The 71916-nt window shown below is 34.8% G+C and overlaps 6 protein-coding genes and 1 long non-coding RNA gene across 12 annotated transcripts in view; 5 read left to right on the top strand and 2 right to left on the bottom strand.

The window, feature by feature from the left end:
- Nucleotides 1–14228: 14228 nt before the first annotated feature.
- On the top strand, nucleotides 14229–14615 carry LOC145793913 (putative UDP-rhamnose:rhamnosyltransferase 1). Its single transcript, XM_082876811.1, has one exon. It carries the CDS (start codon nucleotides 14229–14231, stop codon nucleotides 14613–14615), a length of 387 nt encoding a protein of 128 aa, XP_082732937.1.
- Nucleotides 14616–15670: 1055 nt separating this feature from the next.
- Nucleotides 15671–20786, top strand: LOC114316178 (protein trichome birefringence-like 11). Its single transcript, XM_028262838.2, has 4 exons — nucleotides 15671–16466; nucleotides 18548–18937; nucleotides 19716–19874; nucleotides 20019–20786. The coding sequence occupies exons 1-4, from the start codon at nucleotides 15907–15909 to the stop codon at nucleotides 20428–20430; spliced, it is 1521 nt and encodes a 506-aa protein (XP_028118639.2). The 5' UTR covers nucleotides 15671–15906; the 3' UTR covers nucleotides 20431–20786.
- Nucleotides 20787–23243: 2457 nt separating this feature from the next.
- Nucleotides 23244–40059, top strand: ECR1 (E1 C-terminal related 1). The gene is made up of 9 exons (XM_082872847.1): nucleotides 23244–23474; nucleotides 23630–23793; nucleotides 35399–35601; nucleotides 36340–36572; nucleotides 36660–36722; nucleotides 36809–36865; nucleotides 37308–37429; nucleotides 38199–38316; nucleotides 39548–40059. The coding sequence occupies exons 1-9, from the start codon at nucleotides 23373–23375 to the stop codon at nucleotides 39833–39835; spliced, it is 1350 nt and encodes a 449-aa protein (XP_082728973.1). The 5' UTR covers nucleotides 23244–23372; the 3' UTR covers nucleotides 39836–40059.
- Nucleotides 40060–49898: 9839 nt separating this feature from the next.
- LOC114316181 (uncharacterized) lies at nucleotides 49899–51168 on the top strand. The gene is made up of 2 exons (XM_028262842.2): nucleotides 49899–50256; nucleotides 50694–51168. Exons 1-2 carry the CDS (start codon nucleotides 50128–50130, stop codon nucleotides 50964–50966), a joined length of 402 nt encoding a protein of 133 aa, XP_028118643.1. The 5' UTR covers nucleotides 49899–50127; the 3' UTR covers nucleotides 50967–51168.
- A 2351-nt stretch (nucleotides 51169–53519) lies between these two features.
- Nucleotides 53520–60792, top strand: LOC114316183 (uncharacterized). Its single transcript, XR_003648099.2, has 2 exons — nucleotides 53520–53683; nucleotides 60343–60792. It is a non-coding gene; the product is annotated as an uncharacterized LOC114316183 (long non-coding RNA).
- APL1 (ADP glucose pyrophosphorylase large subunit 1) lies at nucleotides 54255–61349 on the bottom strand. Its single transcript, XM_028262843.2, has 15 exons — nucleotides 60983–61349; nucleotides 60393–60506; nucleotides 59291–59464; nucleotides 59057–59149; nucleotides 58707–58790; nucleotides 58539–58594; nucleotides 57792–57885; nucleotides 57537–57649; nucleotides 56423–56495; nucleotides 56157–56237; nucleotides 55877–55963; nucleotides 55535–55639; nucleotides 55263–55369; nucleotides 55090–55150; nucleotides 54255–54565 (listed from the first exon to the last, which is right to left on the bottom strand). The coding sequence occupies exons 1-15, from the start codon at nucleotides 61205–61207 to the stop codon at nucleotides 54464–54466; spliced, it is 1569 nt and encodes a 522-aa protein (XP_028118644.2). The 5' UTR covers nucleotides 61208–61349; the 3' UTR covers nucleotides 54255–54463.
- Nucleotides 61350–67091: 5742 nt separating this feature from the next.
- The window catches only part of LOC114316184 (peroxisomal adenine nucleotide carrier 1), a 5343-nt gene continuing 518 nt past the window's right edge, over nucleotides 67092–71916 (bottom strand). Inside the window, exons 2-8 of one of the 6 annotated variants that reach the window (XR_014331357.1) lie at nucleotides 70781–71012; nucleotides 70223–70369; nucleotides 69735–69895; nucleotides 69268–69607; nucleotides 68531–69130; nucleotides 67511–67555; nucleotides 67092–67353 (exon numbers count right to left, since the gene is read on the bottom strand). Coding sequence is in view for 1 of the 6 variants with exons in the window: in XM_028262845.2 (XP_028118646.2) it covers nucleotides 69331–69607; nucleotides 69735–69895; nucleotides 70223–70369; nucleotides 70781–71012 (817 nt within the window). In the remaining 5 variants the exon portion in view is untranslated. Of the gene's footprint in view, nucleotides 67354–67456; nucleotides 67556–68295; nucleotides 69608–69734; nucleotides 69896–70222; nucleotides 70370–70780; nucleotides 71013–71916 lie in introns of those variants that run through there. The other 5 variants (XR_014331356.1, XR_003648104.2, XR_003648103.2 and 2 more) reach the window with 5 other exon arrangements.

Here is a 71916-nt window from a genome sequence, read left to right on the forward strand (position 1 = left end):
TGTTGTTTGGGAACTACTACAATAGTACACTTTTCTTTTCTTTTCTTTTTTATTTTTTTGGGGTCATATAATCTTTTTATTTTTCGGTACATCTTTTCATAAAAAATCAAACAACATACTTATTTTGTACTTTCCAAACAACCCTTTATTTTTCTTGCATGACTATTCTAATAACTAAAAGCATCTCCAACATTGAATAAAAAATTTCATTAAATTTGAGTAAAATTTTGATGAAAAATCTTATTTGATATCGTTCACTTCAATATTAAAATTAGAATTTTCATCAGATTTTTTCACATCCCATGTTATCTGGGAGGAGCATGAACAAAATATACTGTCAAAATTACTCTTGGATGGATATCCAAGAAGATGTTCGGTTTAACGGTAACAATTTAAATTTGATAAAAGATGAAAAACTATTTTCATTTGAAGAAATTTTTGGTTTTCCTCTTTGATATGGGTTTAATGCTAACATTGAAGTAGAAAAAATAAACTTATTTTATCAAATTTAAATTTGATGAAAAGTCTGAACAAAGATTAGAGACTGTCTAAGATGAGACTTATTCAATGTGTTTGGTTTTAGTTTTTTGAATTCAGTTTTTTGAAAATTGAGTTTTTCGTTTTTCGTGTTATTTATTTATTTATTTTTAGTGAATATTTTTAAAATTTTAAGCAAATTTTTTTTTAATTTTTGTAGATGCACCTTACTTAAATGTGTTTAAATAGTAAATATTTGTGAAAAATTATTTTAAAAAATCAATAAGTACACAAAAATATGAAAAATATACTGAATTTTCGTAATTTTTTTTCTTCATATTTTTGGTATTTAGTGAATTTTTTAAAGATTTTTTCACAAATATTAACTTTTTAAGTTTAGAAATTAAAAAAAAAATTGTGTAAAATATTAAAAAAATTCATTAAAAACAAAAAAATACGAAAAATAAAAAGGTAAATTTTTTAAAAAGTATTTTTTGAAAATCAAAACCAAACAAGCTGATTGCTTTTGCTCGTGGGTTATCAATTTTAGGACAATTGATTTTTTTTATTTGTGTTTTCTTGTTTTGTTAGGCTTTGAGACAAGAAATTTTTTTTTTTAATTTTAAATTTTAAATTTTTTTCTTTCTTGCTATTGGATACTTGTTCATTATTCACATTCCGAAGGGAGTGATAGAGGAAAACAGACGAGGCCTTAAACAAGAAGTGTTTTCATTTTTCCTTTTATTATTCATTCTCATGAACAATGTTAGGTTATGATAATGTGGTGTTTTCATTTCCTTTTGAGAGGACATTCCGAAGATTTCTACAGCAATATAGCAGTCTCTGATGACGATTTCCGATAACCACTCCGGTAACCAAAACACCCAAAATACGACCAAATCTTCTAAGGAAGAGGATCATTTAGTGCGCAGTACCAAGAAAATCAAGAGCTCCAACTCCTCTGAGCACACCGATTTAGAAAATGAGGTTGAAATGGCACATGCAATCAGTCAAGGCAATTGCCCCCAAAATCTTCCACTGCAAGAGCCCATACCCACGAAATCCTTCAAAGAAGCATTAACTACAAACACAACCAGGGATTATATGTTTGATAACAGAGTTGATTTACTCTCCTCTGATGAGGAAAATGAAGACCATGAGGGAACCACATCGACTAACAACTTCATCTCTGATCACATGGGCCTTTCTCAGGTAAACCCCCCCCCCCAAAAAAGCTCCTCCAAAAGATCAGGAAGCCATGAGAAAGTGCTCTGATCATCAGACTCTTGGGGAAAAGCATTGGCTATACCATGCTCTGCACGAGAGTCAAGAACATCTGGGCTCTTCAAGGTGAGTTCCAAGCCATTGACCTGGGGTGTAACTTCTTTTTATTTAAATTTTCCCTGCAAGAAGACTCTACTAAGGTTTACACAGGAGGGCCCTGGGTGGTAATGGATTATTACCTCACTGTTAGGCGATTGGAGCCTGTAGACACCCCATTTTTGACCGTCCTCAAGACTTGGACGTCACCGCTTGGAACACTCGGTGATTATCCATGTTTGTGTTCGTTTGGAGTTCCCGGAGGCCTCGGCTCGCGTGCCTTGCCTCAGGATCTCCGAACTTGACTGTTTAGTGTCTGGTTTCACACCAAACACTTGTGTTTTGCCTTTGAGAGGCAGGGTAGGGCTTGTAGACCATCCCCACCCACCACCGGCAGTGGCTAGAGGCCACCGGCTGATTTTTGCTGCCACCGGCAATGTATATTGCCGGCCGGCACTATTTGTTGCCGGTCAGCACTATTTAGTGCCGGCCGGCACTCCTTTTGGCCAACATGGCATTTTTGGCCGGCCGATTACTGTGCATCTGCTTTTGCAGATATTTTAAGACAGCTGTCTTGCTTTTGCTCCCCTCCATACACGTGTATAGAGGGATCTCCCTCTTATGAAGCTTGTCTTGTAAAGCTTACAAGACAAGAAGTGCCATATAGAGAGAGAAGGCTCTCTTGGCTTGAGATGAGAGACTTGAAACACTTGAGAGATATTTAGACAGCCATTTTTAGGGTTTTGAGTTCTAGGGTTAGAATCCATACACCTTCCATCTCTATATCTCCCTCTTGTGTGTGTTTTAGTGTGTTTGTGTCTTACTATTGCACACAAACACATAGTGTTTCACCTTCCTTTAGCTACTGAGGTTCTAAAGGGTTGTTCTTGGTGTTCTTGAGTGGTTTTGAGCTTGAAGAACCAGCTGGTCCACCATTTGTGAAGAAAGTCTTCAAGGGTAACAATTTTGACTTTATATTCCCCATTTTTGCATTGATTTTCTACCTATCTTAGAGCTGTTTTCGTACTTATTGTATAACACAAAAAAGTTCTGTTTTTAGGCCCTCTTTATTGTTTATTAAGAGTGTTTTGTTGTTTGAGGGTGGTTGACCCCTCTTAGGCCTTGAAATGCCTTATTTTGAGCCATTTTGTGCTAGCTCCGGGATTTTGGTGTTGGGGTCTCTTCACCACTGAAATCTTGAGGGATTTCAGTGGTGAAGGTGATGCCTTGAAGTCCCAAGAAGGAGAGGGCCACCCCCTCTCCTTGTTGTCCTTGAAAAGGGCATGTTTTGGCCTCTTGAGAGAGCATTATGCTTGAGTGTGTGTTGAGCATGTTTAGGTTGTTTTTCATGCTTATATATCCATAATATAACATGATTTTAAATTGGTTTTGGTACTCCATGCATGCTTAGCATAGTTGCCTTGTAATGCCTTGTTATGCCTTAACATGTCTTAGGTTGTTAGCCTTTGTTGGAGCATGTTTTAGGCTTAGTCTTGTGAAGATTTTGTGCATGTTTTGCCATGTTCTAGGTCTATCCTAGGTTGTTTGGGTCGACTTTGGCATGCATCATATAGCTCCTTTGTATTTAAGCTTGTTGGCCTTGAGCATATGAATGTATAGCATGGCATCTTTGCATTGTTTTGGTGATTTGGGGCCACCCTATAAGCCATTTCAGTCCCATTTTCATGCCTATGTGTTTGCCTTGAATGCATTTTCAATGCCTCATAAGCTTGTGTAGCAATGCTCCTTGTTTTGGCACTTGCGCATGCCTCTAAATTCGAGCCACTTAGATACCATCTAAGTAGTCCTTTAGCCTTGTTTTAACATGCTAAAAACCTGTTTTTAGTTGCTTAATGCATGCCATGTTTGTTGTGATAAACATGCTTCAAAGCTTCATGACTTGCCTCAAGTATTTGGACCATGCTTGCATGCATTTGCTTGTCTTGTTTAAACATGATTTGGCATCATTTTATGACATGATTTCAATGCTTATGTTGCATGCTAATTAGTCCATGATTCCCCCTTTCAAATGTGTTTGAGGGTTGTTCAATTTGTGCTTAAGTGTCGGCCTTCAATTAGATGCATGTGTGCATGTATTTGGTCCCTCATTATAGCATTATGGCTACTGTTTTAGGCCTATTTAGAGCTGCCTAACTCATGTTTAAGTCCGTCTTTCCATCTATTTGCATTGCCATATGTATGCTTGTATGCTTGCATAAGCTTGTTACCATGCCATGTTGCATCCTTAGCTCGCATGCTTAGGTTGCATTGCATTTTGCATGCATGCCTTGTTCCTTGAATTAGTGATAGGAATTGGGCGTTGTTTGATTTGATTTGGTTTGCATGCATTTGAAATCAAAGTTGCATACTTGGTTCTTTGGGCCATCATGCATGAAAATGTGTGATTGGTGGTCCGAGAATTGGGGCACATCCTCCTCTGAGTCATTAACATGATAAGGAATGTGATAGGTACATAAATTGCTTGAATTGCATTGCCATGCAAGATTTTGCCCTCTGCTGCTGTGAGTTGCAGGTTCTGCAGGAATTTATTGTCGGCCGGCAGTATTTAGTGCCGACCGGCAGTCAATCGATGGCCGGTGGATCTATTTTGTGCCGGTGACTAAATGCTACTGCCGGTGGAAATTCTGCTCAGCCGATGATATCCCCCAGTGTCCTGAGAGGCATCCCTGAGACTTTGGCAGTTTTCAGAGGAGCAGAGCAGGGAAAACAGAGGCAAACTATGCATGGCAGTGCGATTCCGAGCCAGTCCCGAGCATGTGTTGCATCTGGCCCTCGCCCCGAGGCGGTTTACTGTTTTTCTTTAGTTTAGTTAATTTGTAATTATTAATTAGCTTGCGTAGTTAATTAATTTGTAATATTTATTTGGTCCCTCCGAGTGAGGGCAAATCTGTAATAAGTGTGTGTGGGTGGTGTGTATGTCTTCCAATCCCCACTTCTTTCTTCCCTTTTATTTACCTGCTTATGATGGTAGATTAGGGCATGTTTAATTTAGCATACCTTATGCTATGCATGCGTGCATTCATGCATTTGTTGACATGCACCGGGCTCGGTACATCATACAAACTACATTGTACTTTTCAATTCCAAATTGAATACATGTTACTTGTAGCATTTCATATGCCATTTTAGGGTTAGCCGAGCCTGTTTAGATTGCATTTTTGCATGTGTTGCATTAGCCATTTTTAACATGAACTAGGATCATGCATATGTTTGCTAACTAGTTTATTGTTTTGGCACGGAGTACGATGTAAGTATTTATGCTTTAGCATCTCGCATGTGTGTGAATGATAACATGACAGTGTGCTTGCCATGTGGCTAGATGCTTATGTGATAAAATGTTTTGAAATGCCTGTGGGTGAAGGTTGGATTGTTTGAGTTGGAAAAACCCATTGAAATCCGTGTTTTAGCCTACTTGCAAGTAGCAAATTCCAAAGCATTTTCAAAACGAACGGATATGCAATGTTTCTTTCCAAATTAGGCAATCTAGTCTATACTTGTTTGCTGCGCGCATAACATAGTAATTCTAGGCTAATAATTGGAATAAGAACACATAACGTTTTCAAAATCGGATATCATGGTTAGTAGAGGCCGGTCTTCGGACCGGGCGAAAGGGGGTGCTCATAGCTGACCTTCCCCGATCGTACCCAAGCTCCCGAGCCGAGACAACTCCGGTAATGACGGACATGTGGCCTTCGGCACCGAGTCAGGGTTTCCTAAATTCCCCCATTTTAAAAAATATTTAGGTTGCGACTCTGTATCTGGCAAAACAGTCCATGTTTGGCACTACTTTTTCAAAAATCTGTTTCTCAAAACGATTTGCCAGATTTGGACTCTTTGGTTCAGATTAAGAACCGCGACAACAGAAAATCGCGAGTCCGAACTGTAGCAGCGAAGGTCCCCCTCGCGGGACGCGTCTACAGAGCCCAATTTCAAACCCTCGGAAGCTGTTGAAACCACAACCGCAATTTGGGTTCGGTTTCCAGAGCTTCCGATAGAGTATTATCAAGATAAGGTTCTATACGCAATAGCCAACACCATTGGCAAACCCCTGAAAATTGACTGGACAACTGCTATGGCTACAAGAGGAAAGTTCGCCAGAGTCTGTATCGAGATGGACCTCACGAAGCCCTTGACACCCAAGTTCATCCTAGAGCGTAAACACTACAACATTGAGTATGAATCACTTCATAATTTCTATTTTCTGTGTGGGCGTATTGATCATAGAAAAGAAGCTTGCAGATTCAAAATGCCCAATACTCAACCGGAGTCAGAAAAACTAGCCGTTTCCGGTGATACCTCATCCTCTGCAAATCCTAACGGCTATCAGCAACCCATGGAAACTTCAAATACAGAATTTGGGCCCTGGATGCTTGCAACTAAGAGAGGACGTAGACCAATTCAGACCCGAAAGAACCAAGATTCAGCTGGTTCAATCACCAAGCCCAACAAATTTAAATATCTTGAGGAGGACAAGGAAGGCCCAGGGGAGCCTTCTAGGGGAAGGAAAACCTACAGGGCAGGTATTGAAAAGGCCCAACATACGCATCCTCAACAATCAGGCCCTAGCCTTCCCAAAGACTACAAAGGTAAAGATAAGAATGATCAATCCCAGCCTAAGGCTCAAGGTCAGTATCGACCAGATCAACCTCAGTCAATAGGCCAATCACCTAGTACCAGCTCAGGAAATCCTGTTCAAGAATCTTATACAGATATCTCAGATACGGAACAAGTAAGGGTAGATGCACCCACACATGAAATGAAGCATCAGCGTGCAAAACCTGAAAAGAGCTTTGCCTTGGAAACTAACAACCAGCTGGAAGACCTAACTATGGTTGAAGCTACTCTACCTCATGCCCAGATTAGTTTAACCAATATAGATACTCCCCCTTCAATCACAGAACATCTGGTTAAAGAGAGAGAACTGCCGGACCTAGGAGACCTGGATAATGGAGGAAATACCGCACACAAAGGGACAGAAGTTAGAAGTGGAGGAACATATGAAGTAACACAACTCAGTTAGCCTGTTGTTAGATCCAGAGAAAGAAGCCATTCACCTAATCGCCTTCGTATGGTGGATAGAGCAGGTACGTATGAGAATCGAACCAAGCTGGGAGGACAGCACTGCCCACCCATTCCACTCGATCCAAATGGCCTCCCTCAGATTAGTGAAGGACGACCATCGGCGAATCTGTAGTATAATTACGGATCTGGCAACCAATGACCCTCAAATTTTTCCTTCTATGGATTTGCTTCGACTTCTATTTTGGAATTGCCACGGTGCCGGCAATAACATCTTCAAGCGGAATCTAGTGGAGATTATCAAGGCTCATAAACCTGAGATCATAGTCCTTATGGAAACTAAAGTAGCCTTCAGCAAATTGGCCAACTTCTTTAATAGGCTTGGGTACACTGCCTTAACTATTATCGATCCTGTGGGAAGAGTGAGAGGCATATGGATAATTTGGGGTACTACCCAGGTTAATGTGCGAGCCTCTACTGTTAGTCCACAAGTGATCCACGCCACAGTGTATAAAGAGGATTTTGAAGAGTGGGTATTGGCTGCTGTCTATGCTAGCCCCAATCCCACTTTACGTGACCAACTGTGGCATAATTTGGAGGATGTGGCCAACAATTTGGACAGACTTTGGCTTGTTGCCGGAGACTTCAATGATTATGCCAACCAGCAGAAGCTTCTCACCCAATCAGAACTCTGGAAGGACTCGGAAATTCCTTGACCGAATTAATAACTGTAAGCTCATAGATCTCGGTAGCTCTGGCCCCCGTATGACCTGGACTAACAACCGTCAAGAAACGGCCAACACCATGGAAAGACTTGATAGAGCTCTGTGTAATAAGGAATGGCGAACTATGTTTCCCAAAGCCTCTGTTTGTGTTCTCCCTCGAACGTATTCTGATCATTCTCCTCTTGTGGTCTATACCCAAGGTATGCACTCCCTGAACCATTTCAATAGACCTTTTAGATTTGAGGCGGCCTGGATGTCACATCCTGGCCTTAATGCTGTGATTCAAACTTCTTGGGTAAATATGCACCACAACCTCTTGGATGCAACTGCTGACTTCACCCATAGAGTTACTGACTGGAATAAAAATGTCTTTGGTAATATCTTTAAAAGAAAAAGGAGACTTTGTGCTCGTTTAGGGGGTATCCAAAAAACTATTGCTGAGAAATTTTCCCATAATCTTCAAATCCTTGAAAAAGCCCTCATCAAGGAGTATAATGAGACTCTGCTTCAAGAAGAAATGCTTTGGTTTCAAAAATCGCGGTCTAAATATATTACCCTTGGTGACAAAAACACCAGATATTTCCATATCTCCACCTTAACCAAGAGAAAGAAACTCAAAATTAATGCCCTCAAGAATGATGATAATAACTGGATTACGGATATGGCTGAGGTCAAAAACATCATCCTCCAGTATTTCCAAAATCTCTTTCGTAAAGAAGATGAGGTCTGTTTAGACCATTGGAATAATGTTACTTTAGTTAAGTTTACTAAAGAAGATAATGATACTCTTCTTAAGCCTATCACCAATTTCGATATCCATCATGCTGTCAAGAGTATTGGGGCCTACAAAGCCCCAGGCAAAGATGGCATGCAAGCAATCTTCTATCAAAGATATTGGCCCATTGTGGGCCAGTCAGTGTGTCACTTTGTTAAACAGTGTTTCCTCAACAGAGCTGTGCCTGCTGAGATCAATGAGACCCTCATTGTTCTCATCCCCAAGATTGATAATCCTGAAAACATAAAGCAATTTAGACCTATCAGCCTCTGCAATGTTACATATAAAATCATTTCCAAATTAATTGTGGCTAGAATTCGCCCTTTTCTTGACAACTTGATTAGCCCCAATCAATGCTGTTTCATACCGGGGCGTAATACCACCGATAATATCATTATAACCTAGGAAATCCTCCATACTTTGAGGCATAAAAAAGGGAAGAGTGGAGGGATGATCTTCAAAATAGACCTTGAAAAAGCGTATGACTGACTCTCCTGGAACTTTATTAAGGATACCCTCCTTGAATTGAACCTGAATGAGGGATGGGTTCACCTTATCATGAGTTGTGTCACCAATAACAAATTCAATATTCTTTGGAATGGTGAGGTGCTTAATAGTGTTAAAAATGAGAGAGGTCTCCGTCAAGGCGATCCTCTCTCCCCTTACCTATTTGTTCTTTGCATGGAGAGATTTTCCAACATGATAAATTCCAAGGTTGGCAGCAATACCTGGAAGGGTATTAAAGCTGCTCGCACTAGCCCGCCCATCTCTCATCTTTTCTTTGTAGACGACCTTATTCTTTTTGCCAAAGCTGATAGACAAAATTGTACCACCATTATGGATACTTTAATTGAGTTTTGTGCTATATCTGGCCAAAAAGTTAACTACAACAAATCCAAACTCTTCGTGTCCCTCAATGTGCCTCACAACAAAGCCAGATCCCTTAGCTATCTGAGTGGCATTCCCCTTACTCAAGACCTTGGTAAATACTTGGGCTCCCCTATGATTCATGGTAGAGTCAACAAACATTTGTTTCGGGATATCATGGAAAAGCTTAAGAACAAACTTTCAGGTTGGAAAGCCAGAAACCTCTCCCTTGCTGGTAGGCTTACCCTCATCCAATCAGTGACCTCTGCGATCCCTAACTATAATATGCAAACCATGGAACTACCTCGAAGTATGTGTGATGACATTGATAGACTCAATTGAAACTTTCTCTGGGGTGAAACCGATAGTAATAGAAGAGTGCATTTAGTTAATTGGGACAAGGTTTGCAGAAGCAAAGCTAAAGGTGGCCTAGGTCTTCGTAAGGCTAGAGATAATAACACTGCCCTCTTGTCCAAACTTGGTTGGAAGCTACTAAGTGATAAAAACAAACTTTGGTGTAAAGTTCTCCATTCTAAATATCTTAACAAAAACACCTTGTGCCAGTCCCCCCCCCCAAAAAAAACCAACTCTTCTCATATCTGGAGAAGCATTTATAGGAACAAAGACATTCTGAGGAGATGAGTCAAATGGAATGTGGGGGATGGGAATAACATCTCCTTTTGGAATGATTGGTGGTGTGGCTCACAACCTCTAGCTGAAACACACAATCCCCAACAGGCTAATGAGTATCTGAAGGTTAGTACTGTGCTCACTGATGATGGCAACTGGGATAAGGAAGCTCTTCAAAATCTTGTCAGCCCTCAAGCTCTACAGGACATTCTTAAATCCATAGACCCCATTTTGTCACTTTTACAGATACCCCTTTCTGGATTGGCTCACCATGTGGTAATTTCACTATTGCCTCAGCATACAGCCTCATTGCTAATCATGAGCCAGTTGGTGAAGATTGGAATTGGATGTGGAAACTTAAGGTGCCCCAGAATCTGAAAAGCTTCCTCTAGCTTCTTCTACATGGGAGATTACTCATTAATCAACTTCGTCTTGTGAGGAATATGGCTACTAATGATATATGCCCTCGATGTGGGTCAATTAGTGAGGACATGCCCCACCTTATCAAAAATTGCATTTTCTCCAAGAACTATTGGACTGAAATCAGAGATCCTCCCTGGTGGAGGGCTGGTTATGATCAACCTTTCAATGAATGGGTCATTTCTAACTTGAAAGATAAAATTTTTTTTTTTGAAACTAAATAGCAGATTGTTTTTATTTCTACCATCTGGCAAATTTGGAAAGATAGAAACAAATTGGTTTTTGAAAAACAAATTAACCCCATTCAATCTAGTCTCAAGAACATATGGAACTATGCTCATGAGATTGCAGAGGCTTTCCAATTTGCCTTCCATCCAAATCCTCCTAATCCTAAACTAATTTGTTGGCTTCGTCCACCTACAGGTAAGTTAAAGCTGAATGTTGATGGCTGCTCAAAAGGGGATCCAGGTCAAGTTGGCTATGGAGGCTTACTACGAGATGAAACGGGTCTTTGGGTCTGGGGCTTCTATGGAAAACTCGGTCATTGCTCAAGTCTTGAAGCTGAGTTGTGGGCCATCTACAGGGGTCTCACCATCCTTTTCCAGAAAAACACACATGAAGTGGAGATTGAAACAGATTCTGCATTGGCACTATCTCAAATCCAAGATGGTCCTTGCAGCAGCTCTCCCTACAGAGCTCTTATTGAGGATGCTAAATTTCTGCTAAAAAGATGCCACTGCTCTCTAAGCACACTCTGAGAGAGGGCAACAAATGTGCTGATCAACTAGCTCAGATTGGTGTTGCTCAAGATGAACATGTTGTTCTGATGGAAGATCCCCCAAATGTACTGCAGGAGCTGCTTATTGTAGACATACTTGGCACTGTTGAGCTGAGGGATTAGCCCTCTTGCTGTTTTGTTATTTTGCTACTATGTTATCTCTGTAATGTTCTGCTAAGCTTCTGCTGCTATGTTTTTCCATTGAATCAAAAAAAAAAAAAAAAAATGAACAATGTTAGGTTAATATATACATTTTAAATATATATTTTTAGATCTGAAAAATGTATATATATGTTTTTATCTCGGTCTCAATTGTTAATTCCTAATATTATCTATAAAAAAAAAATCCTGGACAATACTCACTGACTATGATCTGAGTTATAACTCAAGTAATTTTAAAAAGGCACTTAAAGTGCCAAGTATCAAATTCTGAGTGTATTGAAAAATAGATAAATATTAGAAATTCATACTTTTAAATTCATATATTAATTCATAATGACCTGATAATGGAATTGAGTGACCCTTATATCATTAAGTGTATAATAAATTAAAAATCAACAATTATTATATTATATCATTATAAGTCAAATTGTCAATTTTTTTTTTTATTACTCTCAAACATTTTTCAATAAATAAATAACATAATGGTTAAACAACAATTAGAAAGAGACTATCCTCATCAATGGATCTCACAATGAATCCGGATCCTCGGTAGCCTTTTCCTGTAGCGCCCCAAAACAATGCCGTTTTGGGGCAACTTTTCAAGAGAAAAAAAAAAAGAAAAAAGAAAAGAAAGAAAGAAAGGAACAGAACTGAGAGAGGGAGAAGAACCAAGAAGAACAGAACTCGGGGAAGAACCCATTAATGGCGTCGAAAAATGGGGTTGTGTTCGAAGAGGAGCAACAATCGAATTTTTTTTTTTTTTTTTGTGTGTGTCTCTGTTTTTTCTGATTTTTATAGAGTTAGGATTGATCTTCCCGCCATTGAAGTCCGATAGAGGCAAACCAGGAAGAAGAAAAGATGAAAACCAGGAAGAAGAAGAATAAGAAAGAAGAATCACAACAGAAAAAAATCCACACCCAGTAAACCACTTAATATTACAAATTGCAAATGATCTGTTTGCAGAATCACAACACCCATTACAAGTGTACACCTACCTCTCTCTCTCTCTCTCTCTCTCTCTCTCACACACACACATACACATATGTACATATATATATATATATAGATGAAATTGTTTTCATATGAGCTTGAAATTGTATTTCGAAAATTTCATGCATCTGATCTTTGAAGTTCTCAAACCCACTTTGTTTTCAAATATATGTATATATCCAAAAAAAAAAAAAAAAAATTCATCAATGAAACCCACAAAATATACATATATATATATATATATATATGTATATATGAAATTGTTTTCAAATATTGATATGAGTTTGAAATTGTATATGAATCTGATCTTGGGGTTTGAAATTGTTTTCATTTCAAACCCACTTCGAAAACTTCATAAACCTGAAAACCCACTTTGTTTGAAAACCCACTTTGTTTTCAATTATATGTATATATCCAAAAAAAAAAAAAAAACTTCATGAATGATTTGTATGTTCCAAAACAAACCCACTTGATTTTTTTGTTCCGATCTCTTCAAGGCGATGCTATTTGTATGATTTGTATGATTTGGATCAAATGGTCTCAGATCTTATTTTTTGTATGTACAGATCAAACAAAAAATATGATTCGGAACAGAAAAAAATGTTGAGGAAATCATACAGATCGTTTTGGATCTCTTCAATTGATTATCTTGCCAATCTCTTCAAGGCGATACAGATCGGAACCGTTCCTCATGTCCTTCATCTGCTTCATCCGTGCTCCTCTCCTTTCTGAGTTTACCCACCGTTGCATCTTTCTTCTTCCCCCTTTCCTTTCTGAGTTCTGCTCTGTCTTTCTTTTTTTTCTTTTTTTTCTTGAAAAGTTGCCCCAAAACGGCGTCGTTTTGGAGCGCTACAGGAAAAGGCTACAGGAAAAGACTACCGAGGATCCGGATTCATCTCACAATACCCTCACCTTCCGTGCTCTTTGGGACAAGGACCGTCCGACCAACCACTCTTTCTTTCCCTTTTTTATTTTTTTTATTTTGGTTAAAAAAAATAAAATCCGACCTACCACTATCACCCACGAATCCACGATTTTTTCTCTCCTCGTGTGTAACATTACATTACAATACTCTATTTGTATTTTTCTATACTATATTATATAAAGTAAATATTTTGAAAATTTTTAATTCATTTTAAAAATACTCATATTATTAATTATTTCAAAACTAAATTATTAAATTCAACTCATCTTTTTTATTTATAAAATTATTAATAAAAATTAAAAAGTTAACTGCTAGGGAATAGTATGTTTAACTACAATTTATTATAATAAGGTTAGTGATTCAATTCTTATCACTTGTAAAAAAAAGTTTGTGAATACAATTGGACCAGATTATTGATTGATAATTTGTTTTTAAAAGGAATCTAATTAATTAATTTTTAGTAATTCTAGGAACACAAAAACTAAACACAGAATGAGACACAACCCTCTCACAAAAAATGAGACCCACATACATTTAATTTCTGTGCATATAAACTTACCCATAAATTTTATAAACTCTTATTTATTTGTGTTTAGCTTTGTATCTAATTTTTATAGCATTTGCAAGAGAATTATTATAATTTTATATACTCCCTATGTTTCAAAATATTAGTCCATAATTTCACTATTTATTACTCGAAATATTAATTTATTTTTTAAAAATAAGAATTAAAATAGGAGAATTGACCAGTAAATCCCATTTTGTCATCTTGTAGATCATGTGGTTCTAATTGTTTTCTTTTAAACCAATTAGTCTTTAGGATTGTTTGTTTACTATTTTGCCATTGAGGTGTTAATTTGAGTTTGTAAGCCCGCGTGTATTTATGGGAAGGGGTGTGTGTGAGATTCACGTCCCAAAAAAAAGGTAATAGTACTCTTTTTGGACGGTATGGGTTACAGGCGCATGATGTGGGACATGAAATAGATGGAGTGAGTGGGGTTATGTCACGTTGGGGAGTGTGTTGTCACGTGACTCAACCCACCAACCCACAAATCCAACTTGCTTTTTACATTCATCTTTACAGATGGGCAATCATCCCCATTTGGAAAAGATAAATCAATGGTAAAAGGCGGCACGAACCCTAAGTTTTGTTACGATTATCCACTTTTGGTAACTTTGAACATCGAAGGTGAGTACTTCGATTTGTTTAGGAAGATGATCGGTAAGCCGGTGATTCCCACTGGGTTTCTTCCGTCGGAAAAACCAAACAAAACCCGAATTGTCGCCGCACATGACGGCTCGGGGAGTAAGATCTTCAATTGGCTGGATGAAGAGAAACCCAAATCCTTGGTGTTCGTTGGATTCGGAAGTGAGTGTAAACTTAACAGAGACAAAGCTTACGAGATAGCCTTCGGGGTAGAGTCATCGGAATTGCCATTTTTATGGGCTCTGAGAAAACCCAATTGGGCCTCCAACGATCTCGATGCTGTACTGCCGGACTTCTGACAGAGGAAGAGTTCGCATCGGATGGGCACCGTAGATTGAGATTCTGGCTCACCCGTCAATCGGAGGCTCGTTTCACGCTGTGTGGGGTTCGATGATTGAAACATTGCAATTTTGGGCATTGTACAAATTGAGGTAATATTTCACGATGTTGTTCATTGTTGGGTTCACGTTGTTGTTGTTCATTGTTGGGTTCACGATGTTGTTCATTGTTGGGCATTGTATAGATCAGAGGCTCGTTGTTTCATGTTGTGTGGGGTTTGACGATCTTGATGTTGTTCATTGTTGGGTTCACGTTGTGCTTTTATTCGAATGTTGTAATGTTCACGTTACAATCAACTAAAGCACTGTTGGACTATTAGGTTCACGTTATGCTTTTATTCGAATATTGTAATGGTCACATGAATATTGTGGTGTTCACGTTAACTGCAGTATTGTTGGATTGGAAAAACTTTATAAATGAATTTTCACCCCTCTGATTCCACAAAACGTAGGATTACACTTATCAAAAATAAAGCAGAACATCTCTATAAATTATGTGGGGGCATATTCATCCAGCACACAACCATCTACATTCAAAAAAAGACTTATCTGTAAGCAATCCCACCTCACATAGACTTGTCAATCAAACAAAAACTCAGTAGGATCAAAAGGAACACAATTTAGCCATATATAACATAAATTTCTTATTATGTCATTTTTTAAAATTCATTAATTATGATAATTAATATTTAAAAAAAAGTCAAAAGATAATTTTAGAAAATTAATAATATTTTTAAAATATAATAAGAGTGATGCTTCCGACCCCGTGGGGGTGACCTCCAGTGACACCCCCACTGACGTGTTAACCTCTCATTAGCTAAAAATAATAATAATAATAATAATTTTTGTTGGGCCAATCACAGCCGGCCCTGGCACCCAGTGAGTCCGAAGTATTTTTCATATAATAATTACTCTACTTACAAAAAATTAAACTTCCTAAAATGAAAGGGACAATGGGAGTAATATATTGTGAGTGACCATTCTGTTAACCAACACGTTCGCCCCACGTCCAGATTCTTTTTCTAGATTTCAAATTTTAATTCTCCTTCTCAAATAGTTTGCAAATTCATCATTCCACTCATCCAACCCTCTCTGTCATCAATGGAAGATAGTGTACATTTCTTTCTCTTTTTCTCTTCATGAATGCTACTTTGCTTTCTCAACACCCATCTGTCTCACACACCAAGCAAAACAAAAAAACCAAAAGCCCAAAAAGCAAAAATCGATTCAGACCCAACCCAATTCGCCATGAATGTTGTTTTGCTTGCACACCACACCTCTCCCCTGTTTCTCTCTCCTCCTCCACTTTTTCTTCTCTGTCTCACTCTCTAAGCCCCCACATCCCCAATTTCATTTCCAACCCCAAATGTCTAAGAACCCATCTCATCCAGACTTCGAAACAATGCCCCACTTCGATTTCCTCAACAAATTCAAGCGCTTGAGACTGTTCGAGCCCTCTCTGGGCGTTCTGGGTTTCTTTCTCCTCACACTCTGTTTCATATGCTGCTTTTTTTACTTGGATTACAGAGCTGTGCCCAAAGGTCTCCGAATCTCAACACAATCCGACAGGTTTGTGTGGCTGAGATTTAATGGGTCTGGGTCCGGAGAGGATCCAAAGACTGAGTTTTTGAGTGAAATGGGTAGTGGGTGTGACGTGTTTGAAGGTGATTGGGTCTGGGATGAGAGCTACCCATTGTACCAATCCAGAGATTGTAGGTTTTTGGATGATGGGTTTAGGTGTTCTGAGAATGGACGGCCTGATTTGTTTTACACCAAGTGGCGTTGGCAGCCCAAAGCTTGTGACTTGCCCAGGTTCATCCTTTATCTTTGTTTTTCCATTGTTTGCGTTTTCCTGGTAAATAGTGTTTGGTTGCTGAGAAAATTTGGAAGAAGGAAGAAGGTTTCAGTCTTTAAATTGACTTGAAGAAGCATATACACAACTCCTATACCAAATTTGGCATGGTTCAGTAAATTACTGTGCCGTCACAGTGATCAGTTCTTTTAGTTTCTCGTTATAGCAGCTTTCATTAACTGCTATATTTTTCTTTAGAATAGAATAATGCTTGGCACCCCTTTTGGAGTCATCCCTCACCCGTTTGCCACGTGACGGGTGGTGATTAGAGGAGCAGGAAAAAAAAGAAAAAGAAAAAGAAAAGGTAACCAATGAGAGGGAGAGGGGGTCGGGATGGAGAAAAAAGGGGATGAATCATTGCTGTTTTCTTTAAGTAAATTTTATTTTAATTGTGAAATAAAAAATTTAATGGTACAGTCCAATAATCGACCTCTCCTAAGTAGTTTTCAGAATCAATCTGGCTCGAAATCGGGCCTATAATTATTCCCAAGCCCCTCTAGAAGTAAAACAAAAAAATAAAAAAAATTCGAACTTGCCCATATGACTTAATACTATTTAGTATAAATATATATATATTTTTCTATTGTAGGTTAGTGGTTTAAATTTTTTAACCAATTATTTTACATGACTATAATAAATAATTTATGTTTATAACAAAAATTAAAGGTAAACAAAATGAAACATATTAATAAATACATAAATGTATATATATATATATATAATACAATAATTTGTGGGTGGTGAGAGTGATGTTGGGCTTGAAACACACTTTCTAAATTCGACCCACATTATAATCAAGCCTAAAATATTTATCCAACACGACCCTAAATTATAATTCCATACTTATAAATCATGGACAAATTCAGATAAATTTAACAGGTCATTTAGCACATGTCCACCTCTAAATGAAAGTAGTCGAATTGGATCACGAGTGCCTTTGTTGTGTAAATAATTAATGATATTTGTCCTTTGGTTTTGTGCTCTTTGTCCTTTTTTTTTTTGTTTGTTTCTTTGTTTCAATTGGTATTTTCCCCCCCGTGAACTAAAACATAATAATGCTATAGGTGAAGCAAAGCAATGAAGACAGACTTCATTTTCATAAATTCTGTTTGTCATTAGCTCTACTATTTATTAATTTTTGCATTGATTATTTCTTGAATTTTGTTGGTGAAATATACTCTTTGCTTCTTAGATATTTAAAATTGCTGACCTTATAAGATGGTAGTAAAACAATGTTGAGTTTGGGTAATCTTACGCCGTGTTTGGTTGGGGGATTTGGAGAAAGATTTGGAAAGAAAAATGGAAAAAGAACGTGAAATGTGAATAAAATATACTTACATTTCACCTAATTTCACACACCTTTTCCAATTCCTTTTTCAAATCCCTTCTCAAATCTCCCAACCAAACATAGCATTAGGGATAGTTTGTTCACTTCCCTTTATCGTCTTGCACTAATATGAAGCATGGACACGTAAATGATTTACATGCGACAAATTTTTTTTAACTGAAAATCTATTTACTAAGTATATAAATATTTTATCCATAAACAACAAACGTTAATACTAAGTGTGATTAGAGACTACACTCGTGTTGTGTTGAGGCTCCAAGTTAGGGCTCTTGGAATCATTAGAAGTCAATCTCTCAACTTCATAACTATGAGCAGATCTGTGTTGCATTGTCAATAGTTTTATGAGTTCTATATATTTTTTAAATTCGATATTCATGTTCCCAAATATTATAATATGACCCTTGAAATTAGTTTTGAAAATTTGAAATAAGACCCCTTTCCGTCTCAAAGCTTGTCTGTCCGTGTCTTTGTTGTGTCCATTGAACAAAATTATTAAAAATGGAAACAACATGTGGTGTGTTGGGCACGGATCCTTGCCGTGCCTGTGCCCCATACTTGTCTGACATGGCTACATAACCTATTTTCAAGTGTCAACCTTTCATAGATTGCTCATAACTTGAACTATTTCAGTCTAATGGGCAGAACTCACAAAAATTATTACTCAGTATGTTTTATGATCCCTTATAAAAACAGATTTGATGCAAAAATGATGTTGGAGAAATTGAGGAACAAGAGGCTAGTATTTGTTGGGGACTCAATTGGGAGAAACCAATGGGAGTCCCTCCTGTGCATGCTCTCCTCTGCAGTTCCTCGCAAGGATTCCATCTATGAAGTGAATGGCAGCCCAATCACGAAGCACAAAGGGTTCTTAGTGTTCAAGTTTGCAGATTATAACTGCACAGTTGAGTACTACAGGGCTCCGTTTCTTGTGCTGCAGAGCAGACCTCCTGCTGGGTCTCCACCAAAAATAAGGACTACCGTGAAATTAGATCAGATGGATTGGAGCTCTTCGACATGGAGAGACGCTGATGTGCTGATCTTCAACACGGGGCATTGGTGGAATTATGAGAAGACCATAAGAGGGTAATTTGATTTTTTTGAAATGCTTTAATATCGCCTTTATTGCTTATATTTTTTAGCATGAAGTTTTGAATTGGGAAACTATTAGAAGATTTTGAATTATGTGAATCATGGTGCTTTGGCAATGGCTGAAAAAAAACAAATATTATGTCATGAATGGCCTCAGATATCATCCTAACTTTTCGATGGCGAGCAACTTTCAATATCAAAGGCCAAATACAAATGACTATCTATCTGGTAGCAGTGAAATGGACAGATACAAGGTTAGATCATGTGAAATTTAGGGTAATGATGTATTATAAGATTATGTTGTTGACAGCCTTACTTTTGGAGAATACCCTTTTCTTTCCTCTTCTTATTAGTAGATAGTTGTAACATGACTTTCTTTGCAGTCAAATTGACTTGAAATTAACACCCAAGTTATGTTTAATCTCGGGGCAAAGTACTATATGAAGAGGACTAAGATATGCCCATAGTTTTGGGCCAAGATTGTATTTTTATGTATAATCAACTAAGCAAATCGCATTGAACTATAGATTATGGTTGGAGAGTGGTTTGATGGGAATGTGTTGGATGCACTGATTGGGCTACCATTGCTTTTATCAAATTTTGACTCATAAATTATCTTCATGAACATATTTTCTGTCAATTTTTGTGTATGCTCTTGCAATGAAGAAAGGGATGAAATATTATGTTAATTATTGGAAGAATTTAGAGTCATGTTGATCGTAAACAATATGTACCTCTATACGGATCTTAAAGATTTGAACATAATGATCAGGGGTAATTACTTTCAAGAAGGGGCAGAGGTAAAGATGGAGATGAAAATTGACAGTGCGTACAGGAAGTCCTTAGATACCGTGGTAGACTGGATACACCGTGAAGTGAATACGAGCAAGACCCAAGTTCTTTTCCGCACATATGCCCCCGTGCATTTCAGGTTGGTTTACTAAAAAGTGAAATTTCATTAAGTTTTGATATTATGCTATTTTTATTTATATCTCTTAAGCCTGCCAAAATCTATTGATTTAAAAACTTGCCTATGGTTTGAGGAACTTAACAAATGTTAATGTGGAATATTCAGAGGTGGAGATTGGAGATCCGGGGGAAGTTGTCACTTGGAAACACTACCCGAGCTAGGGTCCTCATTGGTACCTCCCCAAACTTGGGCCCGGTATAGCATATTTGTCGATGTATTATCAGCTCATTCAAACACTTCAAATTTACATACATTGGATATATTAAATGTAACAATTATGACTTCGCGAAGGAAAGATGGGCATTCATCGCTATACTATGTGGCCGGACCTGCTCCTCTCCATAGACAGGATTGCAGCCATTGGTGTCTTCCTGGAGTCCCCGATGCATGGAATGAGCTACTTTACGCTTTGTTTCTGAAGCATGAGTCTGCTCAGATTTGGAATTCATCTACACTCCGGGTACAAGCACCTTCTTTATTTGCCAACTTGAAAAAGGAGAAGAGAGGAGGAAAATGAGTTTTTTTAGAACATATCAACTAGGGGTCGAGAAGCTCTCGAGTTTGAAGGGTTTTTTCAATAGATCAGGTTCTGCAGGATCCGGTATATTGGTCAGATTTTGGTTGTTGATCATAAAGGAGGCCAGATTTAGGGGAAAGTTTGGGATTATTGGTATAGGATATAGGAAATTCTTTGGAATATGATTCTTTGGAATATAGGGTGGTATATAGATGTGCTTCAGAACAAGTACTCATGTAGCAAATTTTGATTGTATATTTATAACTTGTATCACTGATAAATGTGATGCTTATATATGGGACTATACAGTGGAATATGACTTACATGAGCACTTCAATTTAAGCTGACTTCGTAAATTTTGTATTGGCATGGTGTGTGATGAATGTTTGAAAAACAGGAATTTTTTTTTTTTTTTTTTTTTTTTTTTCACAATGCCAACTAAAATGAGGCATATTGTTGTGTGTCCTGAACGTTTTGGCGAGAGCTTGGATGTTACGTGACTGGTTGTTTATTTAATGATAAATTACAAATACACTCTAAGATTTGCTAAAAATACGAATTACCTTCTGTGATTTAGAAAATTATAAATACTTTCCTATCAGAATTTTTTATTTAACAGAATTAATTAAAAAATAAATTTTTTAATTGTTCACATATACAATAATAAAATCATCTGAATTATTAATTGAAATAAAATTTTAACATTATTAAAAATTATTACTCCTTCTGTTCCAAAATAAAGGTCTTTTTTGGAGAATCTAACTTTTTTTGGTAGTACAATTATTGCACTTTAAAAAAGTTGATTTTCCAAAATTACCCTTTTGATAGTATATTTTTTGAGAATATCAATGTCATAATTGTACTTTTTATATTATTTATTAATTTAAAAGAAGGAAAAAATAGGAAATTTATATTATTTTTGTACTTGATTTCTGAAGAGGGACTAATATTTTTAGACAATAAAAGATGGAATAAGGGACTAATATTTTGGAATGGAGAGAGTAATTAACTTGATGATTTATTAATAAAATGACCTATTTGTTATGAAATTATAAACTTTAGGAGGTATAATGTAATTTTTAGAATTATAAGGAATAATTTATAATTTAAATAAATTTTAGGGTGTTTGTAATTTACCCTTTATTTAGGCCAAGTTTGGCATATTGCAAAAGCTAAAAAGCTAAAAAGCTACTCAAAGCTGCACAACTCCCAATCGTAATTTTTCCCTACAAATCAATTTTTACAATTTTTTATTACACATTTTTTCATAAAAAGTCAAAAAGTTAACCCAAATATCCATATTTTCTTCCTCAATTTTTTAGTCCAAAAAGACAAAAAGTACACTTATTTAGGACACCCCAAACAACCCCTTAATTGAGAGGGGTATTCTTTTCAAGCATGATGTTTAAGTTCTTTGGCAACATGCTGATTTAGCTAAAAAGTTAAAAAGCCAACAACTTATACCAAAAAGTCAAATATTGTCTATTCTCTCTACTTTTTGCACATCTTTTCGTAAAAAGTCAAAAAGTTATCTAAAATATACTAATTTTTTTAACTCATATTTTAACCAAATAGTCAAAAAACTAATAAATTAGTCTGTTCCCAAACGAGGCAGTCTCATGCACAAATATAGAGAATCACTATCCTAAGAAAAATATCACAAATTTTCAAAAAATATTTGTCACTTAGGCATAGTTTGAGAAGTTGGTTTTGGTGGGTTATGGGCTAAAATAACCACAAAAAATAAAATATGCTATTTTAACCACAAAAAACAAAAACATCAAATCCAACCCATAATCATTACACTCCTCTCTCACAATAAAAGTCAAAAAAGTCAAAAAGCCCTTCCCAAACCAGGTTTTTTAGCCCCAGGCTTAAAATAGCAAAAAAGTCAAAAAGCCAACCCACTTCCCAAACGGAGGCTAAAATTATATGAAAATTATTTTTTTTTTTGTAAAAGGAAGATATAAGGTATTAATTTAGGAATAAATAAAATGAATTTAGAATGAAAAGTGATCCGTGTGAATAAATATATATATTTTTTTGGGTGAAAAAAAATACAAGAAAATGAGAGCTTTAATAAGATTGTTAATGATTGATTTGATTTGTGTAATTATCCCATTCTTGAGGCAGCAATAGAAATTTTTCGCATTTTTTGAAGAATTTTTTATTTTATATTTTATTTTATATTATTTTATTTTTTTTTCCGTTAAGGAGTATAAACACACGTAGTTACTGATGAATTATGTGTATCAATTAAAACTGGACGTAATATTATACTTTTTTTATTCGTATTTTTATGAAATTCTTTCTTAAAAACAAAATTGTAGCCAAAATTTTACATTTAGTAAATTAAATCACTCATAATATCTTTAACAAAGAACTATATATGACCTTAATTAATTATTTACAAAGAAATGTGAGGTCCACTGCTGATTTACGTTTTAAAAATGGGGTGAATTATAAACATATTTATGAGATTTGTTTAAAATATAAATTATTTTTTTGTAATTTGAAAAATTATAAATACTCATTTATTAGAAATTTTTTTTTAATAAAATTAACTAAAAAAATAAAATTTATAATTGCTCTCCTAGACAATAATAAAATTATCTAAATTATTAATTGAAATATATTTTTAACATTAAAAACTATTAATTGACTTGATAATTTATTAGTAAAATGGACGATTTGTTATGAAAGTAAAAACCTCAATGACAAATATAATTTAAAAAAATACGATTCGTATTTTAATCAAATCTTAAAAGGTCTATTTGTAATTTATCTTTAAAAGTAAAAAAAATTCTAGAGAGGAGGGGTGCGAAGGTTAAGACATGAACACCCCAAGCGTAAGGATTAAGCTACCACTAGCCCAATACAGTCCTTTTGTGTAAATACTGGTGCGTGTGCGAGTTTCAGTGAAATCTGTGAGTGTTCTTCCAATGGCGGACTCAACGGCGCAAGTTAGCAGATCCAGAGACCTGGACAAGCTCCTCCTCAGGCCTGGCCATCTCGTCGGCCCTAACTTCGAACCAGGCCCCGAAGTACTCTCTCTCTCTCTCTCTCTCACACACACACACACACACACACACACACACACACACACACACTCTTTTTTCTCTCTGAAGAATTTTCACAAACACTTGGTCGGCGTTAGAGACAAATGGATTTTCATATTTGTTTTGGTGTTTTTGCGTAGTTGAGAGACGATCTTCAAGAATATGCGAAAGTGTTGGTGGTTGGAGCCGGTGGATTGGGCTGTGAGCTACTCAAGGACTTGGCTTTGTCGGGGTTTCGGAACCTGGAAGTCATTGACATGGACCGAATCGAGGTCTCCAATCTCAATCGCCAATTTCTCTTCAGGTCATACACTCCCTATTTGATTTCCTCATCTTTCCTTTCTATCCATTTATTGATTCTATATAAATTTCTGTTTATGTATCTATCTGTATGTATGTACATGATGTATATATGTGTAGGCACATTTATCTATTGCCAAACCACATTTAGTGCTAGGGTTGAATTGAATATCAATGGAGTAATCAGGGTGGAATGGTCTTCATGAGCTCATCTGAGGTGCTTAAACCAAATTTTTTCCCCATGGGTTAATTTCTGAACACTATGTTGTTGCATGAGATTGATAGTTATCCATGTCATGATCAGATTGTCGAAATATTGGTGTCAATCTAATTACCAGGATGCTCTCACATAAAATTTGGTACCGGAGTGAGCATTATAATTCAGAATACTATTTTTAAATAGTGATATAGTTGTCATAGTATTAGGGATAGCGAGGGACCCAAAATTAACTTTTTAAATTAAGAAAGCAAACAATTTTAGTGAATTTTATAAGGTGTGGCTTTTATGGTCACAGCAGTAGTCTACCATGCCTTACATACTCTTTATATGCTAAATATTTGATAAGATCTTATGGGGCCCAGGAACCAAAAGCAGTGCAACCATGGATGAGATCATGAGAATCCACAGATTGCATCAAATGCCAACCTCATAAGTGGAGCTCAAAGGAGAACACTTTTACTAAATCTTAGAGCTTTCTTGCTTTCCTTGAAGTGTAAAATCTGATGGTTAGTAGCTGAAGCGTAACACTGTTGAGGGTTCTGGTCCATCTGGAGATCGTTTAAGAATGCTTGGATAAAGATGGTTTTAGTGGGATTGTGTGGTGCATTATGATGCCCCTATTATGCAGACAGTGAGAGGATGTCCTTCAAAGAAGGGCAAGAAATAATGGCTGGTTGGGGGTGAGATCGGTGGTACGTGGGGGAGAATTTTTTTTTATTTTTTATTTTTAATATGGAAAGTGAATTTTGCATGTTAAGTGCCTTCCAAGATATATTTTTGTCACGACCCAAACCCGGTCCTATGGGTTTAGCACCGTAACCGGCCAGTAATCCGAGATTACCGAAGGCCTGCTGAACAGTAATACAGTGAAACAGAGTACAGGGCCTGGCGGAAGCCAATACAGTAAATAAATAGTGTCCATTGAGCTGTGACAGTCTGTATGCAAAAAGGCTTTTCATACATTATACTAAAACAGTACAGAACAGTATACACAATATTCACATCCATTTAACTAGGGACTCAACCCCACATAACAGTACAGAAAACATTCCGTATGTACAACACAGTATACAAAATTAACAGTCACACAGTACAGGGACCTAATCCCTGTATAACAGTACAGTAAACAGTCAGTCTATACAAAACAGTGAAACAGTACAAAAAGGGGGAAATTCTAAAACACCCCTAAGCCTTAACAGTAGGCTCGGAACCTCGCAGTGAGGCACAAAGGCTGGCTTGACAAAACTGGAGTAACCCTGACGCGTCTAGCTGCGGTCTGGTGCCTGTACACCTACATATATATATGAGCAGTGAGCTAAAGCCCAGTGAATAACACAATATGTAAAGAGGTTAAGAATGAATGTCCTTACAGTATAAAAACAGTTCATTTCAATCAGTCATTCAGTTGTTCAGTACAGTAAACAGTCATATGTGGTACATCCATTAGCATAACAGTAACAGTAGGTCTTAAAAGACCGAACAGTAATGATGGCCATCAGTCAGTAAACAGTAGTGGTTCCACAAGGAAACCGACAGAGATCTCTGTGACAGTAACAGTAACAGTAAACCGTAGATACTAAGGATGCCACAGTACAGTTCAGAAATAAAGGACATACATTCATTCAGTAAATAATACCAGTTCAGTAAACAGTTCAGTTCAGTATTCAAAAGATAATCAGTTGAACATATCTTTACACAATTGTTACTCACAGAGTTCTGGGCTACAGTATGCTAGAGCGTGTCTCCCCAGTTGCCAACCCTACACAGTTCACAGGTTGAACACACTAAGCTACACAGTTGGGAAATTTCATAACTTAATCCCTAATTTGCCTTGGTGTGTTCTACAATGATATCCTCATCAAGATGCCTTAAACTAGGCCTAAGAATGCCTAGGATGGGATGAGGATGCAGAAATACACTTAGAAAATATTTTGCAAGGTTTGCTGAAAATAAGAGCCTCGCTCGAGCGAGACTTTCTACGCTCGAGCGTAAGTCCAAAATCAAAGGCTTCGCTCGAGCGAGGAATCCTTCGCTCGAGCGGTCTGCAAAACAGTAAAAGTACTGGATGCTGAAATTTTACGCGCGATCGTCGCTCGATGGTCGCTCGAGCGGAGCCCTGGACAAAGGTGCTCGCTCGAGCGGGGAATCCTTCGCTCGAGCGAGGAAGCCAAATCTGGAATTTCCAGATTTGCCTCCCAAGCTCAAACCAAGCATTCAACCACTCCAAACTCGACCTCTTGGGCCCAAATTCTGGAAAACATCATTGAATTCAATGTATAACAAGTTTCAAAGCTCAATTTATGAATTCAAGCCCCAAATGTGAGTCAATTAAAACCACATTCAAACCCATTTTCAAAAATATGAAGAACATGCAAACATGCATGGATTTAGACCAAATCAAAACTTCAAAGCTTGTTCAAATGAGCTCATTTCTTTTCAAATCAGTTGGAAACATGGTCTATAACAACAATATGAGCATGCATGTACCAATGTCCATGTAATCAACCTCAAAATGCGACAATACCAACATGCATGCAAGAAATGATCTTCAATCCATCATTTATGGACCAAATCATGACTTAGCTCTACAAATTAACATGAATCATGCAAGAATGAACTCAAGAACAGCAACAAGAAGATAGATGTCCTACCTTAGTCTTGTAGAATTAGGAGTGAGGGAGCTCAAATGTGCAAATACACTTCAATTCTCAAACAATTTCAAGCAATTTTCAAGGTAGAACTCAATTTCTCTCCCTCTCCCTCTCTTGGTCGGTTAAGGACAAGAAAATGGCTGAGCAAATGTGTTTTGATTCAAGTATAAGGCTCAAGTGTGTGTATATGAGATAGTGGCAAAATGGTAAATATGGCAAACTCTTTAATTGGCTTGTTTTAATCTAATTTAATCATACCTAATCAGTTTTTAGATAAATATACCATAAAATCACATTAATTATGAGGGTCACGGAACATCAATCGGTTTCTAATTCGGCCGCCGATAAGGCCTTCAATTAGCAGTTTAAACATGTAAACATGAACAGATAATCAGACAATCAAACAGATAGAATGCAATTAACTAACATATACTCAGTTAATTCAGATTCCAATTTCAAATTTTCAGTCAGTCGTTTCAGTACTTTAGTCAGTTCATTTATCAGTCAGTTATCAGTCATTATCAGTTCCGTTTAACAGTAATCGGTGATTAACGGTAATCAATCAGTAAACAGTATGAGGGTTGTTACAGTCTCCCCTCCTTATAAAGAGTTTAGTCCTCTAAACTCGAGTTACCTTCATTCTGGAAGAAAACAGGATTCAGTGGAAACAGTTCAGGATATCGTTTAGCCATGTCATCTTCCCTTTCCCAAGTGGCATACACGCCACCGTGGTTCTGCCAGTCAACTTTCACTAGCGGGATCTCTTTGTTCCTCAGTTTCTTGATCCGTCAGTTTACAATCTGTATAGGCCGTTCCTCGTAAGTGTAGTCATCACTCAACGCCACGTGGGTAGGCTCTATTACATGGAAGGGATCCCGGAGATAATCTCTTAACATAGAAATGTGGAAAACATTATGCATGTGTTCCATTTCAGGAGGGAGCGCAACTTGATACGCCACCGGATTGATTTTCTCAATAATCTCATATGGTCCGACGTATCTTGGCGCTAACTTGCCTTTGACTCCAAAACGAGTCTGGCCTTTCATTGGTGTCACTTTCACAAAAACGTGATCACCCACTTCATACTCTCTGTCCCGTCTTCTGACATCTGCATAACTTTTCTGTCTACTCTGTGCAGTTTTCAGTCTATGCTGTATTAGTTTCACTTTTTCAGTTGTTTCACACACAATCTCGGGCCCAAGCAAAGGCCCATCTCCAACTTCTGCCCAGCAAATTGGAGATCTACATTTTCTGCCATACAATGCCTCAAAAGGCGCCATTCCAATACTCGAATGGTAGCTGTTGTTGTAGGCGAATTCAACTAATGGCAGATGACTTTCCCAGTCTCCCTGAAAATCAAGGACACACATTCTCAGTAAATCCTCCAGAGTTTGGATGGTCCTTTCTGATTGGCCATCTGTCTGAGGATGATAGGCACTACTCAGTCTCAGTTCAGTACCCAGTGCAGTTTGTAGGCTTTGCCAAAACCTCGATGTAAACTTCGAATCCCTGTCAGAAACAATAGACACAGGCACTCCATGCAGTCTAACAATTTCATCAATATAGATGACAGCCAATTTGTCCGCATTATAGATTGTCTTGACAGGTAAGAAGTGAGCAGATTTGGTTAGTCTATCAACAATAACCCAAATTGAATCCATACCTTTTCTGGAGCGAGGTAAACCAACGACAAAATCCATCGTGATATGCTCCCATTTCCACTCTGGTATGGGTAAGGGTTGCAATAGTCCGGCAGGTCGTTGATGTTCAGCTTTGACCTGTTGGCAATGAAGACATTTGGATACAAAATCAGCAATCTCTTTCTTCATTCCCGGCCACCAGAAATTCTGTTTCAGATCTTGGTACATTTTCGTATTCCCCGGATGGATAGACAATTTCGAATTGTGGCCTTCTTGCAGAACTCTTCTTTTCAGTTCAGTATCATTTGGTACACACAGTCTTTTTTGAAATTTCAGTACATTATTCTCAAATTTGAATCCCGGTCTCGGTTTAGATTCTCTTTCTTCGATGATCTTCTTCAAGAAGTCATCCAGTTGCTGCTTCTCTTTAATTTCCTCCATCAGTGCCGGTTGAGCAGAAATAGCAGCTAAGGTTCCACCTTGTTCCCGTAAAACAATTTCAATTTCAGATTTTTCAAGGTCACAAAGCAACTCTTTCTGTCCTGTAAGCAAACATGCTAAGTTTCCAATCGATTTCCGGCTCAATGCATCGGCAACGGTATTGGCTTTTCCTGGGTGGTACAAGATCTGTAGGTCGTAATCCTTTATCAGTTCTAGCCATCTCCGCTGTCTCATATTCAGTTCTTTCTGTGTGAAGAAATACTTCAAGCTCTTGTGGTCGGTATATACTTCACATGTTACCCCGTACAGGTAGTGACGCCAAATTTTCAGTGCAAATACTACTGCAGCAAGTTCCAGATCATGGGTCGGGTAATTCTTTTCATGTGGTCTCAGTTGTCGGGAAGCATAAGCTATAACCTTCCCATTCTGCATTAAAACACATCCCAAACCCTTATGAGAAGCATCACTAAATACAGTATAACCATCCGTACCTGAGGGTAAAGTCAAAACTGGTGCAGTCACAAGTCGAGTTTTCAACTCCTGGAAAGCGGATTCTCTTTGGTCGGTCCAGTCAAATGATGTCCCCTTTTGAGTTAACTGAGTCAATGGTAGGGCAATTTTGGAGAAATCTTTGACAAATCTTCTGTAATATCCAGCCAATCCCAAAAAGCTTCGGACTTCAGTCACATTTGTTGGTCTAGGCCAGTTCACCACAGCTTCAATTTTCTGCGGATCAACAGAAATTCCATCTTTGCTAACAACATGCCCCAAAAACATAACATGGTCAAGCCAAAATTCACATTTAGACAGTTTAGCATACAGTTTCTGTTCCCTTAAGGTTTGTAGGGCAAGTCTCAGATGATGTTCATGTTGTTCTATACTTTTGGAGTAAATCAATATGTCATCGATAAATACAACAATAAAGTCATCAAGGTATGGTTTAAAAATTCTGTTCATGAGGTCCATAAAAGCAGCTGGTGCATTCGTGACTCCAAAAGGCATAACTAGAAATTCATAATGTCCATACCTCGTTCTAAAAGCAGTTTTATCAATGTCTTCCGGTTTAACCTTCAGTTGGTGATACCCCGATCTGAGATCAATCTTAGAAAACACTTGTGCACCCTGTAACTGATCAAATAAATCATCAATGCGTGGCAAAGGGTATTTGTTCTTTACAGTTACCTTATTCAGTTCACGGTAGTCAATGCACAGTCTCAGTGAGCCATCTTTCTTCTTGACAAACAAAACAGGAGCACCCCATGGCGAAGTGCTAGGTCTGATGAACTTTTTATCTAACAGTTCTTGCAATTGCACTTTCAGTTCCTTCAGTTCAGTTGGAGCCATTCTGTAAGGGGCTTTAGAAACTGGTTGTGTTCCGGGAATCACATCAACGGTAAATTCAATCTCCCTATCAGTCAAATCTCCTGGAAGATTATCTGGAAAAACATCCGGAAATTCCCTGACTATAGGAATACAATTCACATCAGTTTTAACACTATCATCAGTAGACACAGTCAGTACAGAACACAGATATCCTTTACACCCCTTTCTAATTAATTTAACAGCTTTCACTGACGAAATCAAATACGGAGGAGGTACTACTCCACTCCCATTAAACACAAATTCAGGCAAACCAGGTGGACGGAAAACAACTTGCTTGGTCACACAGTCAATAGTGGCATGATATTTTTGTAACCAATCCATCCCCAATATTACGTCAAAATGATCAATGTTCAGTGGCAGTAAATCAATAAACAGATGCATATCCCCGACAATAATTTCACATGCGGGGTACATATAGGCACATGTCATGGATCCCCCTACGGGTGATGATACGGCTAGCAGATAGTTCATGGGTTCTAAGGGTCTATCCAATTTTCGTGAAAAGGCATGCGATACATATGAATGCGTAGACCCCGAATCAATCAGTACATATGCATTTTGAGTACAGATAGAGAGAATACCTGACACAACGGTCTCGGTATTCTGCACATCTCCCGGTACTAGTGCGAACACTCGGCCTTGCCTCACAGGCTCTTTCCCCGTAACTCTGGGGTTCGGCTTTGGTGGAGCATTTGATGCTGCTGCGCTTGGTGCAGCTTTACCACTGGCTTGTGGAGCAAAGGGGCAGTCTTTAACCATGTGGCCCACCTTGCCACACCTGTAACAGGCTCCAGATATTCTGTAGCAGACTCCCTTGTGCTTCTTGCCACACTCAGGACAGGGTGGTATGAATCCACTCCCTTGACTGAGGCTAGTTGTTGTCCCCGTATTCTGTTTCTTGTTGGCTGGGTTGTGCTTGCCTTTCTTAAATTTGAAACCCTGCCTTTTACCATGCCATTCAGTTGTTGGTGTCTCAGATTGTTTCACTGCTGCAATGTTTGACTCGGCCATCAATGCCCGGTCGAGAACACCCACAAAAGTTGGTAGTTTCAAAACATTTATCCGGTCAAGTATTGCCACATTAAGGCCACCTTCAAATTTTCTGGCCTTCTTATATTCAGTATCCACCATGTGCGGTGCATAACGGGCAAGTTCAGTAAATTTCGTCTCGTATTCTGCAACGGACATTGTGCCCTGCTTCAGTTGTTCAAACTCAGTTACTTTCCTATCCCTAACACACTGAGGGAAGTACTTTTCAAAGAAGGACTCCTTGAACTGAGCCCAAGTCATAACAATGTTTGTTTCGCGGATTAACATCCACCACCTTCTAGCCTCTTCTTGTAGGGTGAAGGTAGCTAACAGTACTTTGTTCGCTTCTGAGCACGGAAACACTTCAAATAATTTCTCTGTTTCCAGAACCCAAGCTTCAGCTTTTAGCGGTTCAAGGCCTCCCTGAAAGGATGGCGGTTTCATTTTGCTGAACTTCTGGGTAAGAGCAATAATATCCCCATCATCCGCATTCGCATTAGGTTCCGGCTGTACCGGAGGAGGAGGAGGTGGGGGCGGTTGGTTCTGTTGTTGTTCAAGTCTAGCAGTTATCAGTTCTATCATTCTTTCCATTCTTTCCATTCTTGCCTCAGTAGATGAGGACTCAGGTTCATTTGCATTGTCCATTTCACTATAAGCAGTTATAACAGTTTTTAAACATAAGCAGTCATTTGTTTAACAGTTTAACACATTAGCAGATATTCAGTCATAACGTAATCACACACTTATCATGCTCATGAGATGCCCTAATGACTTTTCTAGGACACCCTATAGCTCATTTGGACACGTGTGTGCGGTATAACTCGTGGTAAGTATCGCTCTGATACCACTCTGTCACGACCCAAACCCGGCCCTATGGGTTTAGCACCGTAACCGGCCAGTAATCCGAGATTACCGAAGGCCTGCTGAACAGTAATACAGTGAAACAGAGTACAGGGCCTGGCGGAAGCCAATACAGTAAATAAATAGTGTCCATTGAGCTGTGACAGTCTGTATGCAAAAAGGCTTTTCATACATTATACTAAAACAGTACAGAACAGTATACACAATATTCACATCCATTTAACTAGGGACTCAACCCCACATAACAGTACAGAAAACATTCCGTATGTACAACACAGTATACAAAATTAACAGTCACACAGTACAGGGACCTAATCCCTGTATAACAGTACAGTAAACAGTCAGTCTATACAAAACAGTGAAACAGTACAAAAAGGGGGAAATTCTAAAACACCCCTAAGCCTTAACAGTAGGCTCGGAACCTCGCAGTGAGGCACAAAGGCTGGCTTGACAAAACTGGAGTAACCCTGACGCGTCTAGCTGCGGTCTGGTGCCTGTACACCTACATATATATATGAGCAGTGAGCTAAAGCCCAGTGAATAACACAATATGTAAAGAGGTTAAGAATGAATGTCCTTACAGTATAAAAACAGTTCATTTCAATCAGTCATTCAGTTGTTCAGTACAGTAAACAGTCATATGTGGTACATCCATTAGCATAACAGTAACAGTAGGTCTTAAAAGACCGAACAGTAATGATGGCCATCAGTCAGTAAACAGTAGTGGTTCCACAAGGAAACCGACAGAGATCTCTGTGACAGTAACAGTAACAGTAAACCGTAGATACTAAGGATGCCACAGTACAGTTCAGAAATAAAGGACATACATTCATTCAGTAAATAATACCAGTTCAGTAAACAGTTCAGTTCAGTATTCAAAAGATAATCAGTTGAACATATCTTTACACAATTGTTACTCACAGAGTTCTGGGCTACAGTATGCTAGAGCGTGTCTCCCCAGTTGCCAACCCTACACAGTTCACAGGTTGAACACACTAAGCTACACAGTTGGGAAATTTCATAACTTAATCCCTAATTTGCCTTGGTGTGTTCTACAATGATATCCTCATCAAGATGCCTTAAACTAGGCCTAAGAATGCCTAGGATGGGATGAGGATGCAGAAATACACTTAGAAAATATTTTGCAAGGTTTGCTGAAAATAAGAGCCTCGCTCGAGCGAGACTTTCTACGCTCGAGCGTAAGTCCAAAATCAAAGGCTTCGCTCGAGCGAGGAATCCTTCGCTCGAGCGGTCTGCAAAACAGTAAAAGTACTGGATGCTGAAATTTTACGCGCGATCGTCGCTCGATGGTCGCTCGAGCGGAGCCCTGGACAAAGGTGCTCGCTCGAGCGGGGAATCCTTCGCTCGAGCGAGGAAGCCAAATCTGGAATTTCCAGATTTGCCTCCCAAGCTCAAACCAAGCATTCAACCACTCCAAACTCGACCTCTTGGGCCCAAATTCTGGAAAACATCATTGAATTCAATGTATAACAAGTTTCAAAGCTCAATTTATGAATTCAAGCCCCAAATGTGAGTCAATTAAAACCACATTCAAACCCATTTTCAAAAATATGAAGAACATGCAAACATGCATGGATTTAGACCAAATCAAAACTTCAAAGCTTGTTCAAATGAGCTCATTTCTTTTCAAATCAGTTGGAAACATGGTCTATAACAACAATATGAGCATGCATGTACCAATGTCCATGTAATCAACCTCAAAATGCGACAATACCAACATGCATGCAAGAAATGATCTTCAATCCATCATTTATGGACCAAATCATGACTTAGCTCTACAAATTAACATGAATCATGCAAGAATGAACTCAAGAACAGCAACAAGAAGATAGATGTCCTACCTTAGTCTTGTAGAATTAGGAGTGAGGGAGCTCAAATGTGCAAATACACTTCAATTCTCAAACAATTTCAAGCAATTTTCAAGGTAGAACTCAATTTCTCTCCCTCTCCCTCTCTTGGTCGGTTAAGGACAAGAAAATGGCTGAGCAAATGTGTTTTGATTCAAGTATAAGGCTCAAGTGTGTGTATATGAGATAGTGGCAAAATGGTAAATATGGCAAACTCTTTAATTGGCTTGTTTTAATCTAATTTAATCATACCTAATCAGTTTTTAGATAAATATACCATAAAATCACATTAATTATGAGGGTCACGGAACATCAATCGGTTTCTAATTCGGCCGCCGATAAGGCCTTCAATTAGCAGTTTAAACATGTAAACATGAACAGATAATCAGACAATCAAACAGATAGAATGCAATTAACTAACATATACTCAGTTAATTCAGATTCCAATTTCAAATTTTCAGTCAGTCGTTTCAGTACTTTAGTCAGTTCATTTATCAGTCAGTTATCAGTCATTATCAGTTCCGTTTAACAGTAATCGGTGATTAACGGTAATCAATCAGTAAACAGTATGAGGGTTGTTACAATTTTGTTTTCTTACAGTGCAGCTGTGGAGGTCTATAGACAATTTGGGCCATTACAGGAGGTGCTTCCCAATAGGTTTTGTATGCATAAGAGGGCAAAAGAAGTGGCAAATTTTTTTGTGTTAACACCATAACATTGCTATAGATCTTTGGGACATGTTCAATAATTTTGGAATACGTTGGGGTATGCTGCGGTCAGTCGGTGGTGGACTTATGGGGCTGTTAAGATGGAGGTTGCATGTGTAGGAGAATGTAGGGTTCTCCATGTCTTATATGCGGTGTTTTAAAGAGAGGAAATAGGCGATTTATTTATCAAAAAAAAAAGAAAAAAAAAGAGAGGAAATAGGCATACTTCTGCAATTTTCAGACGTAGAGATGCATACTTGAAGAGATTGCTTTTGCAGATTTTACAGTTACTGATTTCAGGAAAAAATTTCAGTTGTTGTGTTGATTGTGGTGACTGGTGAGGTTTAGAAGAAAAATGGACTGGGGCTGTGAGATGATTCGTGATTTTGGTGCATTACGATCTCGCCCTGAGTTAATCTGCAGGCATCCAAGTGACATCAATGAAGAATGTGGAGCAGTTAACACATCTGGTTGGCCAACTCATAATGGAAGTAATTCCAGTTACAGCATAAGGATATGTTTGAGTGAAAACTAGACATGATTCATAATTATCATGATTTATTGCAATGACATATTGGAGATGTTTGGCAGTAAGTGCATATTGATTCTGGCGTCTATTTTGATCAATCATTTGCATCATTCTCTATGTATAAAATTTGTTTAGGGTTTTACCTTATTTGACATTCAACGCTGTTGAGGATACTGTTAAATTAAAAAATTTCTTTTGGTTAAACTTTCCTTGTCAATTTTCGCAATGTATTCTATTTCTTTTAACTAACTGTTTCTTAGTAATGATCTTGCCTTTATAGGCTTCAAGATGTTGGAAAGCCCAAGGCTGAGGTAGCAGCAAAACGTGTCATGGAAAGAGTTGCTGGTGTGAATATTGTACCACATTTTTGCCGTATTGAGGACAAAGAGCTTGACTTTTACAATGACTTCAATATTATTGTTCTTGGGCTTGATTCTATTGAGGCTCGGAGCTACATAAATGCTGTGGCTTGTGGTTTTTTAGGTATATGTTTTATGTTATCTTCTAATGTGGCATTTTATAAGTAATATGATTTTCTGTTTCATTGATTATTGAATTTTTTTTATTCATGACATGTTTTTATTCAATTAGACTGCCTGGACCTAAATTTGCTGTTGATTTGTTCCCCCAACCTTCTGTGGAGCCTTGTTTTGATGATTTGTGCCCCCCAGTTAATGTTGCTTATTAGATTAAAACTTGTTTTGTTATAGCCATAGTTTCCTCCATTTGTTATCATGCTCCAACTTTTTTTATTTTTTATTTTTATAACTTTTTCTTGTGATCACAATTTTATGAACCCTGCACTGCATCAAACTGTAATCCACTGGTCTTTATGATAATGAAAAAATAACATTTCATGTATGCATTATGTGCAATAAAACATTACCAAAGATCTTAAGGGTAAAACTTGTTTACAGAGTATTCTAAATTTGAAAAACTACTTATTGTTGAACTTTTATCCAAAATTTTTTGCCATGTGATCCTCATAGACATTGACTTTGATTGCCAGCATATTTGGAGTCTATCTGGCCATAGTTTTGGCTTTTAATATATCTTAAATTATTAAGTAAATGTTTGACACTCTATGTGATTTGTTTCGTTGTTCTTTTGTCTAATGTTACTGTTATGCCATGCATGTATTAATTCTTAGTTGTGCCTAACATATCCATATTGCCAAAGTGATTAGCTTGGCTAAAATCTTATTGGTTTATTAAAACTTAGAGTACGATTCTGATGACAACCCACGAGAAGAAACAGTGAAGCCTATGGTAGATGGTGGAACTGAAGGCTTCAAGGGCCACGCTAGGGTTATTGTTCCTGGGGTCACACCATGCTTTGAGTGTACCATTTGGCTTTTCCCCCCTCAAGTGAAGTTCCCTTTATGCACACTCGCTGAAACTCCTAGAACTGCTGCTCACTGCATCGAATATGCCCATTTAATAAAATGGGATGAGGTAGCTCATAATTGCATTTTCCTCCTCTTCTAAAGTTGTGTTTCGTGGATAATTTTGTCATCATGACATTTCGCATTTTGACTGCAGGTTCATAGTGGAAAAACTTTTGATCCTGATATCCCTGAACATATGCAGTGGGTTTATTCGGAGGTTAATATAACGCCATTTTATTTTTTTGTTTTTTCTCTTTACACTTTCTTTTGTTCCTTTTTACTTATCCTACCCATATTCCGTAGGCTGTCAAGAGAGCAGAGCTTTTTGGCATTCCAGGAGTTACATATTCTTTAACTCAGGTGAACATACCCTGGTATCCTCAATTCTACGAAAGAGTTTTTCCTTTGAATTGACTGCTTGATGATTATGCAGTTAGGCTCTGGACCTCTGGTGTCCTTTTTTATTGTACATCAGGAATTCATATTAGAAGAATGGTGGTCCTAAGCTAAATTCTTTGTTTTTATCTCTTAACCTTCGATGTGTATCTTTTTAAATTGTTTAGCCTTAGCATTTCCAGCCATATTTGGTAGCATCATGATACTGGTCCAACTTCAATTCTGTTTCTGTTTCTTGATATTGTTATGCATAGTTTTGGTGTAGTACAGTGTTCTATTTATAACCATTTGTTAATTTGAAGTGTTTTTACATGAATGTTATAGTGGCTTCAGCTCTTTGATATTGTACTTTACTCGGTATTTCTTCTTCGTGATAATTGAATAAGATATTTGTCCTTGTTAACAGGGTGTTGTGAAAAATATTATACCTGCTATTGCATCCACCAATGCAATTATATCAGCTGCATGTGCACTGGAAACCTTGAAGATTGCCTCTGGATGCAGCAAAACATTGTCCAATTATTTAACGTGCGTGCTGATTGTCCTTTAATTCATTAACTTCAGCAAATCTTGCCTTAGATGAAGTGACCATTTTATTATGTCTTTTCAAGTAACAAATGTCAACAATTTCCATAGCTACATCCCTAAGGATCCAATATGGTTGATCAATATCATGGTCTATTGTGAAGGCTTTGGTACAGTCAGTGTGCATTTGCTGGGTAAAGCAGTCTGACAAATAACAAATGGTTGAGTAATTGCCTGTCTCTTTTGTTTCTTTTTGCTTCGTTAGCATCTGGATTATCCCCTCCTATCCGGTCGGTCGTTTATTCAATATTTGGATACGTAATGATTTGGAACCTTGCATTCACTCTATCCCATTGAATACTACTACCACATCAACACAGCAGTTTAGCCATGTTTTAATTTCTTGTATACTAATTCAAGCTTCTTAAAGGCAAGGGATGTGCCTTCTCTAATTGGCCATTTTTATTGCCTCACCATGCAACCTAGAAACAAATGCAGCACCTGCAGCTGTCTCTTTAAGACTGCTTCTTCTGTTGTGATTTTTAAAGCTAGCTTATTTTCGTTAGTTTTGCAAACCTAGGGCACCGGTGTTCTTTGACAAAGTAAATTGAATGGATAAGGTTAGACTTAATGAAAATCAGTATGACTGAAAACCCTTTGGAAGCCAAATTTAAAATATGAATTCTCACAAATTCTCATGTTGCTCTATCTCTTCAATTCTCTTGCATCGGTTATATGTGTTAGCATGCTTACCAATATGAATTTGTTGCAGGTATAATGGTGTTGAATGTCTCCACACTAAAGTGACCGAGTTTGTGAAAGACAAAGACTGTCTTGTATGTGGTCCTGGCATTCTTGTTGAGCTGGACACTTCGGTTACTTTACGAAAGGTGTTTTTCCCTCATGACCCTTGTTACCACTTCTCTTATGAATTATATGTTCTTATTCATTCCCATGTTGGTTTGTGGTTATGACCTATGACTAGGATGTAACTTGGTCGTGGATGACTAATGACTTGGGTTGACAATTGAGACCTGACCTAGGATTTGTTCAGTTGGATTGATTCTTTTTGTCTTGTTCTTTTGGTTAGTTGTTTAAATCTAGGTTTGGTTGAACCAACTTGATCCATGGTCCAATCCCTAACATCTAATGAGTTCTGTTTGTGAGTTGATTAGGTGGCTGAGCACCTGAAGAAAAAAATATATAACTGGAAATTGAAAAAAATAAGTATGAAGCTGAAAACCAACCCAGACAAGTGGATTTTGTATACAGAGTCTTGGTTTGGAACTTTTTGATGCTGCTAACCAATCTAAAGTCAGCTAACCATTGCTATATTGTATGACACTGTTACTGTTGATGTTGTGATTGTGTGCTTCTTAATTGACACCTGTAATCCATGGTACTGTTGTGGAAGTACTGTGCTTTTCTGTGAGTACACCCAAAGTTCAAGTTTTCTGCTTGTAGAGAATTTTTTTGTTGTTTGGTTGATGAAATAGCTTGTTAAATGGGATCAAACAAATATTAATTTTAGTGGGGGAGAATATGCATAAGAAACTGTTGGCCAATGATTTTTACACATTTGATTTCTAATGTGAATTACCTCAATTTACTTTTTGGCAATGTTGAGTTATTCTTGTAAAATAACTTTCTCCTCTCTCTTCATGGAAGATTTGTGTGTGGATTCTCAAATATTAATTACAAGCACCAACATAATATGAATAAACTGGATTTTCAAGGTATTTTGTTCATAAATCTGGTTTTCACTTCACTTTTACAGTTCGTCCTGTCATTCAGGGGGCAATCAATAGTCAGATAATTAGGCATGCAAATGGTTCTGCAAAACTTGCATGTACACTAAATTGGCTTTGTCGGAGCAAATCTTATAATTTAGTGAGATTGGAATGTGAATCTTTGTTAGCTGAAGGTGCATCTCTTTCGATCTCATCATGTACATTCTTCTAGCATTCTTATAATGGTAGTGTGCCATATTACCACCGAAAAATGCATCTTATTGTGGGAGTTGCTGCTCTCTTTGACTGTGTTCTGTCGAAACAAATGGAGAGTTAATTCTGTCCTTGTCTTATATTTATGGTCGGCTTAGTTTACTTTGTATTGCACCAGTTCATTGATCTACTCGAAGAGCACCCTCAGCTTCTTCTATCCCGAGGAAGTGTTGCACATCGAGGGAAGAATCTGTACATGCAGGCGCCTCCAGTTCTAGAAGAGATGACACGATCAAACCTCGATCTTCCACTTTTTGACCTGATGGATAAAATTCCAAAGGACGTTGTCCATGTGACTGGTATGGCAAGCAAGAGCGACCGGAAAATATCATCTCTGAGGAAATTACGTGTTGTTTTCAAGAATGTCGATGGGGTTGCAGATATGGACACAGCTGGCGGTGCATAGTTTCTGCGGTGAACCTGTTTTCACTTCGTGATTAAATCCAGAACTAGCTGCAGAGATTATTTTCTCTACCTTTTTTTTTTTTTTTTTTTATAGTTCTAATAGTATAGAAATGCAGGAATTGGGGACGGAGTTTCCATGGAGATGTCTTGTTTTGTAGTACTTTCCTGGAGATTTCTTTTGAAAAGAACACTAGTCAAACTGCTAATTGATTAGCAAGAGATTTTGGGCTCGTTTGGTTTGATTTTCTGAAAAAAATTTGGGAAATTTTCTCTACAAATAAGTTTTCAAAAATAACCAAACCAAAAAAATTTTTCCAAAAAAATTTTCCAAAACTTGTAAACCAAACAAGTTTTTCAAACAAATCTCTCTCTCACACACATCAAATCAATCACTTTTTCCAAAACTCTATCTCAAAATAATTTTCCAAAACATCTTTTAAAAAAAACCAAACCAAACATGTTTTCGTACTTTTTATCTCTAAAACACATCTCTCAAACACAAACCAAACATACCCTTTATTTCATGAGACTCCAATAAGATTTTATCAGGAAATGTGTGTAGCTCTAAGGCTCCAAGTTTAAAAGGGTAAATTATACCAACTGTTTTTATAACTTGAGGTTTGTGCCATTTTGGTCTCTAATATTTTAATTGTGATATATTTGATCTTAAATTTTGAATTTCGTTTTAAACAAGGATAATTAAAGAAACCGTTGCTCCATTTTAAGAGACAAATTTGTTAATTTGATAAAATATAAATTAATTTGACAAAAACAAATGTCAAAAAATTATTTTTGAATTTTTAAAAAGTTTTTTTACTTTCAAAAGATAAAATTATATAAAAATGATAAAATTTTTACATTTTTATTAAATTAATTTTAAATATGTGTTTGGATGATAATCATGTAATACGTGATTGTTTTTCTTGATATTTTTGAATGATTATCATGTAATAGATGGTTATATTTGTTGTTACCAGATATTTTTTTATAATTATTATGTAATAATGGTTATTAAGTTTTTAATATGTAATCGAAATATTTGATAGATGAAATGTTTTAATTTTGAATTTGTTAATTTAATAATGACATCAAAGGTGACACTACATTTGACTTTTGAAAAAATATAAATTAATTTAACGAAAATAAATATCAAAAAAAAAATATTTTTACTTTTCAAAAGATAAAATTATATAAAAATGATGTGTTTTTAATTTTTTTCACCAATTTAACTTTTAGTTTCTTAGAAAAAAATTTTGAAAATAGATTCTGAAAACCAAATCAAACAAAATTTTATAACCAATAAAATTTCAGCATTATTCACTAAAAAAAAAGTCATCATTTTAAATAACATACAAGTTAACTAATATAAAATAAGTTGTATGACGACTTTACTTTTAAAATAGATTATTTGTAAATAAAATATATTTGATTGTCTTTATTTAGAATAAGATTCAAAATTTAAGATAACAAATAATACAAAATTCAAACTACAGAGATTGTTAATATAATTCGCCAAATTTAAAACTATTTGCATTAGGTGTGAGATGTTCAACTTGCTTGTTAAAAGGATAGCAAGTTAAAAATTCTGTCTCAATAGGCATGTTAAATAGTTGATGGTGGAGTTTTCTTTTTTTTTTTTTTTTTTTTTATTTTATTTTTGTCCCGTAACCCTTTTTTACAAAGTTAAATTTCAAATGCTACATAAACTATCAATTCCTTTGAAGTCACTCGCAGGCATAGCTCAAGATTTACCTAACCCATATATAAGGGGATCAGGATTTCAAGTTTTAGTTTGAGTTTTTTGAATTCATTTTTTAAAAAATTAAAATTTTTTATTTTTCATATATTTTTATTTTCATTGATTTTTTTAATTTTTTTAATTTTTTTTTTAAATAGACCTAACATAAATATATTTAAAAGGTATAATATTTGTGATTTTTTTTTTAAATTCACTAAATATCAAAAATATTAAAAAAATATAAAAATTTAGTATATTTTTCGTATTCTTATATATTTATTGATTTTTTAAAATATTTTCTTACAAATATTTTACTTTTTAGATATATCTAAGTAAGGTATATCTAAAAAGATAAAAAAAAAATTATTTAAAATTTAAAAATATTTACTAAAAATAAAAAATTCAATTTCTAAAAATTAAATCTAAACAATTGAAACCAAACCAGTAATATATTTTCTTAAAATAACTAGATAATGTTCATTCAATGCTATGAAGAAATATGATTGAAATGAACAGGGAACTGAAAAATTGACGAAAATCCATGCACCACAATGTTGCTCTGCATATTTGTGGGTCCCTTGGCCAGCCAGGCAGCAAACCTTGTGGTGTGTGTGGTCCTCTTGCCACTCATAATTCTTGACCAGTTGAGCTATGAATTCCAGCTCAAAAAGAAAAGTCAAGATTCAAGAATAGTGTGTTGAAAATAATGCCCCATCAGTGAATGCATGATTATGGACCCAATTTGAATCTTCTGCTTCAAAATTTTCTCTTTCTTTGTTTTCAAATATTCGTAGTTGGTGGATTTGAATAATTATACTTTACTCCCTTATTTGAAAAATACATTACCTTCTTACTAAAAAAAAATATATACATAATTTTCGTATAGCTTGAAGTAAAAATTATCACACCAAAGAATACTCCCATATTAATTTTCAAAAAACTTTGCTCGATCTTCAAAATAACCAAACAAAAACTCCAAAACATTCGGTAATCGGATGTCTCCGCAATAGGTTGTGAATGGATTGGTTGCTTTTGCTACCATTTCTCAAGAAATTGAAATTGTTTGATCTGTCTAGTTTACAATCTCTCTCTATTGGATAGTGGGTTTTAAGAAACACATTTGTTTGGGGATAAGGCTCCAAAAATCTATTTCTAAATTCTCATAGTTTTAGAAAAATAAAAAAATATGTAATACTTCACTTCACTTCTCTTCTTACTATTCAAGTTTTTTCACTTTCTCTCCGTATAATAAAATATAAAATAAAAATAAAATAATAAAATATTCATTATATCCATATTCATCTATATCCATCACTCACAACTCCCACACACATCTACATTCATCCATATCCATCACTTATAACTCCTCCAACTCCAACACACACGTTTTTGTATTCAATTTATTCCATATTCAATCATTCTATTTCATCTTTTTTTCTTTCATCTACTTATCTTTTCTCAGACTAACTCATCATCTTCATTATTATATTTTGCAAGTTTGACGATCTGAGAAAATCATATTATCTTCTCTATTGTTACATTTTCTAAGTTTGATGATATGCAAAAATTATTACAACGTTGGTGTAATATTATTTTATACTTTATATCTTTGTGTATATATATTTCTTTTTCCCAATATTTTTCAATTAATCTACACATCTTTCCATCTTCTCTATTTTTATACTCCTAATATTATTTCTTATTTTATATGCATTTTTTTCAATGTTTATTATTTGTGTGTACATATTTCTTTTTCCCAATATTTTGCAATTCATCTACACATCTTAATCAGATTCGGTTTGTTTTCTTTTTCCTAACATTTTTCAGGTAATCTACACATCTTTTCATCTTCTCCATTTTTATACTCCTAAACAGTCTATTTGGTTTCAGTTTTCTAAATTCAGTTTTTTGAAAACTGAGTTTTTTGTATTTTTTATTTTTAGTAAATATTTTTAAAATTTTAAGCGGGGCAAATTACATATACCCCCCTCGAGGTATGGTTAAATTACAGATACCCCCCTGAGGTTTCGGAAATTACATCCCGCCCCCTGAGGTTTGTATTTTCATAACAATTTGCCCCCTGAGGTTTATATTTCATAACAAATTACCCCCTAATTTCTTATGCAAATATAGCATTCAGGGGGGAATTCGTAATTTCTCAAACCTCAGGGGGTATCTGTAATTTAGTCAAACCTCGAGGGGTGTATATGTAATTTGCCCAAAAAATTAATAAATACACAAAAATATGAAAAATATATTGAATTTTTGTATTTTTTTGTATTTTTGGTATTTAATGAATTTTTTAAAAAAAAATTTACGAAAATTTTACTTTTTAAGTGTATTTATGTTAGGTGTGTCTAAAAATTAAAAAAAATTGCTTAAAATATTAAAAAAAAAAATCAGTAAAAATAAAAAAAATACGGAAACAAGAATGTAGAATTTTTTGAAAAGTGTTTTTAGAAAACCCAAACCAAGAAAAGTGAATATTATTTCTTACTTTAATGCATTTTTTCAGTGTTTATTACTTTTGTGTGTATATATTTCTTTTTCTCAATATTTTTTAGTTTATCTACACAACTTTTCATCTTCTCCATTATTACATTTTGCATAATTTGGGCTTACTTGCTTTTTAATTTGTGGTTTGCATTTGTTCTTCAATTTAATTAGATTTGATTTGTTTCTTCTCATATAATAGTGTTGATATCTTCTTCGACTTTTATAAATCATCTCCTTTACATATCAAAAGTAGTTTACCTAAAATTCAAGAAAATTAGGTATCTCACGTAACTTAAATAAATTAAAATAAATCTCACTCTCAATTAAATAAATTAATAAAAAAAAATATAAACCTACAAATATGTATCCAATGCCTATCACATTATTTTTATATAAAAAAAAAATTCTCAATTATCTGTAACTTAAATATCACGTAACAACTTAAATAAATTAATAATAAAAATGTAAACTCACAAAATATATATATATATATATATATATAAATTACAACTATGCAATGTATATCATATTATTTTAAAAAAACTCTCGAATATCTGTAACTTAACTAAATTAAAAACACATATACAAATTATAAATATCCAACGTCTATCATGTTATTTAAAAAAAAAAAAATCCACAAGTCTTATTTATACAATTTACTCATGCATATCCATCACCCACAATTCACTCAATCAGATGTCTATCACGTAAAATCTATTACAAATCTACAAAACACACTGCTTTGTGTTTATTTTGTAAGGAAAAAAAATCTTAAAATAAATCTAACATTACTCGTTTGGGAACTGTCTCTTTTAGCTTAAAAGTCAAAAAGTTATTAAAAAAATCAAAAAGCCAGTAACTTATACAAAAAAGTCAAAGATTCCATTTTCTCTCTACTTTTTTGAAATCTTTTCGTAAAAAGTCAAAAAGTTATCCCAAACATACTAGTTTTTTTTAGCTCATATTTTAGCCAAATAGCCAAAAAATTACAAAATTAGTTTGTTCCCAAACGAAAGTCAAAATAGAATTCTCTTTTTCCTTTGTGTATCTTACGTTATCTATTTCTTATTTTAAAATTTTTGTGTTATAATTTTTTTAACAAAAAGTTACATTAGCTCCTCAATATATGGATGTTGTATGGTAGTTTTTTAATTTTTTTTTTATTTTATTTTATATATCTACAACAAACAATGATACTTATTGAGATTTTTTACTCTTTATCTTTTGTATTCCAGGTACCATCGAGCTTGCTTATCTTATTCTTTATGTAATTGTATGTCAAATGTGTTAAATTCATTATGCAGATAAATATGCGGCCTCCTCTAAATTTGTGTTGTAGCCATCGTTTGGCCATGTAAAATGTCATAAATGAATTTCAAACTGTACCGTATGAAGAGGATTTACCAGTAGAAAATATTGATGATTGAAAAATCAAAATATGTTGGGCAGTGCAAAAATTAGGAAAAACAAATAAGTGAAAAAAATTTGATAGAAACAATATTACCATCGAGCTGGAATAAAGCAAAGAGAACAATTTTTCCAAGGTATGAAATCAAAGATGCCTCAAACTTGATGGATGTTGATGGAGGAGGAGCGTGAAAGTCCATCCTATATGGATTAAACTTGAGTAAGAGCGAATGACTCTAAATTTAACAGTACAAGAGCATATGTTTTATAAATAGCAAGTGCTTTATAAACTTAGAAAAAAAGGTTTTCAATCTCACATTATAATATTAGTTTATACTATAGTTAACACATTTCTAACCTGATGGCCGATACAAGATATTTATAAAAAAATAAAAAAAGACTTTTCAAGCATGAGAGCATTGATAATTACGTTGGAAGAAATTGAAAATTATATGATTGGTTAACAAGCATTGGATGAAGTGGCGGACCTCATTGGTAATGAAAATAATAAAGTGGAACATGAACAGCAGCAACAATAAAATAGTTGTGAAGAGAATAAAGTGGAGCAACAATACAAAAATGAGAATAATTAAACCAACACTCCTCATAAGGTAATATATCTTCTTCTTTTTTCTTTTTTTTTCTTTTTTTTTTTTTAAAGTTTATTTGTATGTAAAAAATGATAACACTTTTTTTTTCTTCTTTTTATTTTTTATTTTTAAATAGGTACTTTTTAGGGCATTTGGACATGATGAGCGATATTTATTGAGTTTTAATTTATCAAATATAAATAGATTTGATTTATAACATTTAGTTTATTATTAGTTTTTTTCAAAATATATATGTTTTAAACATTAGGTTCATTGAGAAACATCTTATTTATTGTTCATTTCATTAATTAGAAATCAAATTTATTATTTCAAGAAAAATATATCAGTTGAATGATTATAATATTTTGTGACTATTTTTTTTGAAGTATTATTGTCTTTATTTATGAAATTTGAAAAGATAATTGATATATATTATGATTATAATTTTATAATTTAAATTAAAATCTAATGCATTATTAAAAAAATTTATACGCTATTATATCAGTCTCGTGCATAGTACAGATTTATCACTAGTATATATATATACATGTATATAAATATATGTATGGATGTTTGTGAGTTTCGCCCAAATGAGGCAATGAAGGTTGCTTTTTTGAAGACAAAAAAAATAAAAATAAAAATAAAAATAAAAATAGAAAAGGACGTTGCTAGTAATGATGTTGGATGGCGCGTGGTCTTCCAAGGAATGAGGAAGAACGGAGGGAAGAAGAAGAGGAGAAAAAGAGAAAACGATAGAAAAAAATGAAGAGAGGGATTTGAAATGGTATTGGGAAGAAAATTAGACAAAATAATATGGGTATTAGACTATCTTTAATGGTGTATCAAATTTATCATTAAATTTGAATTTGATAAAAAATGGTTCATTTTTCAGTTCTAAAGGTTTCATCAAATCGGTATCAAAACTGTATTTTTTTTTTTTGGATCAAACTGAGGATCAATGTGCCTATCATCAAATTATTGTTCATAGCCATTTGATTTTCACTACCGGATATCCCTTTGGATGTCTGTCCGGATGTCCTCTCGGATGACAACCTTAAGGCAAAAATTTGTGAAAAAATTACACTGACCGATTAACCTCCCGGATGACCACCTCAAGGCAAAAAAGTGTGAAAAATTTACATTGACCGGTCAACCTCCCGATCGTCCTCCTAGTTGACCGGTATTCTAATGAAGTTTCAAAAACCTCCGTTGAAGCACTTGATATCAAATGAAACTTTTACTCAAATTTGATGCACCATAGGAGATGCTCTTATAGATTTTCTGTAGAAAATATTAACAAAATTGAACTTTGCAGTTTCTTTCATACTAGAAGGGGGGTTATGTGTATATTTCTAATGCATAGGAAAGTAATGTGTTTTTGAGTTAAAGTACAAGAGGGTAAAATGTAATTAACCCTATTAGATTATGTAAAAATTTTGAATGTAAATATATTAGAAAGATTTAGGGGTAGAAAATCCAGTATTCGCCCACACTTTATTGAAAAATTATTGAGTAATAATGTTATGATGATCATAATTATATATAAAAATATCGTTTCAAGTATTACTACAATACATTAATGACACATAAGGTAATAGACAAATTTTGATACACAAATGTGATCATCACATTACTATTCATTATTTAGTAGTTCTGAAATAACACTAATATATGTACATAATACTCCCAATCAATAAAATCTTACAAAATAAAATGAATAAGATTGATTTTGACCTCATCCCAAAACAGAGTAGTAAGATGAATTTCACCCATCTTGTTACTAGCACTCCTCATTATGATCACTCTCTTCTCCTACGCATAGTGCTTGATCAACAAAATAGATTGGAAAATCAGAAGCAGAACAAAATAGATTGGACCCACATTATCTCTCATCTAATTGAGATGTGTGACACCAGCCATCCTATGACCACCACTCTTCATGATCACACCCTCTATCTCTCAACTCCAAAAGGCGCATTGTGTTAGTTGGCACAAAGCAAAGCTGAGCCAATCAGATTTTCATTGCACAGTGGGTTCTACCAAACCTATATCACCTTTTTATCTGTTAAATGGTTGCTAGTATATTATATTAGTTTAAAAGTATATATTCGGATTCATGAGAAGAAATAAGATTTTGGCACGACAATTTATGAGAGACTTTAGACACTGACTTTTGACTAAATCGCCTAGGCTATACATGATGTACCATCACAAGATCAAGATATCAAAATTTCTCTTTTTCTTTTCTTTCCTTTTTTAATAGTGGATGAAGAATCAGATAAAGCAAGATTATACAAGAATTGCCACCCAACCCATGCATGTGATGTTAGAATCTGTAATACCTAATCAGCATTGGTAAGAGACAAGAAAACAAAGAAGAACAAACGCATAACAATTATAAATCACATGCATACTCAAGAATACACTATTTATGTGATTCATGAGCGACACGAGTGTAGAAATATTAAGAATACTTTACTCTAAAATACAATAATATGAGTCACATGCACACACACAACAAAATATTTACGTGATTCTTTCCCAAACTAGGAAGATGTCCACGATTACTATAATTTTATTATGATTATAAAAAGTTACATAATACAAAAATAATCGTTCCTTTCAACTACATATATATAAAATTGGGACAAGTCACAAGGACAAAAATATAAAAAAAATACCCTTATTCCAAATTTAAAAAGTTAGTATGTAGCAGTTATGAGTATCTATATGTGACAGTGAGGGTGTCAAGCATTACTTGTTCCCTTGAATAAATGAGAGAGAGAGAGAGAGTGAGTGTCTGAGAGTGGTAGCACATTCACAGCCAAGCATATGAGAAAAGATTGTAAAGTCTATCTTGAATGAGATATCTAGGTTGTGGATTGCTGCTGCCTGGCTGCTCCTCATCTATTTACCCAGCTGGATAATATCATATAACATATATGCACACACTCACAGTCTATGGCCTTATTTGGTAGGACTTATTTTTAATTTATTTCAGCTTTTAGTTTAATTTAACCTATTTTGATGTATTTGGTTCAGCTTAACAATACAACTTACAGTTTTTTGTAAGTCAAAAATCAACTTATGTTCATAGTTATAAGTTGTAAGCTGTTAAGTTATAAGCTATAATCGATTTCCCACAGCTCTACCAAACAGGACCCATGATTCTTGTGGGGTAAAGTGTGTGGGACTCAAGACAGATTACTATCCAACTGCCCTCTTGTTGACCCCACCATCCCATATGTACTACTCCCAACCCATATGCCCTAACTCATCCCTATAGCCCCGTTTGTTTTCAGAGATAGAATGAAGGGAATTAATAATGAGGGGATTAAGTAAAATTGTGTTTGTTTTGATGATAGTTGTTAGTGTAGGGATTGTTAAATTATTTTTATATAAAATAAATATAAAATTATAAAACAAATAAAAAAATACAAAACATTAAATATTAATGTTTTAAAAAAAATTCACAACATGTAAAAAATTTTAAAAAAATAATAAAAAATTTCTAGAAAAAAATAAAAAAAATAAAATAATGATTTTTATTTAACAAAAAATATAAAAAATTAAATATTAATGTTCAAAAATAAATGCCCGACATGTAAAAAATAAATTAAAAAATAAATAAAAATAAAAAATTTTTAGTCTGCCGCACTATTTTTCTAATACCAAGTCCTGGAGGCCCATCCGAATTCCCTTGGGAAGACCCATCCTAATCCGGAACTCACTATCAATCCTCTTCTCATCTCTCAAAACAAATATAATATTAATGAGTCCCACCTCAGTACCAATTCCAATCCCTCCTCTTACTCTCAAAACAAACGGGCGATAGTCCCATCCCCATCTCTTCTCTGCCTTTCCCTATTTAGTACCCCCATCCCCATCTCTCCTCTGCCTTTCCCTATTTAATACCCATACAACTAGAGAAAAAAAGGGACTTATGTAGAAAGAGCAAAAGAATGTACTGAAGTTGATCTATTCTCTCTCTCTATTGCTGTGCAAAGTCACACACACACTCACACTTTGCAAGTTCTATAGCTCAAGGAGTAGAAGAAATTAATGGAAGTAGCCATGGAGGTTGAAGATGATGTGTTCTTTGCAGACTTGAACAAGCAAATCTCTCTTCTAATCATGGACGACGACGACGGTGATGACCCGGTTGCCCATTGTCCTTCAGTTTCTCTCCAGGTTCTTCACCACCCTCCCTCCTATTTCTCAGTTTACTTGGAAAGGTAGTGTGTATGTGTGTTCTTGTTTGTTCAGCTCCTACTAATCTTCCCTCTCTATCAACACACATGAAGTTTATTTCTTTTGTTTTTTTGGGTATGTTGGAGTTACGGAAACAGTAGAGCATTGATATGTAATATATATATAGTTTGTGTACACATTGATGTGATTATATTGAGATTTATCATTTACAAAACGCGTGTTCATTAAAATATATAAAATTTAATTACATAAACGCTATCACTGAATCATTCTTGTTTAGAATTTTGTATAGGATTTTTGTATTTTCTCTCCAATAAACAATGGGTTTAAGACTATGTACATATGTTCTTTTCGGATTCTACTTCAATAAGATCTCGTGCACTATATATTAAACTTTTTTTTCCCAACTATTTTAGGGCTTCTCTAGAGCAGTCTATCCTGCTGCACAAGCACAAGCACAACCACCACCACCACCATTTTCCTACCAGCAAACTTGCAGAAGAGAAAGCAAAGGAACTGGTGTGTTCATCCCACAGTCGTCGCATCCGAGAAGAAAGAACAGGCAAGGGAAAAACAGCTCATCCAACAACACAAAGTTCCAAAGGCACTCTGATAACTCAAGCGGTCCTCCTCATGCATCTTTCATGAACATCCCATCTCAAAATTCGATTAACCCTAAGAGATGTTGAGTATAGATGATGAAGAAGAAGTGTATAATTTAGTCAATAATGGATGGTTTCCACTAGTGTTTCGGAAGACTTTGTATGTTGACCATGACCATGGAAAGGCCATGGGAGGTTCTTGTAATGAAATGTATGGTTGCTATATAGGATAAGCTTATCTTGTTCATTTAATGCTATTGATTATATGATTGTTTATTTTTTGAGAAAATCTTCTATTATATTATATTGTTATTGTAAATATAATGTATTTATTCAGTTCAAAAAATATATGTTTTTTTTTTTATAGGATTTGTTGGTCTAGATGAACCAAACTTTTTAAGGATTCCATATCTATTATTTACTTCCGAGTGATGGGCGATAAAGGGCAAAATAGGTCATTCCCTTTGCGTGAAATTTGGTGGATTTTTATGATTGGTATGAGGAGAAATAGAAGACTCAGAAAAACTGCATCACACAAACAATAACTCAAATTTGGATATCATACCTAATATGGGAGCAACTAGTTCAGTAGAACATCCGCTTCTTCTGTGAAATTTGGCAAAAATTGAGCGGCCTCAATATTTTGCAGAAATTAAAAAGAATGCTTAATCCCAAATATGGAGCCATGTTCAATGCTAAACACAAATATTGCAATGATGTTATTATATCAGGCATAATTGGATGATTACAATTTACATCACTTTTGACATTTCTAATGTTGATTAAATGGGGCACTTGATAATTTTTCTCATCTTTGACTTAAAAATCCCCCTAGTTTGAGGACAAAATTAATATTCAAAGTTTTATTATTAGGAATAAATAGAAACAAAAATTCTCAAAGTGACAACTTTGAGTAATTTACAAGTTGCAAGCCAGCCTAAAAGAAAAGATTAAAGATGGAAGATATGATAGTTAGGATGCTCTGTTGATTTTTGGATTCTACAAAATCTGTTGGCAAGTTGAGTGATTAATGGTCAATTGACAATACTTTCAACTGTGAATTTACTGGTCATAATGTAATTAGTGAACTACTTTTTACCAACAATTTGTGCCTGCAAAGGATCCAATGTGGCATAAAGTTAATCAAGCCTTATCCAAGTGGATAGTTCAACCTATACTCAATTTGATTATAAACCCATTTCTGTACACAACTCATTTTAACCTAACTGAATATGCCTTTTGACTCGTTTGTCACTTGTAAGCTATCTACGGTGGGTAGTCAAGGCATCACCAAACTATAAATAACTAATGATCAATTCTCTTGAAATTTTTTCATGAATATTCCAGTCAAATGTGGATTTGATGATAAGGGATCTAACTTTTATTTGTCTAGTAAGTTAATCAAGAATTAGTATCTTGAATTCAATAATAATATAAGAATTATTATAAAACGAATGTCAAGATTTAAATCAAGTTGAGGATCCTCTCATTGCAGTTCCTGTGCTTGTACCCGTCCTTGCAGGCCTTCGGGTCTACTTTTAGGCCCAATTTTGATAATCTGAACCGTTCATATTTTATGATTTATACAGTATATCATACCTGTAAAAAATCAAGTTGATCGGATATCAGAAAGTATGTGTTCGAAAAATTGAACTAAAAACTATTTTTTAAAGAATTTAATAAACAGTTTTCCGAACATATACTTTCTGATATCCGATCAACTTGATTTTTTACAGGTATGATATACTGAATAAATCATAAAATATGAACGGTTCGGATTATTAAAATTGAGTTTAAAAGTAGACCCAAAAGCCTGCAAGGACGAACGCAAGTACGAAGCTGCAAAGACAACCTTGGCTCATATAAAATATATACACTTAAGCTTCCAAATTTAAAAAATAAATATTTTGATATCCACACAATCCCACTCTTCTTCCTTTTAGTCTCTCACGAAAAAAGAGGGCCACTATATACAGAAAAAGAATATAAGAGAATGAAAGGAAACAAAAGATAATGGAATATTTGGTTAGATTTGAAATATAGTATATGTTTACTTGGAGGTGTACCATGATTCAAATACTCAAAGAGTCCATTATTTAAAGAAAAGAAAGACATAAACAGGACCAGCATGTGGGTTCCCACTTTTTTTGTTCTAATCAATAATCACAACCCAACCCCCCACTTGGAAGAGATTGCTTTCAAAAAGTGAGGGCCAATGGGAACATGAAGATCCAAGTCTGATTAACAATAAAAGAATTTACTGTTTGGTATTATTTTAAAATAATTACGGATTCATAAAAAAAGTTTATGATTTAATTATTAAAGTATAAAAATTTATCATAAATCTGTAATTATTTTTTAAAATTAACATTGATTTATTATTTCCCTTTAATAATTAAAAAAAAATGATGCAGCAATTGAAATTATATATCTGTAAATAATTTCTCAAAGTCAATCCATATGAAAATTAATTTTCCAAATTAGTCGATCAAGTAAACCGGATACCAAATCATAAAAAAAATAAAAATAAAAGAGAGTTCAAGGTTGGGTCTAAGCATATACTCATTTACTTTGGGCTTGCAAGACAAACCAAGGCCCAACAGATCAAGTATGCAATGGACTTCGTCATCGGGTTGAGCCCAGTACGACGCCCTATTTAAACGTTCGTTGTTTCAGAGACCTTGACGAAGCTCTCATCAATGGCGGACCCAAACCTAACCGATGATCGATTGATTAAGGCCGCTTTGACTGGATGAAGAATCGGAGGGACTTCCATTGCAATTATGTCATCGCAGGCTGGCCAGGTATCGTCTTGTTGTTAGATTCTGTGAAAATGCTTAGTTTTTATCTGATCTCGATATGTTATGTATATATTGGATGATATACTGAATTAGTTTAAAATTCTGTGAAATTCTCACGCAATACGATAAGAATAGCTTGCAGTGTGTCTAGTTATTTTAATCTTACACTAACCTCATATTTTTCTGTTCTGGAAGCTTTTGTTTGTTTTGAATTTAGAAAAAAAATTCAGATTTCCGAATAGTCATATAGAGCTATGTTTGTTTGACCTCAAGTTATGTTAAATTTTGCGAGGATACTAATTGAAAGTAGTCCAAATCATTTGTTTTTTCTCACATTCAAATGTGTTCAAAGTTACTAGGATTTTGATTTATTGGTAGCAAGCAGTTGCATTCTATGTGATATGGATTCATGGAGCCGAAACAGCAGATAACAAATTTATTGTTACTAGCATTATAAACATCAGAAGAATGGATATTCAAAAGCTTCCTTTATACTCGTCCTGAAAAAAGAAAAAGAAAAAAGCTCCATTTATCTTGATCACAGTTCATGAATTTTTTGTTTGTTTCCCCGAGATTTCAAGAATAGAACCATATTTGTCATTTAAAAAATTTGCATCAATACAAAACATTAAGGGATATATGCATATTAGTATTACTTGATAGTATTTCAAGCTCTTTACAAACTTTGCTGTCATTGGTAGATACAATGCACATATCTGGAAAATTCTCTATTTCCCTCTATAATTGAGCCAGAAAATAGAGGAAATGAAGCTGTACTTATGATCATATCACAGATCCATCTTTGATTGTTGAATTTTTTAGTATGATGGTAATGCCTGAACGAATATAAAACCCTTCTGAGGATCTATCAGCCTCTTGAATGACCTGCAAATCCATACAAAGAAAATGATGTTTTATAAGTGCTTGAAATCCTGAAATTTGCTTTCTTCTTCTCGATCTTATTAACAACCAACAAAAAAAATATAAGAGTCTTTAACCACCATTTTAGCCTTCTCTTTTTCTTTGGTGCAATGCATATAGTTAATGCATCAAAGTGATTCAGTTTTCATGACCTTGTTGGAGACTTACTTGTTTGGTTGTGTTCTTGTTTTTCATATATATATATATATATATATTTTTTTTTCTCCTGTGTTTTCAAAGACAACTACAATGAAAAGTTTGAAAATATCGATTTCATTTTTGTGTGAAAACAGTTTTGAAAATTTGATTTTCCCCCCTAAAGAGAGTGTTGTTTTCAAACAACTTTCTATTTTCATTTTCTAGAAACCAAATTAATTCAAGTATTTAGAGGTGGTGAAGTCTTGGAATTGGGCAACTATTAGTGTTTTTCCGTTAGTTTTTTCTATATCCCCACCATCTTCTACACCAAATTATTTAGAAAAACATACCTCTGAGTTTGCAATAACAACATTCTTTCCGATTCTAGCATTCTTGTCAATGATGCAGTTTCTGCACAAGATTGTAAACATAGGGCCATAAGACAGAGAACAGAGTTATAGAAAATGATTCGTTTTGGGGAAGCAAGAATAGATATGGAGAAGTGTTTTGAGCTGTTTTGTACTTGATTTTTGTATTTTCTCCTATTCCAATAGGAACTCTTCCCTCTGCTACCAGTGCTGCAACTTCATTATCAGTTTCATAGTAGTCAGCACCAAGCATCACTGTGTCCTGCATTTGCATGGCTAACTAGTGTTAGGCTATATATAATATAACTCATTTTGAATGTTGATATTTACATTAAAATAAACTGTCATAATCTTAATGCAATGTAATGGAATGTAATTATGCAATTATTTAGTGAAGAATATAGTTATATATGAATCATAAACAAACCTTTAAGTGGACATTGGAGTTTATCCGGGATCGGATGCCAACAACACTGTGCTCTATAAAGCAATTATTTAAGAAACTGCCATGGGATACAATTGAATCAACAATCTGCAAAAAAAAGTATTGTAAGAAAGCAATGTTATTTTTAGGCAAATAAATTGATCTAGAAAAATGGCCAGACCTAAAAGCATAACACTAAATAATGATCCCTTTCCAAGTCCAAGTGTAATAGCCAACAAAAAATAAATAAATAAAATGAAGCAAGAAGTCTATTTTAAATCTTGCCCCACATCTTGCTCAATAGGAAGCTTCCACATAATCTAAAATCATATGAGATTCACTGACCTTGCTGCTATCAATCTTTGATGGTGGTAAGTTTCTTCTTGATGTATACATTGGCTTGTTTGCATCATAGAAACTAAATCTTGTGGGCTGAAACAAAAATGCAAAAGTAAATGTTAAAACCTAACTGTTTCACTTCAAAGCATTTTTGTTTTTGTTTCCAGATAGCATGTTTGAATGAAGTTACCAAACAAGCTACACATGACCTGCTTTCCCTGCTACCAAACACTAGTGGAATTTAAAATAAAATAAAAAAGAAAAAAAAAAGTGTTTTAATACTTACATGTGCAGTAAGGGCAAGGTTTGCTTCGAAAAAGGATTTTATTGTGCCGATATCTTCCCAGTAATCGTTAAATAAATAAGCCTGCAACATTTTGCCAAACATAGTTTAGATTGTTGTCCAATATGCGTATATATATGTATGAGTCTTTGTATCTATTGGAAAATTAAATTTAAATGTCATAATTATAGAGGAGCAAAATTTTGAGGGGTTAAAAAGTTGTGACACGTTTAAATAAGGAAAGCATTCGGAAAATATTTGATACTGACCTTTATGAAGAACTCTTTGGCAGAGGCAGGAATTATCTCTGATCCAAAGTCATTTGCAGTCGGGAAGCGCCATCTGACTTGACAAGAATGCAGAATCTTTAGTACTTCTTCAAGTTTGACACATTGTGAATTTTTTTTTTTTTTTTTGTGCTATATGATATGTCTTGTAGTTTATTTCTTTAGATAGCATAACCAACTGTTGTAAAATGGCAATGTAGTACGATTTCATTTTCTCTCTTCATTCTCTGTTTTATTCTTACCATATAATTGATTCCCATAGATTTCTGATCATTGATATCCTTTATAATTCTTCTCAACATGGAGTGAAATTTGTTGAGACTTGGGAGCATATTTTCTCATCTTATATTCTTATCATACATTGACTGAAAAGTGTATGTGCTTTGTGTGTCAGCTTAATTCTTAGAACTTCTATACTATGGAGTATATACACAAGATTTCAAAGTAGCAACTGAATGAACCATCTTTTTATTGATTACTTTTAAATAGATGGCAACTAAGACATTTCTTTTTGATTCTGCAAAATCATTTTATCCTATTTGTTTCTTCCCTTTAGTAGGATTGTAAATGAGCCGAGTAATAGATTGTTCAATCTTAGTTTGAAAACTTGACGAACTTGAAAAATGTGTTTAAGCTTGATTTTTTTATCTTTCAAGCCAATCTAAAAAGATTTTTAATTTAATCGACCCAAGCTTGAGTAGTGTTGTCTTTTATGTTTCATATAAGTTTGTTCATCCAAGTTCGAGCCAAGACAAAAAAATTAACACTTCTCCAAATGTGTTCAAACTTGGTTTGTTTACATAACAAGTCAATCTCAAATAAGTTTTTAAAAGAGCCGAACACAAGTCGGCCTATTTGGTGCAACTTTTTTGTAAGCAAAAAGTTGACAATCACAAAGTAGAAGTTAAAAACATTTCTCCACCCACTTCCTGATAATCAATAAATTAAAATAATTTTTGCCTCATAAGTTGTACTAAATATTCTGGAACAAATTCTCAAAATAAAAAATCTATAAGCAGTCTCAATAATCTGTACCAAACGGATAATTCTTTTATATCCCTAATCTTAAGGGGGTGAAACTTAAGCTGAAAAGTACCTTAAAAGATTGAGAAGTATCTCCTTCTTGAAGACATAGACTCCCATGGAAGCAATATATGGTTTCTTTTCAGCCTCTTCTCTTGGTAGTCCTATAACTGTTGTATCTACTGCCTAGAAAAGAATAGAACTTTGTGAGAAAAATAAGTCCAAGAGTCCATAGATACTATAGAACTTTGTGAGAGAAGTAAGTCCAAGAGTCCATAGATACTATAGAACTTTGTGAGAGTATTACAAAATTTGAGTAATTAATTACCATTGCCTTCAAATCAGCTCCTTTGGGCTTTTCATTGAATGAAAGGATCCTTCCTTTACCATCTATCTTCATCAAACCAAAATCTGAAGCGCGGCTATCATGGAAATACAGAAAAACACTCAAAAAAAAAAAAAAAAAAAAAAAAAAGACCTAAAATTGCATTTATTCAAGTGTGACTATACTGAATAACATGGTTCAGTGAAAAAAAACCATTTACTTCAACTGTGTAGGTATATATTGTGCTAAAAAAGCAGTGTGCTTTTTTGCAAAATTTAGCATGAGAAATAACATCTATCTTATGATGTTCGTGTGACTAATTGACCATTTCTTTTTATAAAAATTACATCTGTACTATTATAATTGGCGTTTAATTTATCGGTGATTACATCTATGTCATGTGAAAATAAATTGAGAGTTAATTTGACACAAATAAATAAAGATAAATTTAATTTTGATTTAAATTAAGGAATTGAAGCATTATTAAAAAAATGAGATTGGAAAAAGGTGGTTGATAGGTAAATGAATACAGAAATAGTATAAAAAAATATTATATTGTTGAAGCACCTATACTATATTAGCACATTAAATACTACATATTGCTTGAGCAATTCTGTATGAAGTGCATTTTTATTGTGCTAAAATAGCACAAAATACTATACCATTAGAGATGTTCTTATTAAGTTTAATTAATATAATTTCCAAGTTGAAAGCACTTAAGAAGCCAAAGTGATGAGAAAAATGACCAACCTGTCATCCATTGGCAAACAGGATAAAGTGATATCTGCACCACTTTGACGATGATTCTAAATCAAATTTAAAAATCTTAGTCTCAGAAATAAGGTTTGAATGCATGAACAATATCAACAGATAAAGCTCTGTAAAAGAAAAAATATAAATTCAATAATGGCATCTTACGTGAACGAAGTCCATATAGTCCATTCTATACAAGTGATCTCCTGATAGAATGAGCACATCTTCAATATCTTTGCTTCTTGCATCCTACAAGATGGAAAACATATTCCAGTCATCATCTATGACAATGTCATAGTTTTGTAAAAAGTCTTGACAATAATTTTGCTGTATAGTAATTGCTCATTCTTGTATATGTCACATAATCAATATATAAAATTACATATTTTATACGTGCGCTCATGTATGGTGTCCAAAAAATTTAAAAAAATTGTTTTGACATGTCTGTCATATCTGTGTCATGTCACGTATTAGTGCTTCTCAAAGATGAGCACTTTCTAAGTGATTTTAGATACCTCAAAAAGCCAATGAAACTGCCTCACAGCATCTGCTGTACCTTGGAACCACCTTTTACCTGTCTCGCCTTGAGTTTGAGTAGCTGCTAGAGCCTACACAGATCATAACAAGATGCAATTAATCGAACACATTTTTTACTCACAAAAGATCCTAAAGCAACCAAGTTCTACATTAAATACATATGAAAAAAATTGAAAAATACATGAAGATGATGAACTCAAAGTAAAATATACCTCAACAAAGCCATCTCCAAAGGTGACACCACCACCAAGGTTATATGCACGAACGAGATGTCTGTTGAGCGATGTAGAGTTGAACTGAGTGAGAATGTAAACTTTGTTGATCCCACTGTTAATGCAGTTGCTCATTGGCACATCAATCAGCCTGTATGCTCCTCCAATCGGGACCTAAGATAGAGGATAGCAGAGATAATGACTAGATCTGATGTAGAACACATGGCAAAAGAGCTTTGGAACAATTAAATTTTGATTGGATTATCACCGAATTCCATTGTTTAGGTTTAGGAATTCAAATTAGCAATTTTGTAGTTTTTTGGAAAGTTTTGTTTTATAAATAACTTTGCCTAGGAATGTTCGTTTTCAGTGCCACTCATTTTGGCAGGTTTCTTAAATTTTCTAAAATTTGAATATTTTTCTGTTGAGATGAGGATGTTAAAGTGGATGTGTGGTAAGATTAGAAAAGACTGAGTTAGAAATGAGTATATTCGTGAATGGGTAGGAATGGTGCCGATAGAAGATAAGTTGAGAGAGAATAAATTGAGATGGTTTGGTCATATACAACGGAGACCAACAGTGGCAATAGTGAAGAGATGTGATATAGTGACGGTAGATGAAACTGTTAGGGAAAGGGGCAAACCTAGATTAACATGGGCTAGTATAGTAAATAGAGATATGAATCTCCTTAATTTGACTAACCAAATGGCCGTTGATAGAGTCAAATGGAGAAGAAAGATTTATGTAGCCGATCCCATTTGATGAGACTTAAGACTTTTTGGTTTGGTTTTACTATTTTCATGTCTATCAAGGAGTTAGCATAGTTAGCTATTTCTTATTCAAATTAGGTCTTTCCTTGTCGCAAATAAGAATGCAAGTCTTGGCAAAACTAATTTTATTAATAATATCGAGAGTTTCTCTTTGAGAATTGTCTCTACTATGGGAAATTCCAAGTCTTGGATATTGACATTTAATGTGTCATATTTTCTCTATTTTGTTCTGTCAAGTGGTATCAACACATAGAATTAATCAGCAAAAACTTGTGAATGCAGTTGGCTCTAATGGCAGGAAAGGTTGCTTGGAGGATTGAAAGAAGACTTACAGCAGGTTTGGCACGACGTTTGGTGAGAGGAAAAAGGCGAGTACCGGCTCCACCTCCCAGTATGACTGCCACAACTGTTCTCGGGTCCCTTTTCTCCATCTCTAGGTTCCTCAACTGCACAAAAACACATTTATATTGGCAGTTACGTAGGTGTGTACAACTGCAAAACAGAAATATTATGTATCCCAAAAAAATGCTCAGAATTTGAAATGTGTGGATCAAATTTATCCACCAAATTTAAATCTATACTATTCAAATTCTAAGTATTTTTTCTAAGTTGATGAACAACAGTACTTGACTCTGAAACTAATCAGATCATATATAATTATGTATATAGTTTATTATATGAAACACGTGACTTAATTGATGAAGCTATGTCATGCAATTTTTCATATCCAAATTACCCCTATATGACTGTCCAAGTTTTTTATTTCTTCAAAATTTTTTTTTTCTTCCTTCCATCTACATTTAATTTTTTTTATTAGAGGACGATTACAACTGTCTTTTATTTCTTCACACGTATCTTTTGTGTGCATAGCCTTGTAGTGTGTGTGTGTATATATATATGTAAAGAAAGAGAGAGAGCTCACTTTGGCTTCACCTGCAACATTAACAGTGAGAGACATGGACACATGAGGCCTAACATTGCTCTTCTTGATCATCCCCTGATGAAGAAGTGTCATCTTCATCTTCTTTCCCATCAACTCTCCATTACAGAACTTCACGAGCCTCCAGTTCTTCCCTGCCAACCCTCCACTCCCATTCAACTGCCCAGCAGCCGACAACGTAATCCGGCCATCTGCCGATACTGCCATTTTCTCTGAAACCCGAGGGCAAAATTGGAATTTCAGGTGTATGAAAATGCCTGCTTGTAGAAAAATTCAATGAACCATATATATGGAAAGGAGGAAGACAGGAGAGTTTTAAGAGCAATGCAAGTCTTTGCTTTCATGGAATGCATGCTACTGGAGGATTGAGCCACGTTATCCAAAATTATTTGCATCCACCAATTTTTCTTGTGTTGTCTGATCCTTTCAAAAACAGTCCAATTACAGAAATGCCCTCATACTGTTCTTGTAATTTTGAATCAAGGAATATTCTATAGGTTGCTGCCAGTTGATTTTTTATCGAATGTAAAAAAATGACCAAACTGATTTTTGGTTCGATGGCTCCAAAATTTTAACAACATATCAGAACGGGGTCTTGAATTGTCTCGCGGGCCAACTCTTCATGCCGGGTCTATTTCTTCCTCTTCTCACATCACTTCTTTACTTGATAGCATGATTTTTTATGTTATATTAAATTTTATTCTCCAATTTTGGTAAGCGGTTTTTTTTTGTTTTTTGTTTTTTTAAACAATTGATGGGAGAGGAAGAGAAGTTGTCGGTGAGATTCAAACCTAAACATCACCCTTGTAACCGAGCCTCTCATCTATTAGGCCAAATCAATTCATCAGTTCAATTTGACTGAGCTAACTTGAAATTCTGCCTATCACCAGATAGGTCAGCCCAAGCCCATCTTTGTTGGTTGGTTTCATATTTGTTATGTATGAAGAAGAAAAAAAACCTTTGTTCTTGGCTACAATTGAAAGTAGATAAAGCAAATCATAGGTTTCTAAAGAGCTCAAACTTGTATCTCAAATATTTTGCATGATGTTTCTTGACTAGCTAAATTAGGTGCTGCACAATCCTAACTTTTCCCCACACAATGGATCTTATTATTATTATTATTTATTTTTAATTTTGGAGTCAATTACTCCACCACCAAAGATGTTGAAGCTTTTTGAACCATTGTAACATTAATATACTAGTCAAGATGGGTGAAATCATAAAAAAAGTAGGCATTGTTTGCATTCAATTTCTTGCACCTTTTTGCCAACCATCAAATATGTTGAAGCTTTTTGAACCCATTCTAACCACCAACAATAAATAAAAAAGCAGCTATATTTGCATTCAGGTTTTTTTCACTTCTAACTTTTTTTGTGCCATTTTGAAAAGGGAAATGATTTGCGAAGATAAAGACAAGTATTATATGACCAATTTTTCATTGTTTTAATCACCACTTCCGTGATATTTTGCTCTTTGAAAAAAAAATAAAATAAAAATGCCCCACTTATGTGGATAATAATGATTGATTTCTTATTTTTAAATAATTATTAAATAAATAATCAATCCTAAATAATATCATGTACCAAATTATATAAAATAATAAAATTATTGATAATGTATAACTCTCCTAATAAATTAAAGAAGGAATTGGGTTTGATGGTTGTCCTAACAAGTTTTATTTTGATGATTTAATCAGTTATTTTTTAAGTTTATACAGATAGATTATACATGAAAATTTTTTGATTTAATTATAGCAACTTTATGATTTTATCGTATTTGTCTTTAAAAAATAAATAATAAAAAATAATTTAAAAACTAGACCATCCTTTTTCATCTTTTAAGAAACATAATAAAATCATATATCTACAATTATCATATCAATTTGATTTTTTTTTTATATGTAATATACACAAAAAATTTAATAGAAAAAAAAAAGGAAAATTTGGCTATAAACCCCCTTTACCTTCCTTTCATTGTTAAAAGGACTAAGAAAAAAATTATACTTTCTAAACCCCCTCATAATTATAAAGTCTTGCATAAAGGACAAAATTTATTATTTAAATATTTTATTAGACTATTATATCCTCAACTAAAATTTTTCACCTTTTCCACCCACTCTCTCCCCACCTTCTCTGTCTCTCTCCTCCCTCTTTCTCTTCTGACTTTGTTCTCCGCCGACGTGCTCCTCCTTCCAGATCTGAAGTTCTGTTTCTCGACAATATTGGTAACTTCTTCTTCTCCGGCAATGATAGCAACGTCATCGTCATCACTCTCCTAGCCAAGTCCGGTCAGTTATCAGGCGAAACTCCGGCGATTAACAATGCCGAAACCGATCTCTACGATGAACTCATCAAGAACATTAGGAACGAAATCAACTACGGGTCGGAAAATTGTCCTCTGGTGCCGAAATCGAAGGAGATCGTCTACGAGGAGAAACATATCGTCTCTAAATTGAGGCATGTTTGGTGGAGTTGTTTGGTTATACATATTTTTTTAAACACAGATTTGAGTTTTGAATATATGTATGTACGTATATATATATATATATATATATTTGTGTGTATGAGTTTTGTTGAACACATGTATTCTTTTCATTGAGATTTGTGATTGTTGATCGAGTTTTAGAAGTTTTTCTTCTCAATTAGATATGTTGATTTGTTTATTAATTTATTTTGTTTTTGTTTGTTTGTTTGTTTGTTTTTTTGATTTATTTTTGTTGTTTTTGATCTAATTTCATTTGACAGAACCAGAGTAAAATTTGCTTTGTTTTTTGTTTCAGATAATGAGAGTAAAATTTTACTCTTGTTCTATTGCTCTGTTTTTTGTTTGAGAGAATTAGAGTAAAATTTTACTCTGGTGTTAGAATGACAGTAAAATTTTATTGTCAAGAGGTGGTCATTGCCAAACACTTCAGCCGCCACAAACACTGCCTTCGCTTTTTTGCTTTTGTGTAGAGTAACATTTTACTTTTAGTTTCAGAGTCTCACAGTTTACTCGTTTTTCAGAATAAAATTTTACTTTTATACAGAGTAAAATTTTACTTTTAGTTTCAGAGTCTCACAGTTTGCTCGTTTTTCAGAGTAAAATTTTACTTTTATATAGAGTAAAATTTTACTTTTGTGTAGAGTCTAACATTTTTCTAGTTTTTATTTTACTTTTATACAGAATAAAATTTTACTTTTAGTTTCAGAGCGTAAAATTTTACTTTCATACAGAGTGAAAATGACTTAATAGGAGAGCTGATAGATATAAGGGTAATATAGTAAAAGAAACAAGTTTTAAAATATTAGGGGGCTTTGAAAGTACTTATATAATTCTTATCATTTTGAAAGACAAATTAGATAGTGAGAGGGCTATCACCAAATCCTCTTCAAAAAAAGAAGAAGAAGAAGAAGAAGATCGTTTGCCAAAAAAAAATTTGTAAAGAAAATATTGCTTTCTTATTGATTCTTTCTCGGAGAGAGAGAAGATATTAGAGCATCGCATGATGTTGAGATGTGGAGGTGTCAGCTAATTGCATGATGTTGAGATATGGGGGTTAGATGCTCCTGAATGCAGAGCTCATCCTCTCTCATGTAAGGAAGTGTTTGGAAAGACTGTTAAAATCTTTAGATCATGTTTGTTTGGGCGGACTGGATTAGCATTCCCATGACTAATAGTTCTAGGACTACGAATCCGTTGGATTATGTATCTTATCTTAACTAATAGTCAAGTTTAAAATAATTAGTCCGTACTTCAATTGTTTAACCAAATATCGGATTAATAATTTTATTAGACTATTAGTTTAATCCCAAGCTCATGTCCACCCAAACAAACATGGCCTTAGTGGATAATTAAGGAGGATGTGACAGGTTCAATGGCCATGTTTAATTTTAGGATGGATTTGAGAAAAAGCCTGAATGTATTTTCTTGGCTTCAATTCTGTTTGGAGGGGGTTGTAAAAGCATCATACCGAAGTGTTGACTTTTTATTGGAAAGAGGTGGTAAGCGAAGTAGTCTCAAGTTCTCAAAATGCTATCACAGGAGGTACGCAATTTTTATTTGAACAAGGAGGCAAATCTAGGCTATTGTTTTGGTGAACGATGAATACGCCAATTCCAGGTTGCTTAGTAAGAAATTGTGATCTACTACGCATGCAACAGATACTCCATCCATACTACATAGGTGATAATAAAAGTCAAAAGTATATATACATAGATGACAATCTAACTTTGAATAAATTACCTCTAAAGGAGTTTCCCTTCTCTCCGCAGCAGCAACAAGGGTTTCAATATTTAAAGCAGAGCCAAACCCGATGCAAATAAATATTATGAAAACATGCTCACAAAACTAGCACAAGTATACTAAGGCCAAGTTTGGGAAGACTAAAAAAGTGTACTTTTTGTCTTTTTGGACTAAAAAATTGAGGTTGAAAATATGGATGTTTGGGTTAACTTTTTGACTTTTTATTGAAAAATGTGTAATAAAAAATTGTAAAAATTGATTTGTAGGGAAAAATTTGAATTGGGAGTTGTGCAGCCGTAATTGTTGACTTTTGGTGAATAGTGTTAACTTTTTAGCTTTTTGAGTAACTTTTTGACTTTTTGACTTTTTTGGATCTTCCCAAACTTGGCCTAAAGACATAAGAGTTTGGCGGAAACAAATCCCAACGCACAAACGTGCACACATACGAATGACAGAGAATATAAAAATCCATGCATATTAAGTAGAAACAAAAAATTACTTGCTGAAGTAATTGCTCGAGATGGAGGAGCAAAACTAGTAGAGTAGGACAACACAGATAAAAAAAAAAAAAATCAGAAACAAAATTTTGAACCCACAAAAAGGATACCATAAAAAACAGAAATTACACTGACTACACTTGCAACTGAAAAGGAATCAAAGTGCATGCCTTCTGAGTGCCAGCTGCATCACTAGCAGGAATGAGTGAAGACTGCCCCTGCGGTAGGCTTCACGTAGCTAGACGAAGTTACACAGTCCACTGCAAAGCTCTCGTTTCAGCTCATTTAAAAGAAGATATGATCGGTACATCATGTTCTTATCATTAAATTAAATTAAAAAAAAAAAAAATGTAGTCCCTTTTCCGAACTTATCCAGTACTAGCTTGCATATCAAACCCACCCACTTTAATTATAAGGAAAATGATTAATTAGCCATGTAAGAGTAACTCAATCTTACAGGTCTTGACAATGATGCACTTTTACGACAAAATTCAAACCTTGATCATAATATTTGATATCCTTCCAAATATTCATAGAAATACACATACAAATGACAAAATTGAAGAAGATGACCTCGGAAGGTTTAGAACATAATCAGATGAACATAATCATAAGGTTTAGAAAACCTTACAATAAGAAGGTCATAAAAATTGGTTACCTCCATGGCCATCATAAACACCAAAGAAAGATGTGGATGTGACCAAATTCAGATGAGCTGCATGCTTTATAACACAACAATTCTCATATGAGTACATCACATAATCAACTAAAAAGACAACTCCAACAATTCTCTAGAAACAATTTAAGATTGTTGTAGAAAGCCCTCATGACTAATAAGATGACAAAAAATTTTAAGAGATAAGATGGCATCATTCAAACAAGAGTACATGTAACACAACACAAAAATAAGATTAAAAACCAGAGAAAATCTTATCAATTTAGAGAATAAATCTTGTCAACATGTCAATCACCACACATGCTAGCCCTTCCACGAGGATCAAAGATGCAGGGGATACCTGGAGTATTAGTGGGAAGAGCAACACCCCTACATATTTAGGGAATTTCAAACTGATCTCATTGATTGCCCAAAATATAAAATAAAAAGAGTAAAAATGTAAAGTACTAGAAAATAGACATATAAAAATAAATAAACAACTATTACTTCTAATGTACATTATCTAACTCTATATCATTTATTCACTAGTACCCTTTTTCTTGCAATGTAGAATGCCAACACTATGTTCAAAGAAAAAAGACAGGTAGAAATATGTCTAATTTATTTCCCTTAAAACTAATAAAATGATCAGTGTATAGCAGCATTACAATTCAACCATTCATAACATATCCAACAACACCACAATACACAAATGAAGTCTTAATATGCACTGTTCTTCATCTGACTCAAAATCATTGTTCATTTTTTTGCAAAATTGTTATTTTTGTAGGTTCATAGTCAAGAATAGAAGCGTTACTCCCCAACAGAGAGAATAAAAACGAAACAAATAAAACTGTAACAATAAAGCAGTATGAACCACTAATTACTGATGGAAGTCGGGTACCAAATAAGGACTGTAACAATGTGTTGAACCCTAAAACAAAGAGTAAGGTCTGTATCACCTTAGCCTTCTCAACCTGTGAACAAAAAAAAGAAAAGACTGGTGAATTGAGCCGACGGCAAATGAACTGGGGGAAAAGCAGACAGAGGTCATGAAAATAGGAGTGTGAATGTGCTCACATTGCCACCACCCATTTGATTGACAAACATAGTTGGAATCAAGATCGTAAGTACCTAGAGTCATGATATAATGTTGGAACCCCAAAACCAGAGCTTGAACTGCATTACTCAAAACAAAACCAAAAAAGAAAAAAAAAAGAAAAAAATTAGTTTCTTCTCTTCATTCAAATATTACAAGTTCTTTGAATAATAATAAAAAAAAATCAATAAATAAATTAGAAGTTCAATCGTCATTTCCAAGAGACATTAGTGAAAATACTTGTGCTTAAATCAGATGGCTGAAAACAGTATTCAGAAGGCCTCAAACAAATTCTTCAAAAAGTTTGAATTCATTATCTTAATTAATTTTTAATGATCAAAATAACGAAGGAAATGGAAAAATTAAAAAATTAACATATTCTCTTCATTCAAATTGTTGAATTAAAATCATCATTTGCATCTTGATTTTTTTTTTTGTTGATAAATATCATTTGCATCTTGATTTAAAAATAGAAACATTTCCAATAGACATTATTGAAAATAAAAAATAAAAAAAAATTAGTGTACATCATTTCTGTATCTGTACATTGCTATATACCTTGGGAAATATATATATATATATATATAGAAAAGTTCCGCATTAAAAATATGTGGATTAAATTCATCTTGGAGTAATCCACATCACGCCAAGTTTAAATTTACATCATAGATTATTATGGACACTTTTTTGGCTAAGTAAGCATTTCTGGTATCCAAAAATTGTAAACAATATTCCGAAGGCCCCATACAAATTCTTGAAAAAAGTTTGGTTTGGATTCATTATCTTAATAAATTTTTAAAGATCAAAACAACACAAAAAGGAAAAATAAGGTAATATATGAATATATAGGTGATAAATTCAATTCAAAGATTGCAATGATATAAGAAGCAAAAGAATTATTGGATGCCTGGCAGCTGCTCCATCACTGAATGGTGGCTGTATCTCCTCAAACTATTGTGTAAAAAAACAAAAAAAGGAAAATAGAGAGTGGGGAGAGAGAATTCAAATACTACATGACTAACCATAAGTAGTAAATAGAGCAATCTTCATCATACCATAACTAGTAGACAGAGCAATCTTCATCATGACCAACCATAAGAATTTACATTTCAAGAATTTACACAACAGGCTCTATTACAGTACCCGGTGCCGAACCTCAATTCTCCAATTACCCCACCCTTCTAGCCAAATGTCATTTAAATGTCAAGACAACAAAGGATTGTGCAATATTGCCCGCTTGCGTTCCCAACCTGGTTCCCAGCCTTGTCCTTGCTAACTTCACAGAGTCTCAGCATTCTGACTTTCTCAATGACACCAAGTTTACAGGAGCCGGTATTGGTTCTGAAGATAATTGGGTTGTTGTTTTGAGCACAAACACTCCTGGAGGAAGCTTTGCGGCTGCTGACAACTCAGTGGGTTTGGTTTCCAAGGTTGGTCTAATCTGGCAGTGGATGTCTTTAGCTATGAGCTTTTTCTTCTTGTTGTGAGTTGAGGGCTTTGACCAAACATTTTCAGTAGCTTAATTTGCTTTTCTGAGTGATATAGAGTGATGATTTTCTCATTCCAGCATAGGAGGAAGAGTAGAAAGTTACCAAATTTTACCTTTTCTCTGATGAAATTTTGAAGTTTTCTTTCCAATCTTGAAGAGTCGTGTGCTGTTAAGTGTTAAAGGAAAGTCAAGAGGAGGACAATATGTATGTGACATGCCATATCTCAGTTTCTTCTTATGTCAATAGTTTTTACATGCCCTTTAGAAAGCCTTGCAAAGCTCTAAAATCTATGATATTATTACCTTGAATGAAGTCTCTTTCTTTATAAGGAGTCGTTGCATAGAATCCCTCTTATCGTGGTTCATTTAAGCGTTCTTTAATCTGGTCTTGGTTATTGACAGATACCTTTGAAGTGCTAACATTAAAACCCATGTGGTTTTTGTGATCTTCTCCTTCACCATCATAAGCAATGCCGAGCTTAGCACAGTCTTCAAAATCTGAGCCTGTAATCCTTTGAAGAAACCAAGTAGCCCTTCCCTTTTCCAAATCGTATGGATTGCACCTGAGACTGTCTTTTGGGCTTTCGGTTGATCTTCCTTGGTCTCATCTTCATCTGATTCAGCCTGAATCATCACCTTACACCTGTCCGCAGTTCATATCTTAATGTTATCAGTTTTTCCATGGAAAAAACACTCAGATAAAGGGGGCATGCTTTTTTTCATTCAAATTCATATACCAATTTTTCATAAAAACCGAACAGAAAATCCACCTGATAGCCGGATAAGTTAAGCAGGTGGCAATACACTTTGAGACTGCACCCAGCACAAAAGCAGAAAAGGCAGAAAGAGCTTCCGAGGATGGTTCTGTACCTCTTTTCTTGCTTAGCTGCCTCCTCAGTAGTCTCCGTTTAAGCTGATCAAAAGCAGTGTACTGCACAATAAAATTAACTCTGGTTTAGTTCGATTTCTCATATTTCGCAATTACATCTCCTTGTTTTGGTGTTTACCAAAACAAAAAGCATAAATCTACAGTGATAGAAAATTGCAGAGGTAACTATCACCTCCAGATAGAATACAGTTTGGATTAAGGCCCATGATCCCCGCACTGTATTGTTACTGTCATATTATAGAACATTTTAAAATTTCCTAGTCCCATATTAGCCAATCATTACTCAGAAATTTTATTTTATTTTTAATGGGAAAAATCTCCCAAATCTACCAACTTAGATGTTTCATACTAGGAAGCACAATCAAGTACCTGGATAGATGGATTTGCTGTCAGAAGAAGAGAAATGCCTAGACCATCAAATGCCTCACTCCAAGTGTTTTCTGAAAGGGTTTTCCAGAGTCCTTTAGATTTCCCAAATTCACTTGTTTGCATCCTTGATGATGCTGTATCCAAAGGCTGAACAACAATATCAGAAATTAGAATGTCTAACAAAAAATGCTATACTTAATTCTTCTGAGCATTCAAAGAGGCTTCATCATTACAATTATATATTCAAATTTAAGATTAACTTTAAATTATAATTAGAAGTCATTAAACAATATCCAATCAATTTTCATCATCATTATTTTTGTTATGATTCCCTGTTCTATTAAATATTCATAATGACTCCCCACATGAACAATTTAGCCTAGACAAAGTGGTTATTATACTTTAATCAAACAAGGATCTCATGAACTTAAGTTATAGATTAAGTGATGAGCAAAAATCAATGTGATGTGAAAGACCCAGTATGGTTGTTTGATTGTAATTAACAGGAAGAAAATTTCTGACTGATCAGTAATATAACAAGCTCAAATATGACCTCACCTGCGTCACCACAACCGTACAAGCCCCAGCAGCGGCAGCAAGAACCAAATTAGCTTTTGTTTCAATAGATTTTGATCCACTTCTCTTTAAGTATAGCTTCTTAAAGAAGCTGTATCCATAGAAGTAGACAAAGGAAAAAATGACAGACTGCAGGTTCTTTGTCCCAAGGCCCTGGTACAGTGAGAGAACTTGATGGTTAGAAATTGCTTCCCAAAACACATCAGAAGTGTTCCTGCATAGGCAAAGCAGTTGAATTAGTTAACTATATCTCAGGGGTAATTCTTTGCCTCCACATTCTCCTTCATGAAGGCAAAAGTATGAATTATAGGATTATAGCCTGCTTGCCATAGGAGAACAGCAGGAGAACAATTCATGGAACACAGTATAAGTCATATTTCAAGCATTGTGTTTAGAAATTCATCATCAGAATGTCCAGGAGATAATTTTTATCATTCATCATCAGCATTATGCTTGGACTATTCCTCATTGCTCTTGGTTCTACCATGCCAAGTTTTCCCTCTTCCCCTTGTATATAAATTAGCTAAAAAAAAATAAAGCCACATATCATAGACACTAAAAATGAGAACCTACTCAATTCTTGTTTAAGGTCCTTAGCGAGACTGAGATTGAGACTCCTATAATCTAGGGATTCTGGCTACAAACTAAATTTTTTTGTTTGAAACAAATTTGTTTAGTCAAGAGGCTCAAAACACCAAGTTAGGCTGCCAATTAATTCAAAGCAAGCAGTTGAGTTGATACTGGTATCAGTCCACATACTGCTATAGCAAACAATTAATTCTTCAGATATCCGTTTCTCATGATTTCCTTTTGTGGGTAAGCTCAAGTTTATTGGACTCATAAAGCGATATTAAAACAAATTCCTTAATTTTGTCTGTTAAGGTTACAATTTACGCAGACCAATCCATATAAAGCTAAGCTGTGTGATCACATTAAAATATTGGGCATAGTGAAGAAACAGAGATAGCCCAGCTAAAGTTTGGGTCTCCATATCAATTTCCAAAGCTTTATTTAAAAAATGGTCTGAATTGAATCAAAAACACTTTCTTTCTTTTGTCAAGAGACACATACAGAGAACCCAGCTCGAGTTTGGGTGAATAAAGGTCAAAATAAGGTTG

Source organism: Camellia sinensis, chromosome 6, assembly GCF_055761805.1.
Source record: "Camellia sinensis isolate YWXY chromosome 6, ASM5576180v1, whole genome shotgun sequence".
In the NCBI taxonomy this organism is placed as follows: Eukaryota; Viridiplantae; Streptophyta; class Magnoliopsida; order Ericales; family Theaceae; genus Camellia; species Camellia sinensis.

Coding starts and splice junctions, on each gene's coding strand:
- LOC145793913 (XM_082876811.1), top strand. CDS start 14,229: ATGGTAAAAGGCGGCACGAACCCTAAGTTTTGTTACGATTATCCACTT.
- LOC114316178 (XM_028262838.2), top strand. CDS start 15,907: ATGTTGTTTTGCTTGCACACCACACCTCTCCCCTGTTTCTCTCTCCTC. Junction 16,467..18,547: donor AAAGCTTGTGACTTGCCCAG/GTTCATCCTTTA, acceptor TTATAAAAACAG/ATTTGATGCAAAAATGATGT. Junction 19,875..20,018: donor TATGCCCCCGTGCATTTCAG/GTTGGTTTACTA, acceptor TGGAATATTCAG/AGGTGGAGATTGGAGATCCG.
- ECR1 (XM_082872847.1), top strand. CDS start 23,373: ATGGCGGACTCAACGGCGCAAGTTAGCAGATCCAGAGACCTGGACAAG. Junction 35,602..36,339: donor TGTGGCTTGTGGTTTTTTAG/GTATATGTTTTA, acceptor ATTAAAACTTAG/AGTACGATTCTGATGACAAC. Junction 36,866..37,307: donor TTACATATTCTTTAACTCAG/GTGAACATACCC, acceptor CCTTGTTAACAG/GGTGTTGTGAAAAATATTAT.
- LOC114316181 (XM_028262842.2), top strand. CDS start 50,128: ATGGAAGTAGCCATGGAGGTTGAAGATGATGTGTTCTTTGCAGACTTG. Junction 50,257..50,693: donor GTCCTTCAGTTTCTCTCCAG/GTTCTTCACCAC, acceptor CAACTATTTTAG/GGCTTCTCTAGAGCAGTCTA.
- APL1 (XM_028262843.2), bottom strand. CDS start 61,207: ATGGCAGTATCGGCAGATGGCCGGATTACGTTGTCGGCTGCTGGGCAG. Junction 55,964..56,156: donor ACCTTGCCCTTACTGCACAT/GTAAGTATTAAA, acceptor TTTTTGTTTCAG/CCCACAAGATTTAGTTTCTA. Junction 55,640..55,876: donor CAAAGATTGATAGCAGCAAG/GTCAGTGAATCT, acceptor TTTTTTTTGCAG/ATTGTTGATTCAATTGTATC.